At 50.0% G+C, this 71,653-nt stretch overlaps 1 protein-coding gene across 1 annotated transcript; it reads right to left on the reverse strand.

The window, feature by feature from the left end:
* Nucleotides 1-3,745: 3,745 nt before the first annotated feature.
* LOC147091320 (haptoglobin-like) lies at nucleotides 3,746-38,938 on the reverse strand. Its single transcript, XM_085976739.1, has 7 exons — nucleotides 38,714-38,938; nucleotides 28,117-28,205; nucleotides 26,716-26,850; nucleotides 24,752-24,826; nucleotides 7,189-7,323; nucleotides 5,436-5,510; nucleotides 3,746-4,544 (listed from the first exon to the last, which is right to left on the reverse strand). The coding sequence occupies exons 1-7, from the start codon at nucleotides 38,716-38,718 to the stop codon at nucleotides 3,769-3,771; spliced, it is 1,290 nt and encodes a 429-aa protein (XP_085832865.1). The 5' UTR covers nucleotides 38,719-38,938; the 3' UTR covers nucleotides 3,746-3,768.
* Between the last annotated feature and the right edge of the window lie 32,715 nt (nucleotides 38,939-71,653).

Genomic DNA, 71,653 nt, shown 5'->3' on the forward strand with positions numbered 1-71,653 from the left:
GAAGGATTTAAAATCTACTCGGGTAGAAGGGACGCATAGGTATACCTCAGTGAAATTCTGGCGAGGGGGAGATAAATCGAAGGGCAGGGGCAAGACCCTCGGAGCTGGGAAGGGGTGGAGTCCTACTGGGACCAAGTGGAAAATAGGGAAGTTGAAGCGAATTTCCGGATGATCGGTGATGTGATTGGGCATTGGAGAGAGATTATAGAAGGCGTGATATGGTTGTGCAATGTGATCAATGGATTGTGGACACAGATAGATGGAGATATGATCAATGGATTGTGGACACAGATAGATGGAGATATGATCAATGGATTGTGGACACAGATAGATGGAGATATGATCAGTGGATTGTGGACACAGATAGAGGGTGATATGTTCAATGGATTGCGGACACAGATAGATGGAGATATGTTCAATGGATTGTGGACACAGAGAGATGGAGATATGACCAATGGATTGTGGACACAGATAGATGGAGATATGATCAGTGGATTGTGGACACAGATAGAGGGTGATATGTTCAATGGATTGTGGACACAGATAGATGGAGATATGTTCAGTGGATTGTGGACACAGATAGATGGAGATATGATCAATGGATTGTGGACACAGAGAGATGGAGATATGACCAATGGATTGTGGACACAGATAGACGGAGATATGATCAATGGATTGTGGACACAGATAGATGGAGATATGATCAGTGGATTGTGGACACAGGGAGATGGAGATATGTTCAATGGATTGTGGACACAGATAGATGGAGATATGTTCAATGGATTGTGGACACAGAGAGATGAAGATATGATCAATGGATTGTGGACACAGATAGATGGAGATATGTTCAGTGGATTGTGGACACAGATAGATGGAGATATGATCAATGGATTGTGAACACAGAGAGATGGAGATATGATCAATGGATTGTGGACAAAGATAGATGGAGATATGTTCAATGGATTGTGGACACAGATAGATGGAGATATGATCAGTGGATTGTGGACACAGAGAGATGGAGATATGATCAATGGATTGTGGACACAGATAGATGGAGATATGATCAATGGATTGTGGACACAGATAGATGGAAATATGATCAATGGATTGTGGAGACAGATAGATGGAGATATGATCAATGGATTGTGGACACAGATAGATGGAGATATGATCAATGGATTGTGGACACAGATAGATGGAAATATGATCAGTGGATTGTGGACACAGATAGATGGAGATATGATCAATGGATTGTGAACACAGATAGATGGAGATATGATCAATGGATTGTGGACACAGATAGATGGAGATATGATCAGTGGATTGTGGACACAGATAGTTGGAGATATGTTCAATGGATTGTGGACACAGATAGATGGAGATATGTTCAATGGATTGTGGACACAGATAGATGGAGATATGATCAATGGATTGTGGACACAGATAGATGGAGATATGATCAGTGGACTGTGGACACAGATAGATGGAGATATGATCAATGGATTGTGGACACAGATAGATGGAGATATGATCAATGGATTGTGGACACAGATAGATGGAGATATGATCAGTGGATTGTGGACACAGATCGTTGGAGATATGTTCAATGGATTGTGGACACAGATAGATGGAGATATGTTCAATGGATTGTGGACACAGATAGATGGAGATATGTTCAATGGATTGTGGACACAGATAGATGGAGATATGTTCAATGGATTGTGGACACAGATAGATGGAGATATGATCAATGGATTGTGGACACAGAGAGATGGAGATATGATCAATGGATTGTGGACAAAGATAGATGGAGATATGTTCAATGGATTGTGGACACAGATAGATGGAGATATGATCAGTGGATTGTGGACACAGAGAGATGGAGATATGATCAATGGATTGTGGACACAGATAGATGGAGATATGATCAGTGGATTGTGGACACAGATAGATGGAGATATGATCAATGGATTGTGGACGCAGATAGATGGAGATATGATCAATGGATTGTGGACACAGATAGATGGAGATATGATCAATGGATTGTGGACACAGATAGATGGAGATATGATCAGTGGATTGTGGACACAGATAGATGGAGATATGATCAATGGATTGTGGACACAGATAGATGGAGGTATGTTCAATGGATTGTGGACACAGAGAGATGGAGATATGATCAATGGCTTGTGGACACAGATATTTGGAGATATGATCAATGGATTGTGGACACAGATAGATGGAGATATGATCAATGGATTGTGGACACAGAGAGATGGAGATATGATCAATGGATTGTGGACACAGATAGATGGAGATATGATCAGTGGATTGTGGACACAGATAGATGGAGATATGATCAATGGATTGTGGACACAGATAGATGGAGATATGATCAATGGATTGTGGACACAGATAGATGAGATATGATCAGTGGATTGTTGACACAGATAGTTGGAGATATGTTCAATGGATTGTGGACACAGATAGATGGAGATATGTTCAATGGATTTTGGACACAGATAGATGGAGATATGATCAATGGATTGTGGACACAGATAGATGGAGATATGACCAGTGGATTGTGGACACAGATAGATGGAGATATGATCAATGGATTGTGGACACAGATAGATGGAGATATGACCAATGGATTGTGGACACAGATAGATGGAGATATGATCAGTGGATTGTGGACACAGCTAGTTGGAGATATGTTCAATGGATTGTGGACACAGATAGATGGAGATATGTTCAATGGATTGTGGACACAGATAGATGGAGATATGTTCAATGGATTGTGGACACAGATAGATGGAGATATGTTCAATGGATTGTGGACACAGAGAGATGGAGATATGATCAATGGATTGTGGACACAGATAGATGGAAATATGATCAATGGATTGTGGACACAGATAGATGGAGATATGATCAATGGATTGTGGACACAGATAGATGGAGATATGTTCAATGGATTGTGGACACAGATAGATGGAGATATGATCAATGGATTTTGGACACAGATTGATGGAGATATGTTGAATGGATTGTGGACACAGGTAGATGGAGATATGATCAATGGATTGTGGACACAGATAGATGGAGATATGATCAATGGATTGTGGACACAGATAGATGGAGATATGATCAATGGATTGTGGACACAGATAGATGGAGATATGATCAATGGATTGTGGACACAGATAGATGGAGATATGTTCAGTGGGTTGTGGACACAGATAGATGGAGATATGTTCAATGGATTGTGGACACAGATAGATGGAGATATTATCAGTGGATTGTGGACACAGATAGATGGAGATATGATCAGTGGATTGTGGACACAGATAGATGGAGATATGATCAGTGGATTTTGGACACAGATAGATGGAGATATGTTCAGTGAATTGTGGACACAGATAGATGGAGATATTATCAGTGGATTGTGGACACAGATAGATGGAGATATGATCAATGGATTGTGGACACAGAGAGATGGAGATATGATCAATGGATTGTGGACACAGATAGATGGAGATATGATCAATGGATTGTGGACACAGATAGATGGAGATATGATCAATGGATTGTGGACACAGATAGATGGAGATATGTTCAATGGATTGTGGACACAGATAGATGGAGATATGTTCAATGGATTGTGGACACAGATAATTGGAGATATGATCAATGGATTGTGGACACAGATAGATGGAGATATGATCAATGGATTGGGCGGACACAATTAGACGGAATGAGAGCTGCTCAATAATTAGTAATGACCGCGTTGATCCAGGTGAGGATCTTAAAGACATTGGTGTAAACGGCGTACGTTCCTACCCTGCAGGGCTTGTCGTAGGAGACGACCCCGGCCACGTAGAAGGTGCCGTTGTCATTGACCACGAAGGGTGCCCCGCAGTCTCTGTCGCAGAGGTTCTCCTCAAGCTGCGACGGCCCCGTGCAGAAGCTGTAGGTTTTGAAGTCATCGGGGAACAGGTGCGGGTGGTGCTCCTCGAAGTAGTGCTGGCACTCGGTGGTGTTGACCACGGGCAAAGCGACGTAGCGCAGGTGGGTGGGGGCCACATAGGTTACCCCCATCCCCCAGCCAGCCACGAAACCCAGCTTGCCCTCCTCAGCGTAGTTGTGCTCGGGCAGACAGACGGGCATGATGTGGTTGCCGAAGACTATCTCCTCCTTGAGCTTGATCAGGGCGATGTCGGCCCAATACTCAGGTGTGTTTACCTCCCTGGGTTGGTAGAAGATGCGCTCGCTGTGCACCTGGTGAGCGGCGTTGACCTCCCTCCGGTCCTCCACTCCCACGTACACCTTCAGCCCAGCCTCGATCTCCTCTGCGGTGTGGTTGCTATGCACGGCGTGGTAGCTGCTCAGCACCCAGCGGTGGTTGAGCAGGGCTCCGTTGCTCAGCTTCCCCTCCAGGTTCTCCAGCAGGACGCTCCAGGGAGAGGCCCCATGGAGCACGAATCTTCCGCCCACTATCCTCTGGATGACGTGCAGCTCCTCCAGCGGTTGGCCACACACCACTGAGAGAGGGGAGAGGGGGAGAGAGAGAGAGAGAGAGTGAGAAAGAATGCAGGGTGAGGAGGAGGAGGCAAAACGTGAAGGAGTTCGTCAACTCCAGACTCGTCACATGGGGAGGACTCCGATCGCAACACTCCCTCTTTAACAGGGTTCCCTGATGGAGAGACTCCCTCTTTAAAAGGGGTCCCTGATGGAGAGACTCCCTCTTTAAAAGGGGTCCCCGATGGACAGATTCCCTCTTTAACAGGGTTCCCTGATGGAGAGACTTCCTCTTTAAAAGGGGTCCCTGATGGAGAGACTCCCTCTTTAAAAGGGGTCCCCGATGGACAGATTCCCTCTTTAACAGGGTTCCCTGATGGAGAGACTTCCTCTTTAAAAGGGGTCCCTGATGGAGAGATTCCCTCTTTAACAGGGTTCCCTGATGGAGAGACTCCCTCTTTAAAAGGGGTCCCCGATGGAGAGACTCCCTCTTTAAAAGGGGTCCCTGATGGAGAGACTCCCTCTTTAAAAGGGGTCCCTGATGGAGAGACTCCCTCTTTAGAAGGGGTCCCTGATGGAGAGACTCCCTCTTTAAAAGGGGTCCCTGATGGAGAGACTCCCTCTTTAACAGGGTTCCCTGATGGAGAGACTCCCTCTTTAAAAGGGGTCCCTGATGGAGAGACTCCCTCTTTAAAAGGGGTCCCTGATGGAGAGACTCCCTCTTTAAAAGGGGTCCCTGATGGAGAGACTCCCTCTTTAAAAGGGGTCCCTGATGGAGAGACTCCCTCTTTAAAAGGGGTCCCTGATGGAGAGACTCCCTCTTTAAAAGGGGTCCCTGATGGAGAGACACCCTCTTTAAACGGGGTCCTAGACTGCCTCTGATCTGCACATGTTGGTGAAATGTGGAACATTACCTTTCTCACACCCTGGGAGTTCTTCCCCCATGTCCGTGTTCTTCCATTTGCCTTCGATTGTGCACACATACACTCCTGGGGAGGGAATAAGACTGAGCTCAGAACCCAGCTTAATTACAACACACCTTCATCCACTCTTCTCTCCTTCCCTCTCCCTCTCCCTCTTGCCCTCTCCCTCTCTCTGCTCCCCTCTCCTTTACCTCTTCTGCTCTACTCTTCTCCCTCTCTTTCTCTTCATCCCTCCCTCTCCCTCCCTCCCCTTGACTCCCAACCTCTCCATTTACACCTCCCTCCTTCTATCTCTCCTTCCATCTCACTCAGCCTTTCCCTCTCTCCCACTCCAGTTTCTTCTCTCCCACTCCCTCTTTCCTTCCCTCTCTCTCCTCTCTCCCTATCTTGTTCCCTCCCTTTCTCCTCCCTCTCTCCTACCTCCTTCTTCCATATCCCTTTGTCTCCCTCCATTCTTCCCAATCCCTCCCTCCCTCTCTCCCTCCCTCTCCCTCATACTCATTTCCTCTTCTCCTTCCCACTCCCTCTCTCCTTCGCTCCCTTCCCTCTCCCTCTCTCCTTCCCTCTCCTTCTCTCCTTACTACTCTCTATCCCTCCCTCTCTCTCCTGCTAACTCCCTTCCCACGTCCTCTCGCCTTCCCTCTCTCTATAACGCTCTCCCTCTCTCCTTCTCTCTCCCCTTTCCACTCCCCCTCCGAGAGTGCAGCGCACTCTCAGTACTGCCCCTCTGACAGTGCAGCGCTCCCTCAACACTGCCCCTCTGACAGCGCAGCACTCCCTCTGAACTGCACCTCCGACAGTGCAGCGCTCCCTCAGTACTGCCCCTCCAACAGTGTAGCGCTCCCTCAGTACTGCCCCTCCGACAGTGCAGCGCTCCCTCTGTACTGCCCCTCTGACAGTGCAGCACTCCCTCAGTACTGCCCCTCCGACAGTGCAGCGCTCCCTCTGTACTGCCCCTCTGACAGTGCAGCACTCCCTCAGTACTGCCCCTCCAACAGTGCAGTGCTCCCTCAGTACTGCCCCTCCGACAGCGCAGTGTTACCTCAGCAATACCCCATCCGACTGTGCAGCACTCCCTCAGTATTGCCCGTCCAACAGCGCAGCACTCCCTCAGTACTGCCCCTCCGACAGCGCAGCGCTCCCTCATTACTGCCCCTCCGACAGTGCAGTGCTCCCTCAGTACTGCCCCTCCGACAGTGCAGTGCTCCCTCAGTACTGCCCCTCCGACAGTGCAGCGCTCCCTCAGTACTGCCCCTCCGACAGTGCAGCGCTCCCTCAGTACTGCCCCTCTGACAGTGCAGCGCTCCCTCAGTACTGCCCCTCTGACTGCGCAGCACTCCCTCAGTACTGCCCCTCCGACAGCGCAGCGCTCCCTCATTACTGCCCCTCCGAGAGTGCAGCGCTTCCTCAGTACTGCCCCTCCGACAGTGCAGCGCTCCCTCAGTACTGCCCCTCCGACAGTGCAGCGCTCCCTCAGTACTGCCCCTCCGACAGTGCAGCGCTCCCTCAGTGCTGCCCCTCCAATGGTACAGTGCTCCCTCAGTACTGGGTACCGGGGAGTATCATGCCTGAGAGTTCGGGGCTCGAGTCTCTGGACCTTGGGCACTCGAACCCACGACCTTGTGAGTCAGAGGCGAGAGAGTGAGAGAGAGAGAGAGAGAGAGAGAGAGAGTGTTAGTGACTTCGAGGAGAATCTTTCAACGTGATGAGGCCCTGATCCTTTAATAACCAGTTCCAAACTCACCCTCGTCACTGAAATGCTTCTCATGGTAGTTTGGGTTGCAGACGTACTTGATCGCGGAGAGATATGTCCTCTGTCCGTGGGTCGTCACATAATCATAATGACCATGCTCGATGTCCCTGGGAAAGTCACACTTGGCTGAGAGAAAAGGTCAAATTCAGTAAGGACAAAATCCTCATCGGGAGCAGATCCCATACAGAGCATTACTGATCCAAACCGTCTTTGTCTAGAACTACGCCGAAACAGGCCAGTCGGCCCAACTGGACCATGCCGGTGTTAATGTTCCACGCAAGTCTCCTCCCACCCCTACTTCATCTCACCCTATCCTTCTAGTCCTTTCTCTCTCATGTGTTTATCTGGCTTCACCTTAAAGGCGATTCACCTCAACCTCTCCCTGTGGTAACGAGTTCCACATTCTCATTCCTCTCTGGGTAAAGAGGTCTCTCCTGAATTCCCAATTGGTTTTATTAGTGACTATCTTATATTGATGGTTCCTAGTTTTGGACTCCCTCACAAGTAGAAACATCTTCTCTACATCTATCATATTGAACGCCGTTCATCATTTTAAAGACCTCTATCAGGTCACCCCTGCGTCATGTCTTTTCTAGAGAAAAGAGCCCCAGCCTGTTCAGTCTTTCCTGATAGGCGTAACCTCTCAGTCTGTTATCAGACAAGTAAATCACTTTTGCAACTTTTCCAGTGCCTCTATGTAATATCCTTTTGGTAATATGAGACCAGAACAGTAGACAGGGCACCAAGTGTGGTCTACCCAAAGTATATGGAGACCTGAACTGCGCACAGTATGCCAAGTGTGGTCTATCCAAGGTATATGGAGCCCAGAACTGTGCACAGTGCTCCAAGTGTGGTCTTACCAAGGTAAATGGAGACCTGAACTGTGCACAGTATGCCAAGTGTTGTCTAACCAAGGTATATGGAGACCTGAACTGTGCACAGTGCTCCATGTGTGGTCTATCCAAGGTATATGGAGACTAGAACTGTGCACAGTGCTCCAAGTGTGTCATATCCAAGGTATATGGAGACCAGAACTGTGCACAGTGCTCCAAGTGTGGTCTTACCAAGGTATATGGAGACTAGAACTGTGCACAGTGCTCCAAGAGTGTTCCAACCAAGGTATATGGAGAACAAAACTGTGCACAGTGCTCCAAGTGTGATCTAACCAAGGTATACAGAACACCAGAACTGTGCACAGTGCTCCAAGTGTGATCTAACCAAGGCATACAGAGACCAGAACTGTGCACAGTGCTCCAAGTGTGGTCTAACCAAGGCATACAGAGACCAGAACTGTGCACAGTGCTCCAAGTGTGGTCTAACCAAGGTATACAGAGACCAGAACAGTGCACAGTGCTCCAAGTGTGGTCTAACCAAGGCATACAGAGACCAGAACCATGCACAGTGCTCCAAGTGTGATCTAACCAATGCATACAGAGACCAGAACTGTGCACAGTGCTCCAAGTGTGATCTAACCAAGGTATACAGAGACCAGAACTGTGCACAGTGCTCCAAGTGTGGTCTAACCAAGGTATACAGAGACCAGAACTGTGCACAGTGCTCCGAGTGTGATCTAACGAAGGCATACAGATACCAGAACAGTGCACAGTGCTACAAGTGTGGTCTAACCAAGGCATACAGAGACCAGAACCGTGCACAGTGCTCCAAGTGTGATCTAACCAAGGCATACAGAGACCAGAACAGTGCACAGTGCTCCAAGTGTGATCTAACCAAGGTATACAGAGACCAGAACTGTGCACAGTGCTCCAAGTTTGATCTAACCAAGGCATACAGAGACCAGAACTGTGCACAGTGCTCCAAGTGTGGTCTAACCAAGGCATACAGAGACCAGAACTGTGCACAGTGCTCCAAGTGCGGTCTAACCAAGGGAAACAGAGACCAGAACTGTGCACAGTGCTCCAAGTCTGATCTAACCAAGGTATACAGAGACCAGAACTGTGCACAGTGCTCCAAGTGTGGTCTAACCAAGGTATACAGAGACCAGAACTGTGCACAGTGCTCCAAGTGTGGTCTAACCAAGGTATACAGAGACCAAAACTGTGCACAATGCTCCAAGTGTGGTCTGCCCAAGGTATACAGAGACCAGAACAGTGCACAGTGCTCCAAATGTGGTCTATCCAAGGTATACAGAGACCAGAACTGTGCACAGTTCTCCAAGTGTGGTCTAACCAAGGTATACAGAGACCAGAACTGTGCAAAATGCTCCAAGTGTGGTCTACCCAAGGTATACGGAGACCAGAACCATGCACAGTGCTCCAAGTGTGGTCTAACCAAGGTATACAGAGACCAGAACTGTGCACTGTGCTCCACGTGTGGTCTAACCAAGGTATACAGAGACCAGAATTGTGTACAGTGCGCCAAGTGTGGTCTAACCAAGGTATAAAGAGACCAGAACAGTGCACAGTGCTGCAAGTGTGTTCTAACCAAGGTATACAGAGACCAGAACGGTGCACAGTGCTCCAAGTGTGGTCTAACCAAGGCATAAAGAGACCAGAACCGTGCACATTGCTCCAAGTGTGGTCTAACCAAGGCATACAGAGACCAGAACTGTGCACAGTGCTCCAAGTGTGATCTAACCAAGGTATACAGAGACCAGAACTGTGCACAGTGCTCCTAGTGTGATCTAACCAAGGCATACAGAGACCAGAACTGTGCACAGTGCTCCAAGAGTGGTCTATCCGAGGTATATGGAGACCAGAACTGTGCACAGTGCTCCAAGTGTGGTCTAACCAAGGCATATGGAGACCAGAACTGTGCACAGTGCTCCAAGTGTGATCTAACCAAGGCATACAGAGACCAGAACTGTGCACAGTGCTCCAAGTGTGGTCTAACCAAGGCATATGGAGACCAGAACTGTGCACAGTGCTCCAAGTGTGATCTAACCAAGGTATACAGAGACCAGAACTGTGCACAGTGCGCCAAGTGTGATCTAACCAAGGCATACAGAGACCAGAACTGCGCACAGTGCTCCAAGTGTGGTCTAACCAAGGTATACAGAGACCAGAACTGTGCACAGTGCTCCAAGTGTGGTCTATCCAAGGCATACAGAGACCAGAACTGTGCACAGTGCTCCAAGTGTGGTCCAACCAAGGTATACAGAGACCAGAACTGTGCACAGTGCTCCAAATGTGGTCTAACCAAGGTATACAGAGACCAGAACTGTGCAAAGTGCTGCAAGTGTGGTCTACCCAAGGTATATGGAGACCTGAACTGTGCACAATGCTCCAAGTGTGGTCTAACCAAGGTATATGGAGACCAGAACTGTGCACAGTGCTCCAAGTGTGATCTCACCAAGGTATACAGAGACCAGAACTGTGCACAGTGCCCCAAGTGTGGTCTAACCAATGCATACAGAGACCAGAACTGTGCACAGTGCTCCAAGTTTGGTCTAACCAAGGCAGACAGAGACCAGAACTGTGCACAGTGCTCCAAGTGTGGTCTAACCAAGGTGTACAGAGACCAAAACTGTGCACAAAACTCCAAGTGTGCTCTGACCAAGGTATACAGAGACCAGAACAGTGCACAGTGCTCCAAGTGTGGTCTATCCAAGGTATACAGAGACCAGAACTGTGCACAGTTCTCCAAGTGTGGTCTAACCAAGGTATACAGAGACCAGAACTGTGCACAATGCTCCAAGTGTGGTTTAACCAAGGTATACGGAGACCAGAACCGTGCACAGTGCTCCAAGTGTGGTCTAACCAAGGCATAAAGAGACCAGAACCGTGCACATTGCTCCAAGTGTCGTCTAACCAAGGCATACAGAGACCAGAACTGTGCACAGTGCTCCAAGTTTGATCTAACCAAGGTATACAGAGACCAGAACTGTGCACAGTGCTCCTAGTGTGATCTAACCAAGGCATACAGAGACCAGAACTGTGCACAGTGCTCCAAGTGTGGTCTATCCGAGGTATATGGAGACCAGAACTGTGCACAGTGCTCCAAGTGTGGTCTAACCAAGGCATATGGAGACCAGAACTGTGCACAGTGCTCCAAGTGTGATCTAACCAAGGCATACAGAGACCAGAACTGTGCACAGTGCTCCAAGTGTGGTCTAACCAAGGTATACAGAGACCAGAACTGTGCACAGTGCTCCAAGTGTGGTCTAACCAAGGTATACAGAGACCAGAACTGTGCACCGTGCTCCTAGTGTGGTCTAACCAAGGTATACAGAGACCAGAACTGTGCACAGTGCTCCTTGTGTGGTCTAACCAAGGTATACAGAGACCAGAACTGTGCACAGTGCTCCAAGTGTGGTCTAACCAAGGTATACAGAGACCAAAACTGTGCACAATGCTCCAAGTGTGGTCTGACCAAGGTATACAGAGACCAGAACAGTGCACAGTGCTCCAAGTGTGGTCTATCCAAGGTATACAGAGACCAGAACTGTGCACAGTTCTCCAAGTGTGGTCTAACCAAGGTATACAGAGACCAGAACTGTGCACAATGCTCCAAGTGTGGTCTAACCAAGGTATACGGAGACCAGAACCGTGCACAGTGCTCCGAGTGTGGTCTAACCAAGGTATACAGAGACCAGAACTGTGCACTGTGCTCCACGTGTGGTCTAACCAAGGTATACAGAGACCAGAATTGTGTACAGTGCTCCAAGTGTGGTCTAACCAAGGTATAAAGAGACCAGAACAGTGCACAGTGCTGCAAGTGTGTTCTAACCAAGGTATACAGAGACCAGAACGGTGCACAGTGCTCCAAGTGTGGTCTAACCAAGGCATAAAGAGACCAGAACCGTGCACATTGCTCCAAGTGTGGTCTAACCAAGGCATACAGAGACCAGAACTGTGCACAGTGCTCCAAGTGTGATCTAACCAAGGTATACAGAGACCAGAACTGTGCACAGTGCTCCTAGTGTGATCTAACCAAGGCATACAGAGACCAGAACTGTGCACAGTGCTCCAAGAGTGGTCTATCCGAGGTATATGGAGACCAGAACTGTGCACAGTGCTCCAAGTGTGGTCTAACCAAGGCATATGGAGACCAGAACTGTGCACAGTGCTCCAAGTGTGATCTAACCAAGGCATACAGAGACCAGAACTGTGCACAGTGCTCCAAGTGTGGTCTAACCAAGGCATATGGAGACCAGAACTGTGCACAGTGCTCCAAGTGTGATCTAACCAAGGTATACAGAGACCAGAACTGTGCACAGTGCTCCAAGTGTGATCTAACCAAGGCATACAGAGACCAGAACTGTGCACAGTGCTCCAAGTGTGGTCTAACCAAGGTATACAGAGACCAGAACTGTGCAAAGTGCTGCAAGTGTGGTCGACCCAAGGTATATGGAGACCTGAACTGTGCACAATGCTCCAAGTGTGGTCTAACCAAGGTATATGGAGACCAGAACTGTGCACAGTGCTCCAAGTGTGATCTCACCAAGGTATACAGAGACCAGAACTGTGCACAGTGCCCCAAGTGTGGTCTAACCAATGCATACAGAGACCAGAACTGTGCACAGTGCTCCAAGTTTGGTCTAACCAAGGCATACAGAGACCAGAACTGTGCACAGTGCTCCAAGTGTGGTCTAACCAAGGTATACAGAGACCAAAACTGTGCACAATGCTCCAAGTGTGGTCTGACCAAGGTATACAGAGACCAGAACAGTGCACAGTGCTCCAAGTGTGGTCTATCCAAGGTATACAGAGACCAGAACTGTGCACAGTGCTCCAAGTGTGATCTAACCAAGGCATACAGAGACCAGAACTGTGCACAGTGCTCCAAGTGTGGTCTAACCAAGGTATACAGAGACCAGAACTGTGCACAGTGCTCCAAGTGTGGTCTATCCAAGGCATACAGAGACCAGAACTGTGCACAGTGCTCCAAGTGTGGTCCAACCAAGGTATACAGAGACCAGAACTGTGCACAATGCTCCAAGTGTGGTCTAACCAAGGTATATGGAGACCAGAACTGCGCACAGTGCTCCAAGTGTGATCTCACCAAGGTATACAGAGACCAGAACTGTGCACAGTGCCCCAAGTGTGGTCTAACCAATGCATACAGAGACCAGAACTGTGCACAGTGCTCCAAGTTTGGTCTAACCAAGGCAGACAGAGACCAGAACTGTGCACAGTGCTCCAAGTGTGGTCTAACCAAGGTGTACAGAGACCAAAACTGTGCACAATGCTCCAAGTGTGCTCTGACCAAGGTATACAGAGACCAGAACAGTGCACAGTGCTCCAAGTGTGGTCTGTCCAAGGTATACAGAGACCAGAACTGTGCACAGTTCTCCAAGTGTGGTCTAACCAAGGTATACAGAGACCAGAACTGTGCACAATGCTCCAAGTGTGGTCTAACCAAGGTATACGGAGACCAGAACCGTGCACAGTGCTCCAAGTGTGGTCTAACCAAGGCATAAAGAGACCAGAACCGTGCACATTGCTCCAAGTGTCGTCTAACCAAGGCATACAGAGACCAGAACTGTGCACAGTGCTCCAAGTGTGATCTAACCAAGGTATACAGAGACCAGAACTGTGCACAGTGCTCCTCGTGTGATCTAACCAAGGCATACAGAGACCAGAACTGTGCACAGTGCTCCAAGTGTGTTCTATCCGAGGTATATGGAGACCAGAACTGTGCAAATTGCTCCAAGTGTGGTCTAACCAAGGCATATGGAGACCAGAACTGTGCACAGTGCTCCAAGTGTGATCTAACCAAGGCATACAGAGACCAGAACTGTGCACAGTGCTCCAAGTGTGGTCTAACCAAGGTATACAGAGACCAGAACTGTGCACAGTGCTCCAAGTGTGGTCTAACCAAGGTATACAGAGACCAGAACTGTGCACCGTGCTCCTAGTGTGGTCTAACCAAGGTATACAGAGACCAGAACTGTGCACAGTGCTCCTTGTGTGGTCTAACCAAGGTATACAGAGACCAGAACTGTGCACAGTGCTCCAAGTGTGGTCTAACCAAGGTATACAGAGACCAAAACTGTGCACAATGCTCCAAGTGTGGTCTGACCAAGGTATACAGAGACCAGAACAGTGCACAGTGCTCCAAGTGTGGTCTATCCAAGGTATACAGAGACCAGAACTGTGCACAGTTCTCCAAGTGTGGTCTAACCAAGGTATACGGAGACCAGAACCGTGCACAGTGCTCCGAGTGTGGTCTAACCAAGGTATACAGAGACCAGAACTGTGCACTGTGCTCCACGTGTGGTCTAACCAAGGTATACAGAGACCAGAATTGTGTACAGTGCTCCAAGTGTGGTCTAACCAAGGTATAAAGAGACCAGAACAGTGCACAGTGCTGCAAGTGTGTTCTAACCAAGGTATACAGAGACCAGAACGGTGCACAGTGCTCCAAGTGTGGTCTAACCAAGGCATAAAGAGACCAGAACCGTGCACATTGCTCCAAGTGTGGTCTAACCAAGGCATACAGAGACCAGAACTGTGCACAGTGCTCCAAGTGTGATCTAACCAAGGTATACAGAGACCAGAACTGTGCACAGTGCTCCTAGTGTGATCTAACCAAGGCATACAGAGACCAGAACTGTGCACAGTGCTCCAAGAGTGGTCTATCCGAGGTATATGGAGACCAGAACTGTGCACAGTGCTCCAAGTGTGGTCTAACCAAGGCATATGGAGACCAGAACTGTGCACAGTGCTCCAAGTGTGATCTAACCAAGGCATACAGAGACCAGAACTGTGCACAGTGCTCCAAGTGTGGTCTAACCAAGGCATATGGAGACCAGAACTGTGCACAGTGCTCCAAGTGTGATCTAACCAAGGTATACAGAGACCAGAACTGTGCACAGTGCTCCAAGTGTGATCTAACCAAGGCATACAGAGACCAGAACTGTGCACAGTGCTCCAAGTGTGGTCTAACCAAGGTATACAGAGACCAGAACTGTGCAAAGTGCTGCAAGTGTGGTCTACCCAAGGTATATGGAGACCTGAACTGTGCACAATGCTCCAAGTGCGGTCTAACCAAGGTATATGGAGACCAGAACTGTGCACAGTGCTCCAAGTGTGATCTCACCAAGGTATACAGAGACCAGAACTGTGCACAGTGCCCCAAGTGTGGTCTAACCAATGCATAAAGAGACCAGAACTGTGCACAGTGCTCCAAGTTTGGTCTAACCAAGGCATACAGAGACCAGAACTGTGCACAGTGCTCCAAGTGTGGTCTAACCAAGGTATACAGAGACCAAAACTGTGCACAATGCTCCAAGTGTGGTCTGACCAAGGTATACAGAGACCAGAACAGTGCACAGTGCTCCAAGTGTGGTCTATCCAAGGTATACAGAGACCAGAACTGTGCACAGTTCTCCAAGTGTGGTCTAACCAAGGTATACAGAGACCAGAACTGTGCACAATGCTCCAAGTGTGGTCTAACCAAGGTATACAGAGACCAGAACTGTGCACTGTGCTCCATGTGTGGTCTAACCAAGGTATACAGAGACCAGAATTGTGTACAGTGCTCCAAGTGTGGTCTAACCAATGTATACAGAGACCAGAACAGTGCACAGTGCTCCAAGTGTGTTCTAACCAAGGCATAAAGAGACCAGAACCGTGCACATTGCTCCAAGTGTAGTCAAACCAAGGCATACAGAGACCAGAACTGTGCACAGTGCTCCAAGTGTGATCTAACCAAGGTATACAGAGACCAGAACTGTGCACAGTGCTCCTAGTGTGATCTAACCAAAGCATACAGAGACCAGAACTGTGCACAGTGCTCCAAGTGTGGTCTATCCGAGGTATATGGAGACCAGAACTGTGCACAGTGCTCCAAGTGTGGTCTAACCAAGGCATATGGAGACCAGAACTGTGCACAGTGCTCCAAGTGTGATCTAACCAAGGCATACAGAGACCAGAACTGTGCACAGTGCTCCAAGTGTGGTCTAACCAAGGTATACAGAGACCAGAACTGTGCACAGTGCTCCAAGTGTGGTCTAACCAAGGTATACAGAGACCAGAACTGTGCACCGTGCTCCTAGTGTGGTCTAACCAAGGTATGCAGAGACCAGAACTGTGCACAGTGCTCCTTGTGTGGTCTAACCAAGGTATACAGAGACCAGAACTGTGCACAGTGCTCCAAGTGTGATCTAACCAAGGTATACAGAGACCAGAACTGTGCACAATGCTCCAAGTGTGGTCTAACCAAGGTATACAGAGACCAGAACTGTGCACAGTGCTCCAAGTGTGGTCTAACCAAGTTATACAGAGACCAGAACTGTGCACAGTGCTCCAAGTGTGGTCTAACCAAGGTATACAGAGACCAGAACTGTGCACAGTGCTCCAAGTGTGATCTAACCAAGGTATACAGAGACCAGAACTGTGCACAATGCTCCAAGTGTGGTCTAACCAAGGTATACAGAGACCAGAACTGTGCACAGTGCTCCTCGTGTGGTTTAACCAAGGTATACAGAGACCAGATCTGTGCACAGTGCTCCAAGTGTGATCTAACCAAGGTATACAGAGACCAGAACTGTGCACAGTGCTCCAAGTGTGGTCTAACCAAGGTATACAGAGACCAGATCTGTGCACAGTGCTCCAAGTGTGATCTAACCAAGGTATACAGAGACCAGAACTGTGCACAGTGCTCCAAGTGTGGTCTAACCAAGGTATACAGAGACCAGATCTGTGCACAGTGCTCCAAGTGTGATCTAACCAAGGTATACAGAGACCAGAACTGTGCACAGTGCTCCAAGTGTGGTCTAACCAAGGTATACAGAGACCAGAACTGTGCACAGTGCTCCAAGTGTGGTCTAACCAAGGCATATGGAGACCAGAACTGAGCACAGTGCTCCAAGTGTGATCTAACCAAGGTATACAGAGACCAGAACTGTGCACAGTGCTCCAAGTGTGGTCTAACCAAGGTATACAGAGACCAGAACTGTGCACAGTGCTCCAAGTGTGGTCTAACCAAGGTATACAGAGACCAGAACTGTGCACAGTGCTCCATGTGTGAACTAACCAAGGTATACAGAGACCAGAACTGTGCACAGTGCTCCAAGTGTGGTCTAACCAAGGTATACAGAGACCAGAACTGTGCACAGTGCTCCAAGTGTGATCTAACCAAGGTATACAGAGACCAGAACTGTGCACAGTGCTCCAAGTGTGGTCTAACCAAGGTAAACAGAGACCAGAACTGTGCACAGTGCTCCAAGTGTGATCTAAGCAAGGTATACAGAGACCAGAACAGTGCACAGTGCTCCAAGTGTGGTCTAGCCAAGGTATACAGAGACCAGAACTGTGCACAGTGCTCCAAGTGTGGTCTAACCAAGTTATACAGAGACCAGAACTGTGCACAGTGCTCCAAGTGTGATCTAACCAAGGTATACAGAGACAAGAACTGTGCACAATGCTCCAAGTGTGGTCTAACCAAGGTATACAGAGACCAGAACTGTGCACAGTGCTCCAAGTGTGGTCTAACCAAGGTATACAGAGACCAGAACTGAGCACAGTGCTCCAAGTGTGATCTAACCAAGGTATACAGAGACCAGAACTGTGCACAGTGCTCCAAGTGTGGTCTAACCAAGGTATACAGAGACCAGAACTGTGCACAGTGCTCCAAGTGTGATCTAACCAAGGTATACAGAGACCAGAACTGTGCACAGTGCTCCAAGTGTGGTCTAACCAAGGTATACAGAGACCAGAACTGTGCACAGTGCTCCAAGTGTGATCTAACCAAGGTATACAGAGACCAGAACAGTGCACAGTGCTCCAAGTGTGGTCTAACCAAGGTATACAGAGACCAGAACTGTGCACAGTGCTCCAAGTGTGGTCTAACCAAGTTATACAGAGACCAGAACTGTGCACAGTGCTCCAAGTGTGATCTAACCAAGGTATACAGAGACAAGAACTGTGCACAGTGCTCCAAGTGTGGTCTAACCAAGGTATACAGAGACCAGAACTGTGCACAGTGCTCCAAGTGTGGTCTAACCAAGGTATACAGAGACCAGAACTGAGCACAATGCTCCAAGTGTGGTCTAACCAAAGCATACAGAGACCAGAACTGTGCACAGTGCTCCAAGTGTGATCTAACCAAAGCATACAGAGACCAGAACTGTGCACAGTGCTCCAAGTGTGATCTAACCAAGGTATACAGAGACCAGAACTGTGCACAGTGCTCCAAGTGTGATCTAACCAAGGTATACAGAGACCAGAACTGAGCACAATGCTCCAAGTGTGGTCTAACCAAAGCATACAGAGACCAGAACTGTGCACAGTGCTCCAAGTGTGGTCTAACCAAGGTATACAGAGACCAGAACTGAGCACAATGCTCCAAGTGTGGTCTAACCAAAGCATACAGAGACCAGAACTGTGCACAGTGCTCCAAGTGTGATCTAACCAAGGCATACAGAGACCAGAACTGTGCACAGTGCTCCAAGTGTGGTCTAACTAAGTTATACAGAGACCAGAACTGTGCACAGTGCTCCAAGTGTGATCTAACCAAGGTATACAGAGACCAGAACTGTGCACAGTGCTCCTAGTGTGATCTAACCAAGGCATACAGAGACCAGAACTGTGCACAGTGCTCCAAGTGTGGTCTATCCGAGGTATATGGAGACCAGAACTGTGCACAGTGCTCCAAGTGTGGTCTAACCAAGGCATATGGAGACCAGAACTGTGCACAGTGCTCCAAGTGTGATCTAACCAAGGCATACAGAGACCAGAACTGTGCACATTGCTCCAAGTGTGGTCTAACCAAGGTATACAGAGACCAGAACTGTGCACAGTGCTCCAAGTGTGGTCTAACCAAGGTATACAGAGACCACAACTGTGCACCGTGCTCCTAGTGTGGTCTAACCAAGGTATACAGAGACCAGAACTGTGCACAGTGCTCCTTGTGTGGTCTAACCAAGGTATACAGAGACCAGAACTGTGCACAGTGCTCCAAGTGTGATCTAACCAAGGTATACAGAGACCAGAACTGTGCACAATGCTCCAAGTGTGGTCTAACCAAGGTATACAGAGACCAGAACTGTGCACAGTGCTCCAAGTGTGGTCTAACCAAGTTCTACAGAGACCAGAACTGTGCACAGTGCTCCAAGTGTGGTCTAACCAAGGTATACAGAGACCAGAACTGTGCACAGTGCTCCAAGTGTGATCTAACCAAGGTATACAGAGACCAGAACTGTGCACAATGCTCCAAGTGTGGTCTAACCAAGGTATACAGAGACCAGAACTGTGCACAGTGCTCCTCGTGTGGTTTAACCAAGGTATACAGAGACCAGATCTGTGCACAGTGCTCCAAGTGTGATCTAACCAAGGTATACAGAGACCAGAACTGTGCACAGTGCTCCAAGTGTGGTCTAACCAAGGTATACAGAGACCAGATCTGTGCACAGTGCTCCAAGTGTGATCTAACCAAGGTATACAGAGACCAGAACTGTGCACAGTGCTCCAAGTGTGGTCTAACCAAGGTATACAGAGACCAGATCTGTGCACAGTGCTCCAAGTGTGATCTAACCAAGGTATACAGAGACCAGAACTGTGCACAGTGCTCCTAGTGTGGTCTAACCAAGGTATACAGAGACCAGAACTGTGCACAGTGCTCCAAGTGTGGTCTAACCAAGGTATACAGAGACCAGAACTGTGCACAGTGCTCCAAGTGTGGTCTAACCAAGGCATATGGAGACCAGAACTGAGCACAGTGCTCCAAGTGTGATCTAACCAAGGTATACAGAGACCAGAACTGTGCACAGTGCTCCAAGTGTGGTCTAACCAAGGTATACAGAGACCAGAACTGTGCACAGTGCTCCAAGTGTGGTCTAACCAAGGTATACAGAGACCAGAACTGTGCACAGTGCTCCATGTGTGATCTAACCAAGGTATACAGAGACCAGAACTGTGCACAGTGCTCCAAGTGTGGTCTAACCAAGTTATACAGAGACCAGAACTGTGCACAGTGCTCCAAGTGTGATCTAACCAAGGTATACAGAGACCAGAACTGTGCACAGTGCTCCAAGTGTGGTCTAACCAAGGTATACAGAGACCAGAACTGTGCACAGTGCTCCAAGTGTGATCTAACCAAGGTATACAGAGACCAGAACTGTGCACAGTGCTCCAAGTGTGGTCTAACCAAGGTAAACAGAGACCAGAACTGTGCACAGTGCTCCAAGTGTGATCTAACCAAGGTATACAGAGACCAGAACAGTGCACAGTGCTCCAAGTGTGGTCTAACCAAGGTATACAGAGACCAGAACTGTGCACAGTGCTCCAAGTGTGATCTAACCAAGGCATACAGAGACCAGAACTGTGCACAGTGCTCCAAGTGTGGTCTAACCAAGGTATACAGAGACCAGAACTGTGCACAGTGCTCCAAGTGTGATCTAACCAAGGTATACAGAGACAAGAACTGTGCACAATGCTCCAAGTGTGGTCTAACCAAGGTATACAGAGACCAGAACTGTTCACAGTGCTCCAAGTGTGGTCTAACCAAGGTATACAGAGACCAGAACTGAGCACAGTGCTCCAAGTGTGATCTAACCAAGGTATACAGAGACCAGAACTGTGCACAGTGCTCCAAGTGTGGTCTAACCAAGGTATACAGAGACCAGAACTGTGCACAGTGCTCCAAGTGTGGTCTAACCAAGGTATACAGAGACCAGAACTGTACACAGTGCTCCAAGTGTGGTCTAACGAAGTTATACAGAGACCAGAACTGTGCACAGTGCTCCAAGTGTGATCTAACCAAGGTATACAGAGACAAGAACTGTGCACAATGCTCCAAGTGTGGTCTAACCAAGGTATACAGAGACCAGAACTGTGCACAGTGCTCCAAGTGTGGTCTAACCAAGGTATACAGAGACCAGAACTGAGCACAGTGCTCCAAGTGTGATCTAACCAAGGTATACAGAGACCAGAACTGTGCACAGTGCTCCAAGTGTGGTCTAACCAAGGTATACAGAGACCAGAACTGTGCACAGTGCTCCAAGTGTGATCTAACCAAGGTATACAGAGACCAGAACTGTGCACAGTGCTCCAAGTGTGGTCTAACCAAGGTATACAGAGACCAGAACTGTGCACAGTGCTCCAAGTGTGATCTAACCAAGGTATACAGAGACCAGAACAGTGCACAGTGCTCCAAGTGTGGTCTAACCAAGGTATACAGAGACCAGAACTGTGCACAGTGCTCCAAGTGTGGTCTAACCAAGTTATACAGAGACCAGAACTGTGCACAGTGCTCCAAGTGTGATCTAACCAAGGTATACAGAGACAAGAACTGTGCACAGTGCTCCAAGTGTGGTCTAACCAAGGTATACAGAGACCAGAACTGTGCACAGTGCTCCAAGTGTGGTCTAACCAAGGTATACAGAGACCAGAACTGAGCACAATGCTCCAAGTGTGGTCTAACCAAAGCATACAGAGACCAGAACTGTGCACAGTGCTCCAAGTGTGATCTAACCAAAGCATACAGAGACCAGAACTGTGCACAGTGCTCCAAGTGTGATCTAACCAAGGTATACAGAGACCAGAACTGAGCACAATGCTCCAAGTGTGGTCTAACCAAAGCATACAGAGACCAGAACTGTGCACAGTGCTCCAAGTGTGATCTAACCAAAGCATACAGAGACCAGAACTGTGCACAGTGCTCCAAGTGTGATCTAACCAAAGCATACAGAGACCAGAACTGTGCACAGTGCTCCAAGTGTGATCTAACCAAGTTATACAGAGACCAGAACTGTGCACAGTGCTCCAAGTGTGGTCTAACCAAGGTATACAGAGACCAGAACTGATCACAATGCTCCAAGTGTGGTCTAACCAAAGCATACAGAGACCAGAACTGTGCACAGTGCTCCAAGTGTGGTCTAACCAAGGTATACAGAGACCAGAACAGTGCACAGTGCTCCAAGTGTGGTCTAACCAAGGTATACAGAGACCAGAACTGTGCACAATGCTCCAAGTTTGGTCTAACCAAGGTATACAGAGACCAGAACTGTGCACAGCGCTCCAAGTGTGGTCTAACCAAGTTATACAGAGACCAGAACTGTGCACAGTGCTCCAAGTGTGGTCTAACCAAGGTAGACAGAGACCAGAACTGTGCACAGTGCTCCAAGTGTGGTCTAACCAAGGTATACAGAGACCAGAACTGTGCACAGTGCTCCAAGTGTGGTCTAACCAAGGCATACAGAGACCAGAACTGTGCACAGTGCTCCAAGTGTGGTCTAACCAAGGTATACAGAGACCAGAACTGTGCACAGTGATCCAAGTGTGGTCTAACCAAGTTATACAGAGACCAGAACTGTGCACAGTGCTCCAAGTGTGGTCTAACCAAGGTATACAGAGACCAGATCTGTGCACAGTGCTCCAAGTGTGATCTAACCAAGGTATACAGAGACCAGAACAGTGCACAGTGCTCCAAGTGTGGTCTAACCAAGGTATACAGAGACCAGAACTGTGCACAATGCTCCAAGTGTGGTCTAACCAAGGTATACAGAGACCAGAACTGTGCACAGTGCTCCAAGTGTGATCTAACCAAGTTATACAGAGACCAGAACTGTGCACAGTGCTCCAAGTGTGGTCTAACCAAGGTATACAGAGACCAGAACTGTGCACAGTGCTCCAAGTGTGGTCTAACCAAGGTATACAGAGACCAGATCTGTGCACAGTGCTCCAAGTGTGATCTAACCAAGCTTGTATATAAGTTTAACATAAGTTATCTCCTTTTCAATTTAATCGCTCTAGAAATGAACCCCAGTGCTTGGTTTGCTTTCTGTGCTCCTATTAACCTGCGTCACTACTTTTGGTGATCTGTAACCCTAGTTTCTCCTGAATTCCTTCTTGGATTTATTAGTGGCTGTTATAATTGTGCTTAAAAGATGAAATGCGCTGTCCAACATTCCCTCTATAAACTCTCTCGATGGCAAGACTCTCTCTGGGATAAGCAAATGGTGTGATACTGCAGAGTAAGAGGCCATTCGGCCCGTCGTGCCTGTGCCTGCTCTTTGCTGGAGCTATTCAATTAGTCCCACTCCCCTGCTCTGTCCCCACTTCAAGTATTCATCCAATTTCCCTTTTGAAACTTACTATTGAATCTGCTTCCAGCGTCCTTTCAGGCAATGCATTCCAGACCGTAACAACTCGCTGCGTAAAAATATTTCTCCTCATCTTCTCCATCTGGCTCTTTTGCCAATGAACTTCAATCTGTGTCCTCTGGTTACCAATTCTACTGCCACTGGAAACAGTTTCTCCTTATTTACTCTATCAAAGCCCTTCATGATTTTGAACACATCTATCAAATATCCTCTTAACCGTCTCTGCTCCAAGGAGAACAATCCCACCTTCTCCAGTCTCTCCACGTAACTCAAGCCCCTCATCCCCTGGTATCATTCTGGTCAATCTCCCCTTAACCGTCTCTGCTCCAAGGAGAACAACCCCAGCTTCTCCAGTCTCTCCACGTAACTCAAGCCCCTCATCCCCTGGTACCATTCTGGTCAATCTCCCCTTAACCTTCTCTGCTCTAAGGAGAACAACCCCAGCTCCTCCAGTCTCTCACGTAACTCGAGCCCCTCATTCCCTGGTACCATTCTGGTCAATCTCCCCTTCACCTTCTCTGCTCCAAGGAGAACAATTCCAGCTTCTCCAGTCTCTCCACGTAACTCAAGCCCCTCATCCCCTGGTACCATTCTGGTAAATCTCCCCTTAACCTTCTCTGCTCCAAGGAGAACAATCCCAGCTTCTCCAGACTCTCCACGTAACTCAAGCCCCTCATCCCCTGGTACCATTCTGGTCAATCTCCCGTTAACCTTCTCTGCTTCAAGGAGAACAATCCCAGCTTCTCCAGACTCTCCACGTAACTCAAGTCCCTCATCCCCTGGTACCATTCTGGTAAATCTCCCCTTAACCTTCTCTGCTCCAAGGAGAACAATCCCAGCTTCTCCAGTCTATCCACATAACTCAAGCCCCTCATCCCCTGGTACCAGCCTGGTAAATTTCCCCTGAACCTTCTCTGCTCCAAGGAGAACAATCCCAACTTCTCCAGACTCTCCACGTTACCCAAGCCCCTCATCCCCTGGTACCAGTCTGGTAAATTTCCCCTGAACCTTCTCTGCTCCAAGGAGAACAATCCCAGCTTCTCCAGTCTATCCACATAACTCAAGCCCCTCATCCCCTGGTACCAGCCTGGTAAATTTCCCCTGAACCTTCTCTGCTCCAAGGAGAACAATCCCAACTTCTCCAGACTCTCCACGTTACCCAAGCCCCTCATCCCCTGGTACCAGTCTGGTAAATTTCCCCTGAACCTTCTCTGCTCCAAGGAGAACAATCCCAGCTTCTCCAGACTCTCCACGTAACTCAAGCCCCTCATCCCCTGGTACCATTCTGGTAAATCTCCCCTTAACCTTCTCTGCTCTAAGGAGAACAACCCAAGCTTCTCCAGTCTCTCCACGTAACTCAAGCCCCTCATCCCCTGGTACCATTCTGGTAAATCTCCTCCACACCCTCTCCGAGGGCTGGACATCCTTCCTAATGTGCGGTGCTCCTGAATTGGACACAGTATTCCAGCTGGGGCCAGTGCTGGTGAGACTTCCGGAGCAAGGCGGTAGGGCTCACTGGCCATGTGTTGAGTGCGGTCTCTTGCTTACCCTTGTGGCACTCCGGGGGCCTGTCTCCCAACACTGCGTTTTTCCACCTGTTCTGCTCTGTGCAGACGTAGACAGCTGCAGGAGGGGAAGAGACCAGAGTTTAGAGAAACGTTCACTCATCAGACCCCCACCGCATCTCACGCACAAATCTCTTTCATCCCCCTCAACCCTCGCCCCTCGCCCCCTCCAATCTCATGAATTTGACATGGTCGTTTGACCATGGGAGGCGTCACAGATGCTTTCCTCCCCTCATGGCCACACCCCACGACTGCATAATTCTAACACATTCTGTGCCACAAACTCAATAACTTTAGTATTCCTTCTCCCCCCACCACCCCCACCCACCCTCCCCCACCACCCACCTCTCTCTAACTCTTTCCTGGTATCTTCCTCAAGATGGAATGTCACCCAAAGTGTCACTGATTGTTTCAGTGAGTTAACAGGGAAGGATACTGAGGCATTAAAGTGTAATGGGGTTTAAGAACCAATTAGATCTATTTGTGGAGAGAGACTGAATTCAAGGATAGGGAGAGAAGGTGGGATTGAGGGATTTGGGGAGAAGGTAGGGAGGTGGGAGATAAGTATATGGGGAGAAGGTGGGGAGATGGGAGTGAGGGATTTGGGTAGAAGGTGGGGAGGTGGGATTGAGAGATATGGGGAGAAGGTGGGGAGGTGGGAGTGAGGGATATGGGGAGAAGGTGGGGAGGTGTGAGTGAGGGATATGGGAGAAGGTGAGGAGGTGGGAGTGAGGGATATGTGGAGAAGGTGGGGAGGTGGGAGTGAGGGATATGGGAGAAGGTGAGGAGGTGGGAGTGAGGGATATGGGGAGAAGGTGGGGAGGTGGGAGTGAGGGATATGGGGAGAAGGTGGGGAGGTAGGAGTGAGGGATATGTGGAGAAGGTGGGGAGGTGGGAGTGAGGGATATGGGGAGAAGGTGGGGAGGTGGGAGTGAGGGATATGGGGAGAAGGTGGGGAGGTGGGAGTGAGGGATATGGGGAGGAGGTGAAGAGGGGAGAGTGAGGGATATGGGGAGAAGGTGGGGAGGTGGGAGTGAGGGATTTGGGGAGAAGGTGGGGAGGTGGGAGTGAGGGATATGGGGAGAAGGTGGGGAGGTGGGAGTGAGGGATATGGGAGAAGGTGGGGAGGTAGGAGTGAGGGATATGTGGAGAAGGAGGGGAGGTGGGAGTGAGGGATATGGGGAGAAGGTGGGGAGGTGGGAGTGAGGGATATGGGGAGAAGGTGGGGAGGTGGGAGTGAGGGATATGGGAGATGGTGGGGAGGTAGGAGTGAGGGATATGGGGAGAAGGTGGGGAGGTGGGAGTGTGGGATATGGGGAGAAGGTGGGGAGGTGGGAGTGAGTATATGGGGAGAAGGTGGGGAGGTGGGAGTGAGGGATATGGGGAGAAGGTGGGGAGGTGGGAGTGAGGGATATGGGGAGAAGGTGGGGAGGTGGGAGTGAGGGATATGGAGAGAAGGTGAAGAGGTGGGAGTGAAGGTTATGGGGAGAAGGTGGGGAGGTGGGAGCGAGGGATATGGGGAGAACGTGAGGAGGGGGTAGTGAGGGATATGGGAGAAGGTGGGGAGGTGGGAGTGAGGGGGAGGGTGGGGAGTGATAGAGGTGGAATGGAGAGAGAGGGTGAGAAGGTGAGACAGAGAGTGTGACAGCAGGGACTACACCAGCTAGCATTTCCCTGAAGAATCACATTCCCAACCTGTACCACGAGAGCCCAGGACTTGAGATTGAGGAGGGAGGGGGAAGGGAGTGGAGAGATGGAAGGAGGTGTGGGGGGAGTGGGGGAGGTCCAACGGAGGGGAGGGCGTGAGTTCCTGATGAAGGTGGCCCACCCAACGTCTCATCATTCAGCTGAAGACTAACACACCCCACTCATACCCTCCCCTCCACCCAGGACAAGGAAAGACCCTCCCCTCAACCCAACCCTCACAGAGAGAAACGCAGAACTCACCTTCATTACTGTTTGCGAGGGAATAGATGGGGTGGTCACAGTCGTACTTGATGACTGCCAAGTAAGAGTTTTCGTCAAGGGCGGTCAGGTAGTCGAAGTGACCGTGTGCGATCTTTTCTGGGACACCGCAGTGAACTGGAGGAGGGCAAGTGTTGAGATAGATTTAGTACAGCAGTCACACGAATTTCGTATCCCCCCCCTTCGCCTGCCCCTCCCTCAGTACCGTCCCTCTGACAGTGCAGCACTCCTCCAGTACTGCCCCTCCGACAGTGCAGCGCTCCCTCAGGACTGCCCCTCCGACAGTGCAACGCTCCCTCAGTACTGCCCCTCCGACAGTGCAGCAGTCCCTCAGTACTGCCCCTCTGACAGTGCAGTGACTCTCAGTACTGCCCCTCCGACAGTGCAGCACTCCCTCAGTATTGCCCCCTGACAGTGCAGCGCTCCCTCAGTACTGCGCCTCTGACAGTGCAGCCCTCTCTCAGCACTGCCCCTCCGACAGTGCAGTGCTCCCTCAGTACTGCCCCTCTGACAGTGCAGTGACTCTCAGTACTGCCCCTCCGACAGTGCAGCACTCCCTCAGTATTGCCCCCTGACAGTGCAGCGCTCCCTCAGTACTGCGCCTCTGACAGTGCAGCCCTCTCTCAGCACTGTCCCTCCGACAGTGCAGTGCTCCCTCAGTACTGACCCTGCAGCAGTGCAGCCCTCCCTCAGTACTGCCTCTCCGACAGTGCAGCGCTCTCTCAGTACTGCCCCTCCGACAATGCAGGGCTCCCTCAGTACTGCCCCTCCGACAGTGCAGTGCTCCCTCACCTCTCACCCTCTGACAATGCAGCGCTCCCTCAGTACTGCCCCTCTGGCAGTGAGGCACTCCCTCAGCACTGACACTCTGACGGTGAGGCTCTCCCTCAGTACTGCCCCTCTGACAGTGAGGCGCTCCCTCAGTACTGCCGCTCTGACAGTGAGGCACTCCCTCAGTACTGCCCCTCCAACAGTGCAGCGCTCCCTCAGTACTGCCCCTCTGACAGTGCAGCGCTCCCTCAGTATTGCCCCTCTGACAGGGCAGCGCTCCCTCAGTACTGCCCCTCCGACAGTGAGGCACTCCCTCCGCACTGACCCTCCGACAGTGAGGCACTCCCTCAGTACTGACCGTCTGACAGTGCCGCGCTCCCTCGGTACAGCCCCTCTGAGAGTGCAGTGCTCCCTCACCTCTCACCCTCTGACAGTGCAGCGCTCCCTCAACACTGCCCCTCCCACAGTAAGGCGCTCCCTCAGCACTGACCCTCTGACAGTGAGGCGCTCCCTCAGCAATGACCCTCTGACCCGTGACCTTTCTGACTCGAAGGCTAGAGACAGGGAGCGACCAACTAAGCCACAGCTGTCCTGCATGTTAAACTGACTGACCGTCTGCCTGGAGTTGGTCATCGGGTTTGTGATGTTGCTCCGAAAGGGTCACCAGTGTACAGAGAAGGATCGACTGGAGCAGAACAACCCTGGAAGTGAACGGAAAAGAAGAGACATCACTGGCACACCCAGAATCGCTTGGTTTTCCATATCTACGTTTGTCACATGATGCTGCTTGCTCTTCTTCCATCCAGCGCCCTCCCCGACCATCCCCCGCAAAAGGCCCTCAGGCCGAGGGTCAACATGGTTAGAAAAAAACCTCGGGAATTTGAAAGGGGCAGTACTGACGGAGCGTTGCACTGTGGGAGGGGCAGTACTGAGGGAGCGCTGCACTGTCGGAGGGGCAGTACCGACGGAGCGTTGCACTGTCGGAGGGGCAGTACTGATGGAGCGCTGCACTGTCGGAGGGGCAGTACTGAGGGAGCGCTGCACTGTCGGAGGGGCAGTACTGAGAGACAACTGCACTGTCGGAGGGGCGGTACTGAGGGAGAACTGCACTGTCAGAGGGGCAGTACTGACGGAGCGTTGCACTGTCGGAGGGGCAGTACTGAGGGAGCGCTGCACTGTCGGAGGGGCAGTACTGAGGGAGCGCTGCACTGTCGGAGGGGCAGTACTGAGGGAGCGCCGCACTGTCGGAGGGGCAGTACTGATGGAGCGCTGCACTGTCAGAGGGACAGTCCTGAGGGAGCGCTGCACTGTCGGAGGGGCAGTACTGAGGGAGCGCTGCACTGTCAGAGGGGCAGTACTGAGGGAGCATTGCACTGTCGGAGGGGCAGTACTGTGGGAGCGCTGCACTGTCGGAGGGGCAGTACTGAGGGAGCGCTGCAGTGTCGGAGGGGCAGTACTGAGGGAGCGCTGCACTGTCAGAGGGGCAGCACTGAGGGAGCGCCGCACTGTCGGAGGGGCAGTACTGATGGAGCGCTGCACTGTCGGAGGGGCAGTACTGAGAGAGAACTGCGCTGTCGGAGGGGCAGTACTGAGGGAGCGCTGCACTGTCGGAGGGGCAGTACTGAGGGAGCGCTGCACTGTTGGAGGGGCAGTACTGAGGGAGCGCTGCACTGTCGGAGGGGCAGTACTGAGGGAGTGCCGCACTGTCGGAGGGGCAGTACTGATGGAGCGCTGCACTGTCAGAGGGACAGTACTGAGGGAGCGCTGCACTGTCGGAGGGGCAGTACTGAGGGAGCGCTGCACTGTCGGAGGGGCAGTACTGAGGGAGCGCCGCACTGTCGGAGGGGCAGTACTGATGGAGCGCTGCACTGTCAGAGGGGCAGTACTGAGAGAGAACTGCACTGTCGGAGGGGCAGTACTGAGGGAGCGCTGCACTGTCGGAGGGGCAGTACTGAGGGAGCGCTGCACTGTCGGAGGGGCAGTACTGAGGGAGCGCCGCACTGTCGGAGGGGCAGTACTGATGGAGCGCTGCACTGTCAGAGGGGCAGTACTGAGAGAGAACTGCACTGTCGGAGGGGCAGTACTGAGGGAGCGCTGCACTGTCGGAGGGGCAGTACTGAGGGAGCGCTGCACTGTCAGAGGGGCTGTACTGATGGAGCGTTGCACTGTCGGAGAGGCAGTATTGGGAGAGCGCTGCACTGCCGGAGGGGCAGTACTGAGGGAGTGCTGCACTGTCGGAGGGGCAGTTCTGAGGGAGCGCTGCACTGTCGGAGGGGCAGTACTGAGGGAGCGCTGCACTGTCGGAGGGGCAGTACTGAGGGAGCGCCGCACTGTCGGAGGGGCAGTACTGATGGAGTGCTGCACTTTCGGAGGGGCAGTACTGAGGGAATGCTGCAATGTCGGAGGGGCTGTACTGAGGGAGCGCTGCACTGTTGGAAGGGCAGTACTGAGGGAGCGCTGCACTGTTGGAGGGGCAGTACTGAGGGAGCACTGCACTGTCGGAGGGGCAGTTCTATGGGAACACTGTACTGTCGGAGGGACTGTACTGAGGGAGCGCTGCACTGTGAGAGGTGCAGTACTGAGGCAGTGCTGCACTGTCGGAGGGGCAGTACTGAAGGATGCCGCACTGTCAGAGGTGCCTTAATGAGGGAGTGCTGCACTGTGAGAGGGGCAGTCCTGAGGGAGCGCTGGAATGTCAGAGGGGCAGTACTGAGGGAGCACTGCATCTTACAGGGGCAGTACTAAGGGAGTGCTGCACTGTTGGAGGGGCAGTACTGAGGGAGTGCTGCACTGTCAGAGGGGTGGTACTGATGGGACACTGCTCCGTCAGAGGGGCAGTACTGAGGGAGCGCTGCACTGTCAAAGGGGCAGTACTGAGGTGGTTCTGTATTGTTGGAGGGGCAGTACTGAGGGAGCGCTGCAATGCCGAAGGGGCGGTAGTAAGGGAGTGCGGCACTGTCGGAGTGGCCGTAGTGAGGGAACACTGCACTGTCGGAGGGCCTGTACTGAGAAAACGCTTCACTGTCAGAGGAGCAGTACTATGGGAACATTGTACTGTCGGTGGGGCAGTACTGAGGGAGCACTGCACTGTCGGAGGTGCTGTACTGAGGGGGCGCTGCATTATGGGAGGGGCAGTACTGAGGGAGCGCTGCACTGTCAGAGGGGCAGTACTGAGGGAGGGCTGCACTTTTAGAGGGGCATTGCTGAGGAAGCGCTGCACTGTAGGAGGAGCAGTACTGAGGGATCATTGTACTGTCGGAGGGGCTCTACTGAGGGAGCGCTGTATTGTTGGAGCGGCAGTACTGAGGGAGCGCGGCACTGTCAGAGGGGCAGTACTGAGGGAGCGCTGCACTGTCGGAGGGGCAGTACTGAGGGGGCGCTCTACTATCAGAGGGGCAGTCCTGAGGGAGCGCTGCACTGTCAGAGGGGCAGTACTGAGAGAGCGCGGCACTGCCGGAGGGGCGGTACTGAGGGGACACTGCTCCATCAGAGGGGCAGTACTGCGGGAGCGCTGCACTGTCGGAGGGGCAGTACTGAGGGTGCACTGCAGTGTCGGAGGGGTTGTACTGAGGGGGCGCTGCATTATTGGAGGGGCAGTACTGAAGGTGCTCTGCTCTGTCAGAGGGGCAGTACTGAGGGAGCGCTGCACTGTCGGAGGGGCAGCACTGAGGGGGCGCTCTACTGTCAGAGGGGCAGTACTGAGGGAGCGCTGCACTGTCAGAGGGGCAGTACTGAAGGAGCCCTGCATTATTGGAGGGGCAGTACTGAGGGAGAGCTGCACTGTCAGAAGGGCAGTACTGAGGGAGCGCTGCACTGTTTGAGGGGCAGCACTGAGGGAGCGCTGCACTGTCGGAGGGGCAGTACTGAGGGAGTGCCGCCCTGTCAGAGGGGCAGTACTGATGGAGCGTTGCACTGTCGGAGGGGCAGTACTGGGGGAGTGCTGCACTGTCGTAGGGGCAGTTCTGAGGGAGCGCTGCACGGTCGGAGGGGCAGTACTGAGGGAGCGTTGCGCTGTGAGAGGGGCAGTACTGAGGGAGGGCTGCACATTCGGAGGGGCATTGTTGAGGGAGCGCTGCACTGTAGGAGGAGCAGTACTGAGGGAGAGCTGCACTGTCGGAGGGGCAGGACTGAGGGGGCGCTCTACTGTCAGAGGGGCAGTACTGAGGGAGCGCGGCACAGTCAGAGGGGCAGTACTGAGGGAGTGCTGCACTGTCGGAGTGGCAGTACTGAGGGAGCGCTGCACTGTCAGACGTGCCTTAAAGAAGGAGTGCTGCACTGTCAGAGGGGCAGTACTGAGGGACCACTGCCCTGTCGGAGGGGCAGTACTGAGGGAGCACTGCACTGTCGTAGGGTCAGTACTGAGTGAGTGCTGCACTGTTGGAAGGGCAGTACTGAGGGAGCGCTGCACTGTTGGAGGGGCATTAGTGAGGGAGTGCTTCACTGTCGGAGGGGCAGTACTGGGGCTCGCTGCACTGTCGGAGGGGCAGTACTGAGGGAACATTTTACTGCCAGAAGTCCTGTACTGAGGGAGTGCTTCACTGTCAGAGGAGCAGTAATATGGGAACACTGTACTGTCGGAGGGACTGTACAGAGGGAGCGCTGCACTTTGAGAGGTGCAGTACTGAGGCAGTGCTGCACTTTCGGAAGCGAAGTACTGAAGGACGCCGCGCTGTCAGGGGTGCCTTAATGAGGGAGTGCAGCACTGTCAGAGAGGCAGTACTGAGGGAGCGCTGCACTGTCGGAGGGGCAGTACTGAGGGAGCCCTGGAATGTCAGAGCGGCAGTACTGAGGGAGCATTGCATCTCAGAGGGGCAGTACTGAGGGTGTGCTGCACTGTCAGAGGGGCAGTACTGACGGAGCGCTGCACTTTCGGAGGGGCAGTACTGAGGGAGCGCTGCACTGTCGGAGGGGCTGTACTGAGGGAGCACTGCACTGTCAGAGGGGCGATACTGAGGGGACACTGCTCCGCCAGAGGGGCAGTACTGAGGGAGCGCTGCACTCTCAAAGGGGCAGTACTGAAGTGGTTCTGTACTGTTGGAGGGGCAGTACTGAGGGAGCGCTGCAGTGCTGGAGGGGCAGTACTGAGAAAACGCCTCACTGTCAGAGGAGCAGTACTATGGGAACATTGTACTGTCAGAGGGGCTGTACTGAGGGAGTGCTGCACTGTCGGAGGGGCAGTACTGAGAGAGGGCTGCACATTCGGAGGGGCATTGCTGAGGGAGCGCTGCACTGTAGGAGGAGCAGTACTGAGGGATCATTGTACTGTCGGAGGGGCTGCACTGACGGGGGCTACACTGTCAGAGGCGCAGTACTGAGGGAGCGCTGCACTGTCGGAGCAGCAGTCCTGAGGGAGCGCTGCACTGTCGGAGCGGCAGTACTGAGGGAGCGCTGCACTGTCGGAGCAGGCAGTACTGAGGGGGCGCTCTACTGTCAGAGGGGCAGTCCTGAGGGAGCGCTCTACTGTTAGAGGGGCAGTACTGAGGGGGCGCTCTACTGTCAGAGGGGCAGTCCTGAGGGAGCGCTCTACTGTCAGAGGGGCAGTACTGATGGAGCGCGGCACTGTCGGAGGGGCAGTACTGAGGGAGCGCTGCACTGTTGGAGGGGCAGTACAGCGGGAGCGCTGCACTGTCGGAGGGGCAGTACTGAGGGAGCGCTGCACTGTCGGAGCAGGCAGTACTGAGGGAGCGCTGCACTGTCGGAGCAGGCAGTACTGAGGGAGCGCTGCACTGTCAGAGGGGCAGTACTGAGGGGGCGCGCTACTGTCAGAGGGGCAGTACTGAGGGAGCGCTGCACTGTCAGAGGGGCAGTACTGAGGGAGCGCGGCACTGTCAGAGGGGCAGTACTGAGGGAGTGCGCTACTATTAGAGGGGCAGTACTGGCCCAGGCAGTAGTCCCTACATGCTTCAAGACCACCACCATCATTCCTGTGCCTAAACAAGCGGCTGTGACGTGTCTGAATGACTATCGACCTGTCGCACTCACACCCATCATAATGAAGTGTTTCGAGAGACTGGTCTTAGCCCACATCAAAGCCACTGTTCCTGCCTCCCTTGACCAACACCAGTTTGCCTATCGTGCAAACAGATCAACGGAGGATGCAATCACAACTGCTCTACACTCGGCACTGAATCACCTAGATGGTAAGGAGACCTACATCAGAATGTTGTTTATAGGCTACAGCTCAGCATTCAACACTGTCGTCCCCAACAAGCTGGCCACCAAACTCCAAACTCTTGGCCTGAACACTTCCCTCTGCAACTGGACCCTGGACTTCCTAACAAACAGACCCCAGTCTGTCAAATTAGGTAACCACACCTCCCCCCGCCGACCCTGAACACGGGGGCCCCACAAGGATGTGTGCTGAGCCCCCTCCTCTACTCCCTCTTCACCCACGACTGTGTGGCTGTTAATGGTTCCAACACCATCATCAAGTTTGCAGATGACACCACGGTAGTAGGCCAGATCACCAACAACGATGAGTCAGCCTACAGGGAGGAGGTCCAGCATCTCGTGAAGTGGTGCGCCGACAACAACCTGGCCCTTAACACCAAGAAAACAAAGGAAATAATCGTGGACTTCAGGAAGTCCAAAGGCGGAAGTCACACCCCCATCCACATCAATGGGGCTGTGGTGGAAAGGGTGGACAGCTTTAAGTTCCTCGGAGCCCATATCACGGAAGACCTCTCCTGGTCCCTCAATACCTCCTCTCTGGTGAAGAAGGCCCAGCAGCGCCTATATTTCTTGAGGAGGCTGAAGGGATGTAATCTGTCACCCCTGATCCTCTCTAACTTCTACCGCTGCACTATAGAGAGCATCCTGACAAACTGTATCACGGTATGGTATGGCAGCTGTAGCTCCCATGACCGGAAAGCCCTGCAGCGGGTAGTCAAAGCTGCCCAACGCATTACCGGCACCCGGCTACCGACCATAGAGCATATATATCAGAAACGCTGCCTACGGAGGGCACGGTCCATCATCAAAGACCCTACCCACCCCAGCCACAGTCTGTTCGCCCTCCTACCATCTGGAAGATGCTACAGATGCATTCGCACCCGTACGACCAGATTTAGGAACAGCTTCTTTCCCAGGGCTGTCATCCTACTGAACTCCACAAATAAACACTAAAGCCTGCACATCTGCCAATGCACTTTATTATGGTCATATTTATGCTAATATACTGCAAGCCAAATGTATAAATGTATGTTGAATGTTTAAGTGTCCTAATCCAAATTGTACACTCTCGGGAGCCGCAAGCCTACATTTCGTTGTACTGCACTTGTGCACTAACAATGACAATAAAAGTTGATTTGATTTGATTTGATTTGATTTGATTTGATTTGATTTGACTGAGGGAGCGCTGCACTGTCAGAGGGGCAGTACTGAGGGAGCGCGGCACTGTCAGAGGGGCAGAACTGCGGGAGCGCTGCACTGTCGGAGGGGCAGTACTCAGGGAGCGCTGCACTGTTGGAGCGGCAGTACTGAGGGAGCGCTGCACTGTGGGGGGGCAGTACTGAGGGAGTGCTGCACTGTCGAAGGGGCAGTACTGAGGGAGCACTGCATTGTCAGATGGGCAGATTTGAGGGAACACTGTGCTGCCAGAGGGCCTGTTCTGAGGGAGCGCTTCAATGTCAGAGGACCAGTACTATGGGAACACTGTACTGTCGGAGGGACTGTACTGAGGGAGCGCTGCACTGTCGGAGGGGCAGTACTGAGGGAGCGCTGCACCTTTGGAGGGGCAGTACTGAGGGAGCACTGCACTGTCGGAGGGGCAGTACTGAGGGAGCACTGCACTGTGGGGGGGCAGTACTGAGGGAGTGCTGCACTGTCGAAGGGGCAGTACTGAGGGAGCGCTGCATTGTCAGATGGGCAGATTTGAGGGAACACTGTGCTGCCAGAGGGCCTGTTTTGAGTGAGCGCTTCACTGTCGGAGGGGCAGTACTGAGGGAGTGCTGCACTGTTGGAAGGGTAGTACTGAGGGAGCACTGCACTGTCGGAGGGGCAGGACTCAGGGAGCACTGCACTGTCGGAGGGGCAGTACTAAGGGAGCGCTGCATTGTCAGATGGGCAGTACTATGGGAACACTGTACTGCCAGAGGGCCTGTTCCGAGGGAGCGCTTCAATGTCAGAGGAGCAGTACTATGGGAACACTGTACTGTTGGAGGGACTGTACTGAGGGAGCACTGCACTTTTGGAGGGGCAGTACTGAGGGAGCGCTGCACTTTTGGAGGGGCAGTACTGAGGGAGCACTGCATCACAGAGGGGCAGTACTGAGGGAATGCTGCACTGTTGGAAGGGCAGTACTGAGGGAGCGCAGCACTGTCGGAGGGGCAGTACTGAGGGAGCGCAGCACTGTCGGAGGGGCAGTACTGAGGAAGCGCTGCACTGTCGGAGGGGCAGTACTGAGGGTGCTCTGCACTGGCGAAGAGGCAGTACTGAGGGATTACATCACAGTTGGAGGGGCAGTACTGAAGGAGCGCGGCACTGTCGGAGGGGCGTTACTGAGGGGACGCTGCTCCGTCAGAGGGGCAGTACTGAGGGAGCGCTGCACTGTCAAAGGGGTATCACAGAATCACAGAAATCCCACAGTGCAGATAGAGGCCATTTCAGCCCATCGAGCCTGCACCGACACATATCCCACCCAATCCCCGTAACCCCTACACCTAACACATATCCCCATTTAATCCCCCTAACACTAAGGGTCAATTTATCATAGCCAATCAACCTAACCCGCACATCTTTGGACTGTGGGAGGAAACCGGAGCACCCGGAGGAAACCCACGCAAACACGGGGAGAATGTGCAAACTCCACACAGACACAGACAGTCGCCCGAGGCCGGATTCGAACCCGGGTCCCTGGCGCTGTGAGGCAACAGTGCTAACCACTATGCCACCGTGCTGCCCTGTCAGAGGGGCAGTACTGAGGGAGCGTTGCACTGTCAGAGGGGAAGGACCGAGGGAGCGCTGCACTGTCGGAGGGGCAGTACTGAGGGAGCACTGCACTGTCAGAGGGGCCGTACTGAGGGAGCTCTGCACTGTCAGAGGGGCCGTACTGAGGGAGTGCTGCACTGTCGGAGGGACAGTACTGAGGGAGTGCTGCACTGTCAGAGGGGCAGTGCTGAGGGAGCGCTGCACTGTCAGAAGGGCAGTACTGAGGGAGTGCTGCACTGTCGGAGGGACAGTACTGAGGGAGTGCTGCACTGTCGGAGGGACAGTACTGAGGGAGTGCTGCACTGTCAGAGGGGCAGTACTGAGGGAGCGCTGCACTGTCGGAGGGGCAGTACTGAGGGAGTGCTGCACTGTCGGAGGGACAGTACTGAGGGAGTGCTGCACTCTCGGATTTGCCGTCTTTTGCGATGCGATGTTGACCCGAATCCCAATCTGTCCTCTGAGGCAGACGTAAAAGTTCCCTCGACCACAATTGGAGGAGGAGCACGGAAGTTCTCCATGTCCGGCGGCCACTATTTCTCTCTGAACCAATAATGAGATGAACTGGTCATTATCCCATTGCGGTTCGTGGGATCTCACTGTGCCCAAATTGTCTGCTGCCTCTCCTACATCACAGCAGTGATTACACTTCTAAGGTATTTCATTGGTTGTGAAGTGCTTTGGAACGCCCTGTGGTTCTGAAAGGCACTGTAGCAATGCAATTTCGTTCTTTCTATTTCTCATGTCCCGCTGAAGGGGGCCAGCGATGTACTTGGACAAAAGTCAACAGGAAGTGTTAAACTTTGACCTTTCAGCTCGGGGCACTGTTTCAAATCGAACCCAGACGGATGTCAACGACCTCATGCTGTCTGATGTCAACATAGATCGTAAGGGAATGAACTTCAGACTGTTCCACCTTGGAAATTGCCCCAGAGACCGCTTAGGTAACAACTTGCTGATCGGTGCAGACGGAGCATTCGTACTACACTGTCCCATCAAACACGTCCAGGGCAGGTACAGCACGGGTTAGATACAGAGTAAAGCTCCCTCTACACTGCCCCATCAACCACTCCCAGGGCAGGTACAGCACGGGTTAGATACAGAGTAAATCTCCCTCTACACTGTCCCATCAAACACTCCCAGGGCAGGTACAGCACGGGTTAGATACAGAGTAAAGCTCCCTCTACACTGTCCCGTCAAACACGCCCAGGGCAGGTACAGCACGGGTTAGATACAGAGTAAAGCTCCCTCTACACTGTCCCATCAAACACTCCCAGGGCAGGTACAGCACAGGTTAGATACAGAGTAAAGCTCCCTCTACACTGTCCCGTCAAACACGCCCAGGGCAGGTACAGCACGGGTTAGATACAGAGTAAAGCTCCCTCTACACTGCCCCATCAACCACTCCCATGGCAGTACAGCATGGGTTAGATACAGAGTAAAGCTCCCTCTACACTGTCCCATCAAACACTCCCAGGGCAGGTACAGCATGGGTGAGATACAGAGTAAAGCTTCCTCTACACTGTCCCGTCAAACACTCCCAGGGCAGGTACAGCACGGGTTAGATACAGAGTAAAGCTCCCTCTACACTGTCCCATCAAACACTCCCAGGGCAGGTACAGCACCGGTTAGATACAGAGTAAATCTCCCTCTACACTGTCCCATCAAACGCTCCCAGGACAGGTACAGCACGGGGTTAGATGCAGAGTAAAACTCCCTCTACACTGTCCCATCAAACACTCCCAGGATAGGTACAGCACGGGGTTAGATACAGTACAGAGTAAAGCTCCCTCTACACTGTCCCATCATACACTCCCAGGGCAGGTACAGCACGGGTTAGATACAGAGTAAAGCTCTCTCTACACTGTCCCATCATACACTCCCAGGGCAGGTACAGCACGGGTTAGATACAGAGTAAAGCTCCCTCTACACTGCACCATCAAACACTCCCAGGGCAGGTACAGCACGGGTTAGATACAGAGTAAAGCTCCCTCTACACTGTCCCATCATACACTCCCAGGGCAGGTACAGCACGGGTTAGATACAGAGTAAAACTCCCTCTACACTGTCCCATCAAACACTCCCAGGGCAGGTACAGCACGGGTTAGATACAGAGTAAAGCTCTCTCTACACTGTCCCGTCAAACACTCCCAGGACAGGTACAGCACCGGTTAGATACAGAGTAAAGCTCCCTCTACACTGTCCCGTCAAACACTCCCAGGAGAGGTACAGCACCGGTTAGATACAGAGTAAAGCTCCCTCTAAACACGAAAGATCTGCTTACCACATGATGGCAGCTGAATCCCGCGTTGTCACTCAAAGACCTTCCGTCTGTCCGATGAGGGGCCGGGACTGCTTCAGAGCGTGAAGAGCTTGAGTGTCCGGCTGGCGTCTCTGCTGGCTGAAGGAACGTTCTTATAGAGGTCCCTGTCCCGCCTTGGAAAACCCTGGTAACTTTCCACCCGGCTGTTCTCTGGAGCAGTGATCCCAATTGCTCCGCCCTCCACTCCGGCCTTCCCTCCGCCTCCACTGACTCGAAAAGCAAATGCGTCCTATCTCCAAACACCATGAACTTTGTGTGACGACAGAGGTCACCATCGGAACACACACCAGCGGAGCTAACGGTGTGTGGGGGCGGACAGCCAAGTTTAAGGTAAAATCTGTGAGGCTATGCAAACCGAACCTTGGCCAGCTGTGGAGAGTATTCCATCACACTCCTTACTTGTGCCTTGTAGATGGTGGAAAGTCTAAGGATAAGGGATAAGCCATTTAGGACTGAGATGAGGAGGAATTTCTTCACCCAGAGAGTGGTGAACCTGTGGAATTCTCTACCACACAAGGCAGCTGAGGCTAATTCATTAAATATATTCAAAAAGGAGTTGGATATATTTCTTAAGGCTAAAGGGATCAAGGGGTATGGGGAGAAGGCAGGGACAGGGTACTGAATTTGGATGATCAGCCATGATCGCATTGAATGGCGGAGCAGGCTCGAGGGGCCGAATGGCCTACTCCTGCTCCTATCTTCTATGTTTCTATAAATTCAAGTTGAAACTCAAAAGGTTAGTATGCAAGTGCAGCAAGTGATTAAGAAGGCCAATGGAATGTTGGCTTTCATTGCTAGGGGGATAGAATATAAAAATAGGGAGGTATTGCTTCAGTTGTACAAGGTATTGGTGAGACCGCACCTGGAATACTGCGTACAGTTTTGGTGTCCATACTTAAGAAAGGACATACTTGCTCTCGAGTCAGTACAAAGAAGGTTCACTCGGTTAATCCCGGGGATGAGGGGATGGACATATGAGGAGAGGTTTGTGGTGTATGTAACCTGTTCCACCTTAAGAGAACTACCTTAAGAGATGTACTACTTTCTCTTGGCTGCTGTATACTGTAATACCGGTGGTGACCACACCGGTATATAAGTGTTGTGTAGGGATTAGCTGGGCAGTTCAGCCCTGACCCCCGAATAGTAAAGACCTGTTAAAAGTTATTCTTGTTGTCTGTGTCCAGTGATTGATCCTAAGCATAACTGAGACACACAGACTCAACAGTGGTGACGAGTCCGATCTTACCCTGCGGCAGTTTTACATCCAAGGCAGCTTCGTCCTCAGAACGGGCGTCGAGAAGAGGCATCTGCCCTCATCATCCTGCTGAGCACCATCGCACGGGAGGCATCGAGAACCCGGGTTAAAAAGAAAAATTCTGACCACGAAGCCCTCCATCAGCGACAGGCAGTGATCATCCCTTCTGCCACGGTGGTGGGTAAGCCGATCAGCGGACACGAGCAGAAAGTCGGCCCCGCGTTGGCTGTGGAGCAGGGGAGGGAAAACGGAGGAATAAGGGCGGAGAACTCGACCACGTGCCGGTAAAAAGGGCTGGGCTGCAATCGAGGCCGAGAGGCGCAGCGACTGGGGCAGCTTAAGGCTCGAGAGCTGCGGAGAACTCAAACGCAGCCGGTGTAAAGGACCGGGCTGCAAGCGGGGGCTGCGAGGCAAAGCAGCATGGGGGAGTGAGAACCGCTGGGGAGGCGAGAACGGCAGCAGCAAGGCAATCGCCATTGCAGCCAGCGGGGGAAGAAGGCAAATGCGGGAATCCACCATTGCAGTCGGCGGGGGAAGAATATGAGCGCGGGAAAGACCGCCAAGGCGCGGGAAGCCGCCATTTTAGTAGACGGGGGAAGAAGACAAGCGTGGGAAGCCGCCATTTTGAGAAAAAGAAAAATTTAAAAGCTTGCAAGGATGCCTAAACATGGGAACATTAATACCTTTGATAGCGATAATCGAAGATTGGACCATGTATGTAGAACGCATGGAAGTTTATTGTAAAGCAAATAAGGTACCAGATGATGAGAAAGCACTAACCTTATTAAGCTCAATGGGGTGCGAAGACATACGGGCTATTGAAGCACCTTCTATCACCAAATAAACCGGCGGATCAGACTTTCACGAATATTGTTACTGTCCTGAAAAATCATTTAAACCCCACGCCGCTGATGATAGCGGAGCGATTTAAATTTTACAGAAGAATGCAGCTGAAAGACGAAAGCAACGCTGAATTTTTAATTGAACTGCGTAAGCTATCGAAGTACTGTCAGTTTGGAACAGGACTAGAAGATGCGCTGAGAGATAAATTTGTGTGTGGATTGTTAAAAGAAGGAACACAAAAGCGACTGCTTGAGGAGAATGATCTTACGCTTGATAAAGCTATCACTATTGCAGCATCGCAAGAAGCCGCAGTGAGAGGCACAGCGGAAATGCAGCTACGGTCACCGGAACTCAGCACCAATCAAGATGGTCTTGGGTACAGTAAAATGTTATCGTTGTGGAAAGACAACGCACGATCAGAACGAGTGCCTGGTTCAAAAATCAGGAATGCAGAAAATGTGGCAGGCTTGGTCACATAGCTAAAGTATGCCAGTCAGGAAAGAAGACCAGCAACAAAAAGTCACCGCAGGAAAAGTACAGAAAGGTACACAAGGTGACAGAGAACAGTTCGAACGAACAGAAGTCAGATTCAGACTCCAGCAGTAATGAACTGGGTAGTCTAAGAGTACACAATGTTGGTAAGGAAGCAGACCTCCAAACAATTTGGGTCACACTTCAGATAGCAGGAGTCCAAGTGAAGATGGAATTGGACACTGGATCGGCATTTACAGTCATGAATAAGCAAGATAACAAAAGGTTATTCCCACATATTCCCCTACAGGATACGGAGATTGTATTGAAAACATACACGGGGAAAAGAGTATACCCCATCGGGAAGATAGAGGTAAAGGTGGTCCACAAGGGCAAAGAAAGCCGAGGAATGGACCTATATGTGCTACCTGAGGGAGATCCACCACTACTGGGACGGGAGTGGATTAGGAAAATAAATATGGACTGGCATTCCTTAAAAGCACTAACGGTAGATTCCGGTAAAAAAGATGTCAAACCTAAACGATTGTCCAGAATATTGGACGATGCTAAAGAGGTGTTCCAACAGGGACTGGGAACACTGAGAGGAATTACGGCAAACATCAAGGTTGAAGAACATGCAAACCCGAAATTTTTCAAAGCCAGACCGGTACCTTATGCGATACGACCTGCTGTGGAAGCTGAGCTGGAAGGGCTAGAACGTTCAGGAGTACTGTCTAAGGTAGACTGGAGTGAGTGGGCTACGCCCATTGTTCCCGTCATGAAGCGTTCATCGAGCAACAAGCTGGGGGAACCGGGGAAGGTTCGCATCTGTGGAGATTTCAAGATCACTGTTAATCCGGTGCTTCACACGGTGCAGTATCCGCTTCCGTGGATTGAGGATATCTTCGCTTCGTTGTCTGGCGGGAAACACTTCACCAAGATAGACCTGGCGCAGGCGTACTTACAGATGGAAGTTGAGGAAGAGTCACGCCAGTATCTCACGATCAACACGCATAGAGGCTTGTACCGGTATAATAGACTGGTTTTTGGAGTGGCATCGGCGCCAGCAATTTGGCAGAGGGCCATGGAGCAGGTATTACAGGGAATTCCAAGCACACAATGTTACCTGGACGATATTCTGATTACAGGAGATGATGACGAGGAACACCTTGCAAATTTGGAACTGGTGCTCACCAGATTGAAAGAATATGGACTTCGAGTTAATCGCCAGAAATGTGAGTTCTTTCAGAAGCGGATCTCGTACTGTGGTCATGTCATTGACCAGGAGGGGCTTCATAAGTCTCCTGACAAGATCGAAGCTGTTGTGAAGGCGCCCGCTCCGGATAATGTATCCCAGTTGAGGTCGCTCCTAGGGTTGATTAACTATTACCATAAGTTTCTGCCAAATTTATCCATGGTGCTGCACCTGCTGAACGCTCTTTTGCAGAAGGGAGTACCATGGAAGTGGAGCGAGGACTGTAAGAGGGCCTTTCGCAAAAGCAAGGCATTGATCACCTCAGAGGAAGTGTTGGCTCACTTCAACCCAACGCTGCCTATTCGTTTGGCTTGTGATGCTTCTCCATATGGTATTGGGGCAGTACTCTCACACAAGTTGCCAAATGGCCTGGAGAGGCCAGTCGCATTCGCATCCAGATCATTGACCTCCGCGGAGCGCAACTATGCTCAGATAGATAGGGAGGCTCTCAGCCTTGTGTGGGGAGTAAAGAAGTTTAATCATTACCTGCAGGGCCAAAAGTTTACGCTTCTGACAGACCACCAGCCGTTGGTATCCATTTTTAACCCTAAGAAGGGTGTTTCGGTGATGACAGCACAGAGACTCCAGAGATGGTCCCTTTTCCTAGGGGCACATCAATATCAGATTGAATTCAAAGGTACAAAGCAGCATGGTAATGCTGATGGGCTGTTGCGCCTGCCACTACCTACAGAGGAGGAGGCACCGACGGTTGACCCTTTTGAGTTATTTCACTCGAACATCATCGAATGTTTACCAGTCACCAATGCAAGTATTGAAAGAGAAACCAGGAACGACCCGACACTGTCCCGGGTCTACGAAGTGACAGTGAAGGGATGGCCAGCACATGGTGATCCACTGTTACCGGCATTCTCAGCAAGACGAGAACAGCTGTCCGTCTGTCAAGGAACATTGATGTATGGAACAAGGGTGATTATTCCTCCTAAGTTAAGAGAGAGAGTTCTAAAGGAACTGCATGAAGGTCATCTGGGGGGAGTCAAGATGAAAAGCCTTGCTAGGGCTTATGTGTGGTGGCCGGGTATCGACCAACAGATAGAGGATCTGACGAAAAGCTGCTCAGGGTGCCAAAAAGTGCAAAATGCACCTCCGACTGCACCGCTGCATCCATGGGAATGGCCTTCAACCCCATGGCAATGTGTACATATTGACTTTGCAGGTCCATTCATGGACTCCATGTTTTTAATTGCGGTTGACGCACATTCTAAATGGCCAGAAGTGATTAAGATGACTACCACTACCTCAGAAAAGACGATCGCGGTGCTAAGAACGATATTTGCAAGAAATGGATTGCCAGAACAAATATGTTCAGACAACGGACCGCAGTTCGTGTCAGAAGAATTCCAGAAATTCATGAAGAAGAATGGGGTGAAACATTATACCTCTGCCCCATATCATCCGGCTACAAACTGGTTGGCCGAGAGATTTGTACAAACGTTCAAAAAAGCAATAAAGGCCATGAGCGAAGATCAGATTCCACTACAACACAAGGTGGACAAATTCCTACTGGCATATCGAAACGCCACTCATGCAGTGACAAACCAAAGTCCTGCCATGATGTTCTATAACAGGATGTTGCGGTCCAGGTTGGACTTGTTAAAACCAAATGTGCGGAGGGAAGTTGAAAATAAACAGTTCCAGCATATAAATAACAAGACCACTCGGAGTTTCGAAATAGGACAACCAGTGTTAGCCCGGGACTATAAAAACGAGAAATGGCAATCTGGAACAATTCGGGCCAGACAAGGACCCCTGATGTACACGGTAGATATTGGTGAAAATGTAATACGGCGTCATGCTGACCAACTGGTAGAATCGAGAACAAGGGTCGAACCCATGGTTACGGCAGAGACAACCGTGGAAGAAGTTAGTGAACCTGAAGCATCTACCTCAGAAGTGAATGTACCTGATGGTGATGTCCAATCCATAAGAGACCAACTAGATGAGTCACCCCAGCAACGAGAATCAGAGACCCCTGAAAGGCGTTATCCAACTCGAATCAGGAGGCCTCCTCAGAGACTGAATCTTTGAACTGTTTTGCATGAAGTTGTATATATATATATGTTATTATGTTATGTTAAATGGGGATATAACTGTTAAGCTAAAAAGGGAGGATTGTGGTGTATGTAACCTGTTCCACCTTAAGAGAACTACCTTAAGAGATGTACTTTCTCTTGGCTGCTGTATACAGTAATACCGGTGGTGACCACACCGGTATATAAGTGTTGTGTAGGGATTTGCTGGGCAGTTCAGCCCTGACCTCCGAATAGTAAAGACCTGTTAAAAGTTATTCTTGTTGTCTGTGTCCAGTGATTGATCCTAAGCATAACTGAGACACACAGACTCAACAAGGTTGAGTAGATTGGGACTCTACTCATTGGAGTTCAGAAGAATGAGAGGCGATCTTATTGAAACATATAAGATTGTGAAGGGGTTGGATCGGGTGGATGCGGGGAAGATGTTCCCGATGATGGGTGAAACTAGAACTAGGGGGCATAGTCTTAGAATAAGGGGCTGCTCTTTCAAAACTGAGATGAGGAGGAACTACTTCACTCAGAGGGTGGTAGGTCCATGGAATATGCTGCCCCAAAAAGCTGTAGAAGCTACATCATTACATAAATTTAAAACAGAAATAGACAGTTTCCCAGAAGTAAAGGGAATTAAGGGTTACGGGGAGCAGGCAGGAATTTGGACATGAGTCTAGGTTCGGATCGGTCATGGCCCTGTGGGTAGCGGAGCGGGCCCAGGGGCCGTGTAGCCTGATCCTGCTCCTATTTCATGTGTCTAATTCTGTTAGATTCAGGAGATGGTTCTGTGATAGTGGATTGGCAGTTAGGATCAGATCAGCCATGATCTTATTGAATGGCGGAGCAGGCTCGAGGGGCCGATTGGCCTACTCCTGCTCCTATTTCTTATGTTCTTATGTTTTTGATGTTGTTAGTGCAGGAGACAATGCTGAAAGAAGGTGACTGGTGCCCCTCTTGATCGGAGGACTGAATAGTCTGGTGTATGCAACTGGTATCATGCGATTGAGTGTCACGCAGGAACATTAGGCGTAGGAGGAGGCCATTCAGCCCCTCGAGCCTGTTACCATAGGAACAGGGGTAGGCCATTCAGCCCCCTCGAGCCTGTTACACAGGAACAGGCAGAGGCCATTCAGCCCCTCGAGCCTGTTACACAGGAACAGGAAGAGGCCATTCAGCCCCTCGAGCCTGTTACACAGGAACAGGGGTAGGCCATTCAGCCCCTCGAGCCTGTTACACAGGAACTGGAGGAGGCCATTCAGCCCCTCGAGCCTGTTACACAGGAACAGGCGGAGGCCATTCAGCCCTTCAAATCTGTTACATAGGAACAGGAGGAGGCCATTCAGCCCCTCAAGCCTGTTACACAGGAATAGGAGGAGGCCATGCAGCCCCTTGAACCTGTTACACAGGAACAGCAGTAGACCCATTCAGCCCCTCGAATCTGTTACACAACAGGAGAAAGTCATTCTGACCCTCGAGCCTTTTACATAGGTACAGGAGGAGGCCATTCAGGCCCTTGAACCTGTCACACAGGAACAGCAGTAGACCCATTCAGCCCCTCGAATCTGTTACACAACACGAGAAAGTCATTCAGACCCTCGAGCCTTTTACATAGGTACAGGAGGAGGCCATTCAGTCCCCCTCATGCCTGTTACATAGGAACAGGAAGAGACCATTCAACCCCTTGAGCTTTTTACCTTTGAACAGGATGGGGCCATTTAGCCCCCCTTGAGCCTGTTACATGGGAACAGGAGGAGGCCATTCAGCCACTTTGACTGTTACACAGGTATAGGAGAAGGCCATTCAGCCCTCCTGGAGCCTGCTACACTGGAAAAGGAAGAGGCCATTCAGCCCCTCAAGCCCGATATATAGCAACAGGAGTTTGCGCACTCACTCCTCAAGTCTGTTACACAGAAACAGGAGGAGGTCATTCAGCCTCCCTGATGCCTGTTACACAGGAACAGGAAGAGGCCATTCAGCCCCTTGAGCCTGTTACATTAGAACAGGTGTAGGCCCATTCAACCACTCGAATCTGTTACACAGGAACAGGAGAAGGTCATTCAGACCCTTGAGCCTTTTACATAGGAACAGGAGGAGGCCCATTCAGCCCCTCGAGCCTGTTACATAGGAACAGGTGGAGGCCATTCACCCCTCTAGCCTGTTACATAGGAACAGGAGGAGGCCCATTCAACTGCTCAAGCCTGTTACATTGGAACAGGAGGAGGCCCATTCAGCCCCTCGAGCCTGTTACATAGGAAAAGGTGGAGGCCATTCAGCTCCTCGAGCCTGTTACATAGGAACAGGAGGAGGCCCATTCAGCCCCTCGATTCTATTACATTGGAACAGGAGGAGGCCGTTCACCCCTCGAACCTGTTACATAGGAACAGGTGGAGGCCATTCAGCTCCTCGAGCCTGTTACATAGGAAAAGGAGGAGGCCATTTAGTCCCCTCAAGCCAATTATATAGGAACAGGAAGAGGCCATTCAGCCCCCTCAAACCTGTTACTCAGGAACAGAAAGATGCCATTCAGCCCCCTTGAACCTGTTAAACAGGAACAGGAGGATGGCGTTCACCACCTTGAACCCATTACACAGGACCAGGAGGCTATTCAGCCCCTTAATCCTGTTACACAAGAACAGGAGTAGGCCTAGTCAGGCCCTCAAGCCTGCTTCGCCATTCAGTCGATCATGGCTGATCTGTATCCTAACTCCATTTACTTACCTTTGCTCCATATCCCTTGATACCCTTACACAATAAAAAAATATCGATTGCAGTTTTGAAAGTGCCAATTGACCCCCAGCAGCCACAGTTTTTTGAGGGCGAGAGTTCCAGATTTCCACTAGCCTTAGTGTGAAGAAGTGCTTCCTGACATCACCCCAGAATGGCCATGTTCTGGGTTCCCCCACCAGAGGAAATAGTTTCTCGCTGTCTAACCGATTAACATAGAAACATAGAAGATAGGAGCAGGAGTAGGCCATTCGGCCCCTCGAGCCTGCTCCGCCATTCAATGCGATCATGGCTGATCATCCAAATTCAGTACCTGGTCCCTGCCTTCTCCCCATACCCCTTGATCCCTTTAGCCTTAAGAAATATATCCAACTCCTTCTTGAATATATTTAATGAATTGGCCTCTACTGCCTTCTGTGATAGAGAATTCCACAGGTTCACCACTCTCTGGGTGAAGAAATTCCTCCTCATTTCTGTCCTAAATGGCTTACCCCTTATCCTTAGACTGTGACCCCTGGTTCTGGACTCCCCGACCATCGGGAACATCCTTCCAGCATCTAGTCTGTCCAGTCCTGTTAGAAGTTTATAAGTTTCGATGAGATTCCCCTCTCATTCTTCTAAACTCCAGCGAGTATAAGCCCAATCGACCCAATCTCTCCTCATACGTCATTCCTGCCATCCCAGGTATCAGCCTGGTGAATTTTCGCTGCACTCCTTCCATGGCAAGAACATCCTTCCTCAGATAAGGCGACCAAAACTGCACACAATACTCAAGGTGTGGTCTCACCAAGGCCCTGTGCAACTGCAGCAAGACATCCTTGTTCCTGTACTCAAATCCTCTCGCTATGAAGGCCAACATACCATTTGCCTTCTTAACCGCCTGCTGCACCTGCATGCTTACCTTCAGCGACTGGTGCACAAGGACGCCCAGGTCTCGTTGCACTTCTCCTTCTCCCAATCTATTGCCATTCAGATAATAATCTGCCTTCCTGTTTTTGACACCAAAGTAGATAACCTCGCATTTATCCACGTTATATTGCATCTGCCATGCATCTGCCCTATCGCCCAACCTGTCCAAATCATCCTGGAGTTTCTCGGCATCCTCCTCCCAGCACACACGCCCACCTAGCTTTGTGTTGTCTGCAAACTTGGAGATATCAACACCTTTAATCATCTTAAACACGTCAATTAGATCACCCCTTAAGCAGTCGTGCTTAAGATCAAATAAGCGGTGAGGGTTTCAGATTAAGGTTAGGGTCATAAGGTTAGGGTTCGTGTCAGTGGAGGTTAGGTTTTGGGGTAGGGGTTAGGGTTGGGTTAAGGTCAGGGGTTAGGGTTAGGGTCAGGGGTTAAGGTTAGGTTCAGGGGTTAGGGTTGGGTTAGTGGAGGGTTTTTAGGGTTAGAGTTAGGGTCAGGTGTTAGGGTTCGGGTCAGGGGTTAGTGGAGGGTTTTTATTGTTCGGGTTAGGGGTTCAGGTTAGGGTCAGGGGTTAGGGTTAGTAGAGGGTTTTTTAGGGTTAGGGTTAGTTCTTTCAAGTGTCTAAAATCTACCTTGAGCCCCAACTATAACCTCAGCTGAAGGTAAATGATGGCAAGTAAAACTGGACAAAAAGTCATGGAAAGCGTGAGCCAAACAAAAGTGGCAGGTAGAGTGAAACAAAATAAACTCAAGAACTGAGAATACAAACACAAGAGGGGACATTTCCCCACTGCGCGCATACCCTACCCTAACCTTAGAATGCATAAGCTTGGCTTCCATTCCCTTGAGTATAGGAGATTAAGGAGTGATCTAAGTGAGGTGTTTAAGATGATTAATGGAATTGTTCAGGAAGCTAGGGTTAGGGTTAGGATTAAGTTTAGAACTTGGAGGTGGTGGTGTTCCCATGCGCCTGCTGCCCTTGTCCTTCTAGGTGGAAGAGGTGGCGGGTTTCGGAGGTGCTGCCGAAGAAGCCTTGGCGGGTTGCTGCAGTGCATCTTGTAGATGGTACACACTGCAGCCACGGTGCGCCGGTGGTGGAGGGAGTGAATGTTTAAGGCGGTGGATGGGGTGCCAGTCATGCGGGCTGCTTTGTCCTGTGTGTGTGTGGGGTTCCGTCCCACACTGGGTGAGGATCAGGCTAACGGAGCACAGGCCGGGGACGGAGCCTGGGCCTTTCCTGCTCTGTGTGTGTGTGGGGGGCTCAGTGCCCACACCCGGTGTGAGATCAGGCTAACGGAGCACAGGCCGGGGACGGAGCCTGGGCCTTTCCTGCTCTGTGTGTGTGTGTGTGGGGTTCCGTCCCACACTGGGTGAGGATCAGGCTAACGGAGCACAGGCCGGGGACGGAGCCTGGGCCTTTCCTGCTCTGTGTGTGTGTGGGGGGCACAGTGCCCACACTGGGTGAGGATCAGGCTAATGGGGCACAGGCCGGGGACGGAGCCTGGGCCTTTCCTGCTCTGTGTGTGTGTGGGGGCTCAGTGACCACACTGGGTGTGAGATCAGGCTAACGGAGCACAGGCCGAGGATGGAGCCTGGGCCTTTCCTGCTTTGTGTGTGTGTGGGGTGTGATGAAATATGCCATTCATCACTCATCTGTATTCTCTGTGTGATTGTGCCTGTGACTATGGTTTAGTTTCAGTTTCATTTCCCTTACCTCAGTTCCGTTTCCTCACCTTGTATTGTATTGTGTGTAGGGCTCCGCCCATACCTGGCCCCGATGTAAGCAGGCTCAGCGTGCCTCACATCCAGTACTGCAGACCTCTGGATGGAAGACACCTCTCCACTGTGTGTTACCTTCTAAGTTAATAAAAGCCTTGTTTTGTTCCGCTAACATTGAGTCTCGGATTTATTGAGGCACATCAATTTTATTAACTTACTTTTCAACACAATGGATCAACTCTTGAAACCCGAACGTTTGGATTTGGACCAGCATGCTTCGGACGCATCGGCACGCTTCGGACACTGGTTTATGTGTATGGAATTCTTCCTGGACAATTCCGCAGCCGTCACAGGTGCTACGGACGCTGCGAGTATGAAACTCGGAATCCTGCGGAATTGGGTAAGCCACAGGGTTTACTCCCTCATCCAAGACGCCGACACGTACCCGGCCGCCTGCAACATCTTAAAGGCGCATTACCAGCAGCCTACGAATGAGGTGTATGCTAGGCATCTGCTCGCTACTCGCGCACAGCGACCTGGGGAATCGCTGGATGAGTTCCTAGTCACCCTGAAAACGCTTGGCAAAGACTGCAAGTGCCAAGATGTAAAAGCCGCAGTGTACACTGACGAGCTTGTTCGCGATGCCTTCATCACAGGCCTCAGCTCCACTTACATCCGGCAGAGACTGCTGGAAAAAAACGGGATTGGACCTGAAACAGGCTGTGGACACATCGCGATCCCTGGATGTGGCCCAGAGAAACTCGGACGCCTACTCTTCAGCCCGCGCCGCCCACGCCGCCACATGTGCACCAAGGGCGCCGCCATCTTGGAAGGCATCTTCCCCGCCCGGCAGCCCGACACCGTCGGGGCCCCGCTCTCCCCCCAGAAGCCCTACGACAGCCGCGACGCGTCAGGGCCCCAACTGCTACTTCTGCGGGCAGTCGAAGCACACCAGAAACCTGTGCCCGGCGAAAGGCACCACCTGCTTTAAGTGCGGTAAGAAGGGGCACTTCGGGAAGGTGTGCAGAGGGGACCCCGCTGGAAAACCCGCCACCGCCGCGTGTGCGCCGTGGGAGCGGCCATCTTGGACGCTATCTTGCCCGACCTCGTGGGGTCCACCATCTTGTGAGCAGACAGCGTGGACGCCATCTTGTCTCGATCAGGGCCCTACAGTGGCATCGGTCACAGTGGACCAGACCAGGCCGCACCCGCTATCCAAATCAATGGTGGACATCGAGGTAAACGGGTGCGGGGTTAAATGTTTAATTGACAGTGGAAGCACGGAGAGTTTTATCCACCCTGAACTAGCACAACAACTCTCCCTAAAGGTGGTCCCTACTCGGGGTACCATCTCTATGGCTGATAAAACGCAGACATCGACCATTATGGGTTACTGCACGGTACAATTGTCCATTAACGGAACTGTTTACGATAATTTTAAAGTACTAATCATGAAGAATCTATGTGCGAGCGTGATCTTGGGCCTGGATTTCCAGTGCCACCACCAAAGCATCACGCTCAATTACGGTGGGTTCCAGCCGCCCCTCACAGTGTGCGGTCTGGCTACCCTGAAGGTAAAGCCGCCTTCGCTATTCGCGAACCTTGCCCCTAACTGCCGGCCAATAGCGACCAAAAGCAGGAGGTACAGCTGGGAGGACAGGCGGTTTATCACGGCCGAGGTGGACAGGCTCCTGAAGGAGCGCATTATTGAACGCAGCAACAGCCCGTGGCGCGCCCAAGTGGTGGTGGTAAGGGGTAGCGAGAAGAAACGGATGGTGATCGACTATAGCCAAACGATCAACAGGTACACCCAACTAGACGCCTACCCGCTGCCCCGCATATCAGAAATGGTGAACCAAATCGCCCAATACCGGGTGTTCTCCACCATACCTCAAGTCAGCGTACCACCAGCTTCCTATCAGACCAGAGGACCGCCCATACACCGCCTTCGAGGCGAACGGACGCCTCTACCAATTCCTCAGAGTCCCCTTTGGGGTGACGAATGGGGTCTCGGTCTTCCAGATCGAGATGGACCGCATGGTCGATGACCACCACTTGCAGGCAACCTTCCCCTACCTCGACAATGTCACCATCTGCGGTCACAACCAGCAGGATCACGACTCGAACCTCGAGAGGTTCCTGAAAACAGCACAAAAACTCAACCTCACTTACAACAAGGACAAGTGCGTTTACAACACCACGCGCCTCTGCATACTAGGCAGCGTGGTGGAGAATGGGGAAATCGGACCAGACCCCGACCGATTGAGCCCCCTACGGGAGCTGCCCCTGCCCAACACTCCCAAAGCCCTGAAAAGGTGCCTGGGGTTATTTTCTTATTATTCCCAATGGGTCCCCAACTACTCCGACAAAGCCCGCCCCCTCTTGAAAGCATCCTCTTTTCCGCTCTCTGCTGAGGCCCACGCCGCCTTCAAAAGCATTAAGCGGGATATTGAGCGGGCCACGCTACAGGCAGTGGACGAGAACACTCCCTTTCAAGTGGAAAGTGATGCGTCTGACTTTACCTTGGCGGCCACCCTCAACCAGGCGGGGCGGCCCGTAGCTTTCTTCTCGAGGACCCTCCAAGGGCCCGAGATCAGACACTCCTCCGTGGAAAAGGAGGCCCAAGCCATCGTGGAGGCAGTGCGCCACTGGCGCCACTACCTAGCCGGCAAACGCTTCACCCTACTTACCGACCAGCGGTCGGTAGTGTTTATGTTCAATAATAAACAGAGGGGGAAGATTAAAAATGATAAGATTCTTAGGTGGCGGATCGAGCTCTCCACCTTCGAGTATGACATCATTTACCGGCCAGGGGCCCTTAACGAATCCCCTGACGCCCTCTCACGAGGGATGTGTGCCAGCGCCACCGGGGATCGGCTACAGACCCTCCACAACGACCTCTGCCACCCAGGGGTCACGCGGCTGTTCCACTTCATAAAGTCCCGTAACTTACCCTACTCGATTGAGGAAGTGCGGTCTCTGACCAGGAACTGCCGCACTTGCGCTGAGTGCAAGCCTCGGTTCTACCGCCCAGATAGAGCCCACTTAATCAAAGCTACACGGCCCTTTGAGCGGCTCAGCTTGGACTTCAAGGGCCCCCTCCCGTCCGTCGACCGCAATGTTTACTTCCTGAACATTGTGGACGAATACTCCCGTTTCCAATTCGCCTTCCCCTGCCCAGACATGACCAGCGCCACGGTCATTAAATGCCTCAACAGCCTGTTCTGCCTGTTCGGTATGCCGAGCTACATCCATACGGATAAGGGGGCGTCCTTCATGAGTGAAGAGCTACACCAGTACATGCTGTCCAGGGGGATCGCCACGAGCCGTACCACCAGCTACAACCCCCGGGGTAACGGCCAAGTGGAGCGAGAGAACGGGACAGTATGGAAAGCAGTCACTCTAGCTCTAAGGACCAAGGGCCTCCCTATCTCCCGCTGGCAGGAAGTCCTCCCAGATGTGCTCCATTCGATACGGTCGCTATTGTGTACTGCCACTAATGCCACGCCTCATGAACGAATATTTGTCTTTCCCCGGAAATCCACCTCAGGCGTATCCATGCCGTCATGGCTCTCCACCCCAGGTCCGGTATTCGTGCGAAGGCATGTGAGGGGCCACAAGACGGACCCTCTCGTGGAGTCAGTGCACCTACTCCACGCCAACCCCCAATACGCGTATGTCCGGCACGCCGACGGAAGGGAGGACACCGTGTCCGTAAAAGACGTCGCCCCAGCCGGTAACGACAACAACCACGACAACAGCAGCAACAACGATCACAGCAACTCTTACCCACCCACTACTCTTTCATCACCCCTGGAAGAACAACCCTGGTGGCGCCCCCGGCAGAGACCCAGGAGGCCACCGGGGACACCCAGCCGTCACCCGCGGCACCACAACAGCCACGTCGGTCACAGAGGACGATCAAACCCCCGAACAGACTAAATCTATAGAAGGGGTGAATGTGATGAAATATGCCATTCATCACTCATCTGTATTCTCTGTGTGATTGTGCCTGTGACTGTGGTTTAGTTTCAGTTTCATTTCCCTTACATCAGTTCTGTTTCCTCACCTTGTATTGTATTGTGTGTAGGGCTCCGCCCATACCTGGCCCCTATGTAAGCAGGCTCAGCGTGCCTCACATCCAGTACTGCAGACCTCTGGATGGAAGACACCTCTCCACTGTGTGTTACCTTCTAAGTTAATAAAAGCCTTGTTTTGTTCCGCTAACATTGAGTCTCGGATTTATTGAGGCAAATCATGGGGGGCTCAGTTCCACACTGGGTGTGAGATCAGGCTAACGGAGCACAGGCCGGGGACGGAGCCTGGGCCTTTCCTGCTCTGTGTGTGTGTGGGGGGCTCAGTGCCCACACCCGGTGTGAGATCAGGCTAACTCAGCACAGGCCGGGGATGGAGCCTGGGCCTTTCTTGCTCTGTGTGTGTGTGTGGGGGGGCTCAGTCCCCACACCGGGTGTGAGATCAGGCTAACTCAGCACAGGCCCGGGATGGAGCCTGGGCCTTTCCTGCTCTGTGTGTGTGTGGGGTTCCGTCCCACACTGGGTGAGGATCAGGCTAACGGAGCACAGGCCGGGGACGGAGCCTGGGCCTTTCCTGCTCTGTTTGTGTCTGGGGCTCAGTACCCACACCGGGTGTGAGATCAGGCTAACGGAGCACAGGCCGGGGACGGAGCCTGGGCCTTTCCTGCTCTGTTTGTGTCTGGGGCTCTGTACACACACCGGGTGTGAGATCAGGCTAACGGAGCACAGGCCGGGGATGGAGCCTGAGCCTTTCCTGCTCTGTGTGTGTGCGGGGGGCTCAGTGCCCACACTGGGTGAGGATCAGGCTAACGTAGCACAGGCCGGGGACTGAGCCTGGGCCTTTCCTGCTCTGTTTGTGTCTGGGGCTCTGTACCCACACCGGGTGTGAGATCAGGCTAACGGAGCACAGGCCGGGGATGGAGCCTGAGCCTTTCCTGCTCTGTGTGTGTGGGGGGGGCTCAGTGCCCACACTGGGTGAGGATCAGGCTAACGTAGCACAGGCCGGGGACGGAGCCTGGGCGTTTCCTGCTCTGTGTGTGGAGCTCAGAAGCGGTGATGTTACGCAGGCAGAAGTAGGCGGTTTCGGGGATGGAGATCACACTGGGTCACAAGCTGGGTTTGCAAAATGTTTTGCTGATTCCTATTTTTCTATCTTATCTCTTCTTGATGTTCTGCCAAAGCAAAGAACTGCCTGTAATGATATCACTGCCCCTGGAGAAGGGCATTTTATTTCATAATGATTGACCATCAGAAAGTACAAACACTCACCTCAGCTCACCTCCCACACAACCAAACTCCCTGACCCGTGCTCTCCCTCCACCCTCACTGTCCCTGTTCTAATCCTTCCATCGGCTAGCATGTTTCCTCAGCCCGTCTCGCTCTCTGTCTACCTCTATCTGTCTCTCTCTTTGTCTCTTCCCCTTTCTCTGTCTCTCTCTTTCCCTCTCTCTGCCTGTTACTCTCTCTGTATCACTCTCTCTCTGTGTCTCTGCCTCTTTGTCTATTATTCTCTTGGTCTCTCTCTCTGTGCTTCTCTCTCTCTGTCTCTTTCCATCTCTCTGTCTCTCTCTCTGTCTCTTTCCATCTCTCTGTCTCTCTCTCTGTCTCCCACTCTTTCCCTCTCTCTCGCTCAATCTGCTTATCTCTCTGTTCTGTCTTCTTCTGCTTTTTTCTTCCCCTTTGTGCCTTCATCGGCCTCTCCCTCTTTCTTTGTCTTCTTCGATCTCACTCTTCCTACCTCAATCTTTTATCTTTCACTCCAATATCAGTCTCTCTTCCTCTCTCACTCTGCCTGTGTGTGTGTCTCTCTCTCTCTCCCTATCTCTCCCTCACTGTCTCTCTCACTTTCTCTATCTGTCTTTCTCCGTCTCTGCGTCTTTCTCTCACTGTCGCCAACTCCCTCTATCTCTTCTTCACTGTCTGTCTCTTTGTTTCTGTGTCTCTCCCTGTCTGTCTGTTTTTCTCCCTGTCTCTTTGTCTGTCTGTCTGCTTTTCTCCCTGTCTCCCTCTCTCTATCTGTCTGTCTCTCTCTCTATCTCTCTCTCTCTTTTTCTCCCTCTCTCTTTGTCTGTCTGTCTGTTTTTCTCCCTGTCTCTCTCTCTCTATCTGTCTGTCTCTCTGTCTCCTTATCTGTCTCTCTCTATCTGTCTGTCTCTCTCTCTATCTGTCTCTCTGTTTTTCTCCCTGTCTCCCTCTCTCTATCTGTCTGTCTCTCTCTCTATCTGTCTGTCTCTCTCTCTATCTGTCTGTCTCTCTGTTTTTCTCCCTCTCTCTTTGTCTGTCTGTCTCTCTCTCTGTCTGTCTCTCTCTCTATCTGTCTCTCTGTTTTTCTCCCTCTCTCTTTGTCTGTCTGTCTGTTTTTCTCCCTGTCTCCCTCTCTCTCTCTGTCTGTCTGTCTCTCTCTCTGTCCAATTCCAATTCCAATTCAAATGCTTTATTGGCATGAAAGTTTACAGAGAACCATATTGCCAAAGCTTACATAGCAAAAAGGTACAGTTTTCCAACATTCTGTAGGTGTCAATCGATTTGACATTTGTTGGGTACATACAATATTACTTTTAAACAATATTAGTTTTAAACAGTCTTTGTACTTCATTTGGTACGTTCAATATTAATTTTAAACAGTCTTAATTTTAAACAGTCTTAATTTTAAACAGTCCTCAGGTTGTGACATGTTGTTACATATTTGGCCCCAAGGTATGGTCTGTCTCCTTCTCCTAGGACTAATCTCAATTTTGACAGGTCATCCAATTCCTTGAAATCTGGGGTTGTTTGGCTTAGCTTGTTGAATAATATGTTTCTTGATGTGTTGAATTTTTCACATTTTAGGAGGAAATGCATTTCTGTTTCAACCTCGCCGGCCAGACATTGATCGCATATTCTATTCTCTCTAGGCTGCCAGGATTTCTTGTATCTGCCTTTTTCAATTTCCAGTTGGTGGTCGCTTAGTCTGTACCTGGTGAGGGTCTGTCTCTGTTTTGTGTCTCTGATGGTCGTGAGGTAGTCTGCCAGTTTATATTCTCTTTTTAGGGCCCGGTAACATTCTAATCTGCTTTGGCTTTCGGTTATTTTGTTCCAATGTTCCAGGTAGGTTTCTTTGCATTGTTTAATGATTTGGTTCACTCGGATTGGTGTTTGGACGGCTGTGTTGGTCTGGGGCTGGTCAGGGTCCGGCTGAGTACTTAGTTTCAGTAGCAGCTGACTCAGGGGACTCTTTTCTGGGTTTAGCTCTTGGGTCTGAAAGGCTTTGAAATGAAGGGTGTCTGGGGAGCTAGATTTGAGGTGATTTAGGAAGTTTAGTGCTCGTTTTTGGATGTTTATTATCAGTGGGTATCTGCCTAGTTCGGCTCTGCATGCATTTGTTGGCATTTTTCTTTGGGTGCGAAGGATGCTTCGGCAGAATTCTGCATGTAGGGCTTCTATTGTGTGTTTTTCCCATTTAGTGTAGCTTTGGTGATTTAGCGGGCCCCATACTTCACTACCGTACAGTGCAATGGGCAGGATTATGCTGTCAAATATTTTCAGCCAGATTTTGATTGGGATTTGGATGTTGTAGAATTTTCTTTTTATTGCATATAGGGCTCTTCGGGCTTTTTCTTTTAGTGCATTCACTGCTATGCTGAAGCTCCCTGATGCTGTAATAGTTAGACCAAGGTAGGTGTAGCTCATAGTGTGTCCTATAGTGGTATCACTGAGGGTAAACTGGTATTTGTTTTCCTGACATCTGGGCCTTTTTTGAAAAATCATGATGTTGGTTTTCTTTAGATTTACTGTTAGAGCCCAATTTTGGCAGTATTTGTCGAGTAGGTCTAGTTGTTGCTGTAATCCCTGTTCTGTGGGAGACAGCAGAACCAGGTCGTCCGCATAGAACAGGGATTTCACCTCTCCATCCAGGAGACGGAGACCTGGTGACTCGCTTTGCTCCAGCATGTCTGCTAATTCATTTATGTATATGTTGAACAGGGTCGGGCTCAAATTGCAGCCCTGCCGGACGCCTCTTCTCTGGGTGAAGAAATCAGTGCGTTTGTCTCCAATTTTGACCCCGCATTTGTTTTTCAGATACATTGATTTAATAAGGTCATAGACTTTGCCCCCTATTCCACACTGAAGAAGTTTATAATAGAGCCCTTCGTGCCATATAGAGTCAAAGGCTTTCTTGAAGTCGATGAAACAGGCGAATATTTTCCCATTTTTTGTTTGGTGTATATGTTTTTCAATGAGGGTGTGAAGGGTATAGATATGGTCGGCGGTGCGGTGTTTTGGAAGAAAGCCTATTTGGTTTTTTCTGAGGATATTATGTTTGTTAAGAAAATCAAGTAATCTACTATTTAGAATACTGCAGAATAACTTCCCTAGACAACTGTTGACACAGATGCCACGGTAGTTATTTGGGTCTGATTTGTTTCCACTTTTATATATGGGGGAGATTAGTCCTTGGCACCAGATATCGGGAAAACAGCCTGAACGTAATATGATGTTGAATAATTTGAGTACCGCACCCTGCATCTCCATATTGCTGAACTTGAGCATTTCATTTTTGATGTTGTCTGGGCCACAGGCTTTCTTTAGGTGGAGAGATTTTGTTTTTGTGGCCAGTTCTTTCCATGTGATTGGGGAGTCTAGAGGGTTTTGGTTGTCTTTAATTGTTGCTTCTAATGTGTGGAGTTTTTCTGTGACCTGATGTTGACTTGGGTTTGTTTCGTTTATTGGGATGTCTTTGTAGAGGTTTTCAAAATGTGTTCTCCAGATGTCGCCATCTTGGATTGGTAATGCTTGCAATTGTGTTGTACTCAGGTTATTCCACATTTCCCAGAATTGTTTTGGATTGGTGGAGTTTTCAATTTCTTCGAGTATTTTGTGGGTATAGTTTTGTGTTTTGTTCCTAATGGTGTGTTTATATCTTTTGAGGGTTTCATTGTATCTAGTACGTAGGTCCGGATTGTTTGGTTGGCGATGCTTTTGGTTTGATATTTTTCTCAGGTCTTTTCTGGCATTTTTGCATTCGTGGTCAAACCATTTCTTATTTTTATTTTGTCTTTTGTGACGCTTCCTCTTCTGTTTCACAAGGTCGGCTTTTACAGCTGCCTCATGGAAGATCATATTTATATCCTCTATGGCCATGTTTACACCATCTCTGGTGATCTCGTATGGGTTTTCTTTAAATTTTGATATTTTACTTGTGAGATCAGGTGACTTTAGTGCTGTGATGAATTTTTCTCCACTGTCTGGGGCCCATCTGTATGTCTGGTTTATTTTATGGAGCTTACTGGGTTCTTTTTTTGTGTCTGTAGTTTGGGCAGAAAGTTTAAGGTACATATTTATTTGGTTATGGTCTGAGAGGGGGGATTGCTGCCTGACAGTGAATGAGTTGATATCGCAGGGGTCCAGGTCAGTGATTGTATAGTCCACCACACTAGACCCAAGAGTTGAGGAGTATGTGAGTCTCCCTAGGGAGTCCCCTCTGAACCTACCGTTAACTATGTACAGGCCTAAGGCTCGGCAGAGTTGCACTACCTCCCTACCGCTCTTATTTATTTCACGATCAAGGTTGTTCCGATTTGCGATGGCTGGTGTGACATCTAAAGGGGTCTGGCCAAACACATGGTTGTTTCCCTGTGGGTCTATGAAGTCAGGTTCACAACCGGTCCTTGCATTTAGGTCCCCACATATTATCACCTTTCCTTGGGCCTGGAAATGGCTGATTTCCATGTGGAGAGTATCAAATAACTCCTCTTCGAAATAAGGCGATTCTATTGGAGGTATGTAGATCGCACATAAGTAAACATCTTTTTTTGCTATTCCTATATTTTTATCTCGTTTTAGCCATACGTGTGATTTTCCCTGTTTTACCGGTGAGATGTGTTTGTCCAGTTCTCCCTTATACCACACCAATATTCCCCCGGAGGTTCTGCCCTTGCGTGTTTTAGTGTTCTTTACTGAGGGCACAATGATTTCATGGTACATTGGAGGACAGTGGGTCGGCACGTCCTTTTGGCACCATGTTTCTGTTAACACAATTATATCAATGTCTTTTATAGCTTTTAGGAATTCAGGGTCTGTACTCTTCATCCCAAAAGTTGAGGAGCGGAGGCCCTGGATATTCCAGCCGCTTATGTGGAAAGAACGCATTTATATAGTTCAATAAAACGAAATAAAATGGACCTATTTTGTGGGATGAGTGTGGAAACACTATTTTCTATAATGCTAAATGATGATTTAGTATAAATTTCATGAGGCATGCACATATATCTATCTAATAATAGTAATAATACTGATAAGATAACAATAATGATAATGATAAATAACAATATTAATAATTTCTCCGGCTTTCTATCAGGCTGTTCAGCATCGTCATGATCTTTCTCAGTTCTTGGTCTACAGTCTGTGGTCTAGAGGGGGGTCTTGGGTCAGGTATAAAAGCACGGTTCTGTTGTTGGTTTTGTAATGGGGGGTGGGGGACATTGGTGGTCCTGTTTGGGCTCCCAATGGTAGAGGGGGTGGGAGGGCTGCGTCTTTTGGCAGTGTTTATGAGGTTTCTTGCGAAGACCCACATCCGCTGTTTGAGTAGATGTATTTCGTCATAGAGGTCCCTTGTGTTGTTGTTTGGATGATGGGCCAGGGAGACGTTGGGGAGGACAGAACATCTCGTGTCGATCTCCCTGTTGGTGTTGTGGATTATATAGGCTGGGGTGTCCTTTCTGGGCAGTAGTGTGGAGATCACGATCCGCGCCTCGGGGAATTCCCTGCTGGCCTTTTCCGCCATCCTGCTCACCGCCCTAGCAGTGCCTTCCTGTAGGGTGCGTAGGTTGTTCGTGCCTGTGTGGATCACAATCCATTTGGGGCTTCCAAGGGATTCTTTGTTCAGGATTTTCATTGCTTGGTCTGTGTTGCTGCACCATTTTTTCAGGACTTGATGGTCTGGGAACAGCCTCTGGGGGTCCAGAAACTTTCCGTTGGAGTCGGTCAGCAGGACCGCCTGAGGGGCTGGATTTTCAGACTGGTTGGCAGGAGCGGGGTTTGGGGCTTTCAGTGTGTCCTCGTTTGGGGGGGTATCTGTCGGTTTTTGTGTTCCTGTGTGTGAGGACTGGGTAGCAGTAGTCTGGGCATGATTCGACTGAGGGCTGGTTGGAGCGGGGTTTGTGGCTTTCGGTGTGTCGTCGTGTGGGTTGGCATCCGGCGGGTTCTGTGTCCTTGTGTGTGTTGTTTTTGTGTCCTCAGGTTTTTGGACCTTAAGAGGTTTGTGTTGCCTGCTGAGCCTTTCTACGGTCTCCTTCGTTTTGTTTAGTTGAGTACGGAGTTCTTTGATCTCATTTCTTTGCTCCTCTATGGTCTTTCTCAGCTTGTGGATGGTGGACTCGTGTTCTGTTTTTAGCTGTTTGAATTCCTCCTTCAGATTCTTGGCCAGTGTTTCTCTGTATTCGTTGAAATCAAGTTCTAGTTTGGCCAGATTCTCTTTCATCATTTTGTTTTCGTTGAGAGGTGTGGGGGGGGTGGAGATGGAAGGGAGGTGTTTTCCTCTGCTGGTCTCTCTTCTTCTTCCTCCACTTGGTTCTCATCATCCTCTGTTCGACTCTCTTTTGCTTCCTGTCCATTGGTCCTCTTTGTGTCTGCCTTAGTTTTCAACTGGGGGAATTCCTTTTCGAAGGAGTCCAGATTTTCCACATTCCCCTGTATCATGATCTTTCTATTTTTGTTGTAGTAGCTTATGGTTAGCAGGGGGTCATCTTTATCTAGGTTTCCATCTTTACATATTTTCAGTCTGCCTCCACTGCCAATACCTTCACTGGAGACGTATGCGTAGTGTTTTTGTAAAGTCTCCTTCCAGGAGGTGACGTATTCGGTGTAGAATATGAGGTTGTTCTTCAGCTTAGTCCCTTTGTGTGTGGTATAGTCAACGTAGAGGATCTCTGGGTTATTTTTTAGTGTTGTGTACTTGTATTTTTCTTTTGCTTTATTTTTTGTGCATTGCTCAGGATATATCATTTCCCTGCTCATTGTAGTCGTTTGTTTTTTGCCTCAGATAGATATCTTTTTTTTCCCTCTTTTTTGTGTCGTGTTCCACCTTAGCCCACTTTTAGGTCCAAAATTGGGAGTTTTTCAGGGGTTCATCTTTGATATAGCTGTTCTTAAAGGTTTATCTTTCTCTTTCTCTCACAGGATCTTGGTTCGGGTAGTTTATCGTTTCTCTCGGGTTTCTATTCCTTTTCCTCGCGGGTTTGTTGTTCTTTTTTCAGGTATTTAAATAAAATTAAACTTTTTCCGAACTAACTTTAACTAAAATGAAACTTAGGTAGAATTAGGTAAAACTTATTTCTCCGTTTTTTTTTTTTTTCTCTTCCAACTCTCTCACTCGCTCTCCGGGCCTCGGACTCGCTCTCTCTCTCCGTGTTCCAAACTCGTCCACTCTCCGTGCCCCGGACTCATTCGCTTTCCGCGCTCTGGGCGGATCTCCTCGTGTCGTCGTGTCGGTCTCAGGCCCCCGGGTTTTTTGACTGACCAGGCTGTTTTCTGCCCTGGTCTCCCGGTCTCCGTTCCCGCGGTCTCTGGGCCTCGCGGTCTCGGGTTCACCCTCCCCAGGCCTCTTACTCGTTTTCCCGGTTCGGGCCGCTCCTCCCGTTCTCCGACCTCGCGGTCTCGGGTTCGCCCTCCCCAGGCCTCTTACTTGTTTTCCCGCTTCGGGCCGCTCCTCCCGTTCTCCGACCTCGCGGTCTCGGGTTCGCCCTTCCCAGGCCTCTTACTTGTTTTCCCGGTTCGGGCCGCTCCTCCCGGTCTCCGATCCCGCGGTCTCTGGGCCTCGCGTTCTCGGGTTCACCCTCCCCAGGCCTCTTATTTATTGTCCTGGTTCGGGCTGCTCCTCCCGGTCTCCGGTCTCGCGGTTCAGGCCTCTGTTTCTCTCTCTCTCCAGCTTTTTCTCTCCAGCTGGTGTTTCCTCTCCTCTCTCTCTCTCACGCTCTCTCGCTCCCTCCCGCTCCGGTGTCCTCTCTCTCTGTTGCCGGGATCTCTCTCTCTGTTCCCGGGTTCTCTCTCTCTCTGTTCCCGCGACCTCGCTCTCTCTCTCTCTCTGTCCCCGTGCCTTAATGTGTCTCTGGGCCGGTCTCTCGGTCTCGGTGAGCCGGGCTGTGTCCCGGGTGTCTCTCTCTCTCTCTCTCTCTCTCTCTCTCTCTCTCTATCTGTCTGTCTCTCTCTCTATCTGTCTGTCTCTCTCTCAATCTGTCGCTCTCTCTATCTGTCTCTCTCTCTCTCTCTCTGTCTCACTCGCTCTGTCTCTCTCTCTCTATCTGTCTCTCTCTATCTGTCTCTCTCTCTCTCTATCTGTCTCTCTCTCTCTCTCTATCTGTCTCTCTCTCTATCTGTCGCTCTCTCTATCTGTCTCTCTCTCTCTATCTGTCTGTCTCTCTATCTGTCTCTTTCTCTATCTGTCTGTCTCTCTCTCTATCTCTCTCTCTCTCTATCTGTCTGTCTCTCTCTCTATCTGTCTCTCTCTCTATCTGTCTCTCTCTCTCTCTATCTGTCTCTCTATCTGTCTGTCTCTCTCTCTCTCTATCTGTCTCTCTCTCTCTCTATCTGTCTCTCTCTCTCTATCTGTCTCTCTCTCTCTCTATCTGTCTCTCTCTCTATCTGTCTGTCTCTCTCTCTATCTGTCTGTCCCTCTCTCTATCTGTCTCTCTCTCTCTATCTGTCTCTCTCTCTATCTGTCTGTCTCTCTATCTGTCTCTCTCTCTCTGTCTGTCTCTCTCTCTCTATCTGTCAATTCAATTCAATTCAATTCAATTCAATTAAAAAAAATTTCAATTCAAATGCTTTATTGGCATGAAAGTTTACAGAGAACCATATTGCCAAAGCTTACATAGCAAAAAGGTACAGTTTTCCAACATTCTGTAGGTGTCAATCGATTTGACATTTGTTGGGTACATACAATATTACTTTTAAACAATATTAATTTTAAACAGTCTTTGTACTTCATTTGGTACGTTCAATATTAATTTTAAACAGTCTTAATTTTAAACAGTCCTCAGGTTGTGACATGTTGTTACATATTTGGCCCCAAGGTATGGTCTGTCTCCTTCTCCTAGGACTAATCTCAATTTTGACAGGTCATCCAATTCCTTGAAATCTGGGGTTGTTTGGCTTAGCTTGTTGAATAATATGTTTCTTGATGTGTTGAATTTTTCGCATTTTAGGAGGAAATGCATCTCTGTTTCAACCTCGCCGGCCAGACATTGATCGCATATTCTATTCTCTCTAGGCTGCCAGGATTTCTTGTATCTGCCTTTTTCAATTTCCAGTTGGTGGTCGCTTAGTCTGTACCTGGTGAGGGTCTGTCTCTGTTTTGTGTCTCTGATGGTCGTGAGGTAGTCTGCCAGTTTATATTCTCTTTTTAGGGCCCGGTAACATTCTAATCTGCTTTGGCTTTCGGTTATTTTGTTCCAATGTTCCAGGTAGGTTTCTTTGCATTGTTTAATGATTTGGTTCACTCGGATTGGTGTTTGGACGGCTGTGTTGGTCTGGGGCTGGTCAGGGTCCGGCTGAGTACTTAGTTTCAGTAGCAGCTGACTCAGGGGACTCTTTTCTGGGTTTAGCTCTTGGGTCTGAAAGGCTTTGAAATGAAGGGTGTCTGGGGAGCTAGATTTGAGGTGATTTAGGAAGTTTAGTGCTCGTTTTTGGATGTTTATTATCAGTGGGTATCTGCCTAGTTCGGCTCTGCATGCATTTGTTGGCGTTTTTCTTTGGGTGCGAAGGATGCTTCAGCAGAATTCTGCATGTAGGGCTTCTATTGTGTGTTTTTCCCATTTAGTGTAGCTTTGGTGATTTAGCGGGCCCCATACTTCACTACCGTACAGTGCAATGGGCAGGATTATGCTGTCAAATATTTTGAGCCAGATTTTGATTGGGATTTGGATGTTGTAGAATTTTCTTTTTATTGCATATAGGGCTCTTCGGGCTTTTTCTTTTAGTGCATTCACTGCTATGCTGAAGCTCCCTGATGCTGTAATAGTTAGACCAAGGTAGGTGTAGCTCATAGTGTGTCCTATAGTGGTATCACTGAGGGTAAACTGGTATTTGTTTTCCTGACATCTGGGCCTTTTTTGAAAAATCATGATGTTGGTTTTCTTTAGATTTACTGTTAGAGCCCAATTTTGGCAGTATTTGTCGAGTAGGTCTAGTTGTTGCTGTAATCCCTGTTCTGTGGGAGACAGCAGAACCAGGTCATCCGCATAGAACAGGGATTTCACTTCTCCATCCAGGAGACGGAGACCTGGTGACTCGCTTTGCTCCAGCATGTCTGCTAATTCAATTATGTATATGTTGAACAGGGTCGGGCTCAAATTGCAGCCCTGCCGGACGCCTCTTCTCTGGGTGAAGAAATCGGTGCGTTTGTCTCCAATTTTGACCCCGCATTTGTTTTTCAGATACATTGATTTAATAAGGTCATAGACTTTGCCCCCTATTCCACACTGAAGAAGTTTATAATAGAGCCCTTCGTGCCATATAGAGTCAAAGGCTTTCTTGAAGTCGATGAAACAGGCGAATATTTTCCCATTTTTTGTTTGGTGTATATGTTTTTCAATGAGGGTGTGAAGGGTATAGATATGGTCGGCGGTGCGGTGTTTTGGAAGAAAGCCTATTTGGCTTTTTCTGAGGATATTATGTTTGTTAAGAAAATCAAGTAATCTACTATTTAGAATACTGCAGAATAACTTCCCTAGACAACTGTTGACACAGATGCCGCGGTAGTTATTTGGGTCTGATTTGTTTCCACTTTTATATATGGGGGAGATTAGTCCTTGGCACCAGATATCGGGAAAACAGCCTGAACGTAATATGATGTTGAATAATTTGAGTACCGCACCCTGCATCTCCATATTGCTGAACTTGAGCATTTCATTTTTGATGTTGTCTGGGCCACAGGCTTTCTTTAGGTGGAGAGATTTTGTTTTTGTGGCCAGTTCTTTCCATGTGATTGGGGAGTCTAGAGGGTTTTGGTTGTCTTTAATTGTTGCTTCTAATGTGTGGAGTTTTTCTGTGACCTGATGTTGACTTGGGTTTGTTTTGTTTATTGGGATGTCTTTGTAGAGGTTTTCAAAATGTGTTCTCCAGATGTCGCCATCTTGGATTGGTAATGCTTGCAATTGTGTTGTACTCAGGTTATTCCACATTTCCCAGAATTGTTTTGGATTGGTGGAGTTTTCAATTTCTTCGAGTATTTTGTGGGTATAGTTTTGTGTTTTGTTCCTAATGGTGTGTTTATATCTTTTGAGGGTTTCATTGTATCTACTACGTAGGTCCGGATTGTTTGGTTGCCGATGCTTTTGGTTTGATATTTTTCTCAGGTCTTTTCTGGCATTTTTGCATTCGTGGTCAAACCATTTCTTATTTTTATTTTGTCTTTTGTGACGCTTCCTCTTCTGTTTCACGAGGTCGGCTTTTACAGCTGCCTCATGGAAGATCATATTTATATCCTCTATGGCCATGTTTACACCATCTCTGGTGATCTCATATAGATTTTCTTTAAATTTTGATATTTTACTTGTGAGATCAGGTGAATTTAGTGCTGTGATGAATTTATCTCCACTGTCTGGGGCCCATCTGTATGTCTGGTTTATTTTATGTAGCTTACTGGGTTCCTTTTTTGTGTCTGTAGTTTGGGCAGAAAGTTTAAGGTACACATTTATTTGTCTGTCTGTCTATCTGTCTATCTGTCTCTCTCTCTCTATCTGTCTCTCTCTCTATCTGTCTCTCTCGCTATCTGTCTGTCTCTCTCTCTATCTGTCTCTCTCTCTATCTGTCGCTCTCTCTATCTGTCTGTCTCTCTCTCTATCTGTCTCTCTCTCTATCTGTCTCTCTCTCTCTATCTGTCTGTCTCTCTCTCTATCTGTCTCTCTCTCTCTATCTGTCTGTCTCTCTCTATCTGTCTCTCTCTCTACCTGTCTGTCTCTCTCTCTATCTGTCTCTCTCTCTATCTGTCTCTCTCTCTCTATCCGTCTCTCTCTCTATCTGTCTCTCTCTCTATCTGTCTGTCTCTCTCTCTATCTGTCTCTCTCTCTCTATCTGTCTCTCTCTCTATCTGTCTGTCTCTCTCTCTATCTGTCTCTCTCTCTTTCTGTCTCTCTCTCTATCTGTCTCTCTCTCTATCTGTCTCCCTCTCTATCTGTCTGTCTCTCTCTATCTGTCTCTCTCTCTATCTGTCTCTCTCTATCTGTCTGTCTCTCTCTCTATCTGTCTCTCTCTCTATCTGTCTCTCTCTCTATCTCTCTCTCTATCTGTCTGTCTCTCTCTATCTGTCTCTCTCTCTATCTGTCTGTCTCTCTCTCTATCTGTCTCTCTCTCTCTATCTGTCTCTCTCTCTCTATCTGTCTGTCTCTCTCTCTATCTGTCTCTCTCTCTATCTGTCTCTCTCTCTATCTGTCTCTCTCTCTATCTGTCTGTCTCTCTATCTGTCTGTCTCTCTATCTGTCTGTCTCTCTCTCTATATGTCTCTCTCTCTATCTGTCTCTCTCTCTATTTGTCTCTCTCTCTATCTGTCTCTCTCTCTCTCTATCTGTCTCTCTCTCTATCTGTCTCTCTCTCTATTTGTCTCTCTATCTGTCTCTCTCTCTCTCTATCTGTCTCTCTCTCTATCTGTCTCTCTCTCTATCTGTCTCTCTCTCTATCTGTCTCTCTCTCTCTCTATCTGTCTCTCTCTCTATCTGTCTCTCTCTCTATCTGTCTCTCTCTCTATCTGTCTCTCTCTCTATCTGTCTCTCTCTCTCTCTATCTGTCTCTCTCTCTATCTGTCTCTCTCTCTATCCGTCTCTCTGTCTCTCTCTCTGTCTCTCTTGCTGTTTCTCTCTGCCTATTTCTCTATCTGTCTCTCTCTCTCTATCTGTCTCTCTCTCTATCTGTCTCTCTCTCTATCTGTCTCTCTCTCTATCCGTCTCTCTGTCTCTCTCTCTGTCTCTCTTGCTGTTTTTCTCTGCCTATTTCTCTATCTGTCTCTCTCTCTGTCTCTCTCTCTCTATCTGTCTCTCTCTCTCTATTTGTCTCTCTCTCTATCTGTCTCTCTCTCTCTCTATCTGTCTCTCTCTCTATCTGTCTCTCTCTCTCTATTTGTCTGTCTCTCTATCTGTCTCTCTCTCTATCTGTCTCTCTCTCTCTATCCGTCTCTCTGTCTCTCTCTCTATCTGTCTCTCTCTCTATCTGTCTCTCTCTCTATCTGTCTCTCTCTCTCTCTATCTGTCTCTCTCTCTATCTGTCTCTCTCTCTATCTGTCTCTCTCTCTATCTGTCTCCCTCTCTATCTGTCTCTCTCCCTATCTGTCTCTCTCTCTCTATCTGTCTCTCTCTCTATCTGTCTCTCTCTCTATCTGTCTCTCTCTCTATCTGTCTCTCTCTCTCTCTATCTGTCTCTCTCTCTATCTGTCTCTCTCTCTCTCTATCTGTCTCTCTCTCTATCTGTCTCTCTCTCTATCTGTCTCTCTCTCTATCTGTCTCTCTCTCTATCTGTCTCTCTCTCTCTCTATCTGTCTCTCTCTCTATCTGTCTCTCTATCTGTCTCTCTCTCTAATCCAATTCCAATTCCAATTCCAATTAAAATGCTTTATTGGCATGAAAGTTTACAGAGAACCATATTGCCAAAGCTTACATAGCAAAAAGGTACAGTTTTCCAACATTCTGTAGGTGTCAATCGATTTGACATTTGTTGGGTACATACAATATTACTTTTAAACAATATTAATTTTAAACAGTCTTTGTACTTCATTTGGTACGTTCAATATTAATTTTAAACAGTCCTCAGGTTGTGACATGTTGTTACATATTTGGCCCCAAGGTATGGTCTGTCTCCTTCTCCTAGGACTAATCTCAATTTTGACAGATCATCCAATTCCTTGAAATCTGGGGTTGTTTGGCTTAGCTTGTTGAATAATATGTTTCTTGATGTGTTGAATTTTTCGCATTTTAGGAGGAAATGCATTTCTGTTTCAACCTCGCCAGCCAGACATTGATCGCATATTCTATTCTCTCTAGGCTGCCAGGATTTCTTGTATCTGCCTTTTTCAATTTCCAGTTGGTGGTCGCTTAGTCTGTACCTGGTGAGGGTCTGTCTCTGTTTTGTGTCTCTGATGGTCGTGAGGTAGTCTGCCAGTTTATATTCTCTTTTTAGGGCCCGGTAACATTCTAATCTGCTTTGGCTTTCGGTTATTTTGTTCCAATGTTCCAGGTAGGTTTCTTTGCATTTTTTAATGATTTGGTTCACTCGGATTGGTGTTTGGGCGGCTGTGTTGGTCTGGGGCTGGTCAGGGTCCGGCTGAGTACTTAGTTTCCGTAGCAGCTGACTCAGGGGACTCTTTTCTGGGTTTAGCTCTTGGGTCTGAAAGGCTTTGAAATGAAGGGTGTCTGGGGAGCTAGATTTGAGGTGATTTAGGAAGTTTAGTGCTCGTTTTTGGATGTTTATTATCAGTGGGTATCTGCCTAGTTCGGCTCTGCATGCATTTGTTGGCGTTTTCCTTTGGGTGCGAAGGATGCTTCGGCAGAATTCTGCATGTAGGGCTTCTATTGTATGTTTTTCCCATTTAGTGTAGCTTTGGTGATTTAGCGGGCCCCATACTTCACTACCGTACAGTGCAATGGGCAGGATTATGCTGTCAAATATTTTGAGCCAGATTTTGATTGGGATTTGGATGTTGTAGAATTTTCTTTTTATTGCATATAGGGCTCTTCGGGCTTTTTCTTTTAGTGCATTCACTGCTATGCTGAAGCTCCCTGATGCTGTAATAGTTAGACCAAGGTAGGTGTAGCTCATAGTGTGTCCTATAGTGATATCACTGAGGGTAAACTGGTATTTGTTTTCCTGACATCTGGGCCTTTTTTGAAAAATCATGATGTTGGTTTTCTTTAGATTTACTGTTAGAGCCCAATTTTGGCAGTATTTGTCGAGTAGGTCTAGTTGTTGCTGTAATCCCTGTTCTGTGGGAGACAGCAGAACCAGGTCGTCCGCATAGAACAGGGATTTCACTTCTCCATCTAGGAGACGGAGACCTGGTGACTCGCTTTGCTCCAGCATGTCTGCTAATTCATTTATGTATATGTTGAACAGGGTCGGGCTCAAATTGCAGCCCTGCCGGACGCCTCTTCTCTGGGTGAAGAAATCGGTGCGTTTGTCTCCAATTTTGACCCCGCATTTGTTTTTCAGATACATTGATTTAATAAGGTCATAGACTTTATCTGTCTCTCTCTCTATCTGTCTCTCTCTCTATCTGTCTCTCTCTCTCTATCTGTCTCTCTCTCTATCTGTCTCTCTCTCTCTCTCTATCTGTCTCTCTCTCTATCTGTCTCTCTCTCTCTCTATCTGTCTCTCTCTCTATCTGTCTCTCTCTCTATCTGTCTCTCTCTCTCTCTATCTGTCTCTCTCTCTATCTGTCTCTCTCTCTATCTGTCTCTCTGTCTCTCTCTCTGCCTATTTCTCTGTCTGCCTCTCTTTCTGATTCTCTCTGTCTTTTTTCTGGGTTTCTCTATTTTCTCTTTTCCTTTCTGTCTCGGTCTCTTTCTTTCCCACAGCCGGTCTCCATCTCTTTCTCTCTACCTGTCTCCTTTTTCCTCTTCCTTTCATGCTCTCTCCTTCCCTCACTCTTTTTTCACTCCAACTGTCTTTTTTTCTCTTCCTCTTTCGCTCGGTCTCTACCTCCATTTCTCTATCTTAATCTTTCTCCCTCTCACTGACTGTCTGTTTTTTCTTTCCTCTCTTTTCTCCGTCTCTCACCATTTTTCTCTTGCTCTCTCGCTCTTATGTCTCTCCCTCTTTCTTTCTCACTATCTCTTTCTCAGTTTCTCTGCCTGTCTCTCGCTACCCTTCTCTCTCTCACTGTCTCTCTCTCGCTCTCCCTTGCTCTGTTTTTCTTTTCTTTCACTCAGTTTCGACTTTCTATTTGATTTCTCTCTCTTTGTTTCTCTCGGTCTCCCTCGCTCTGTCTCTCCCTTGCTCTGTCTCTCCCTCGCTCTGTCTCTCCCTCGCTCTCTCTCTCCCTCGCTCTCTCTCTCCCTCGCTCTGTCTCTCCCTCGCTCTCTCTCTCCCTCACTCTGTCTCTCCCTCGCTCTGTCTCTCCCTCACTCTCTCTCCCTCGCTCTGTCTCTCCCTCGCTCGGTCTCTCCCTCGCTCTGTCGCTCCCTCGCTCTGTCGCTCCCTCGCTCTGTCTCTCTCTCGCTCTGTCTCTCCCTCGCTCTCTCTCCCTCGCTGTCTCTCCCTCGCTCTGTCTCTCCCTCGCTCTGTCTCTCCCTCGCTCTGTCTCTCCCTCGCTCTCTCTCCCTCGCTCTGTCTCTCCCTCGCTCTGTCTCTCCCTCGCTCTGTCTCTCTGTTTCTCACTCCAACTGTCTCTTTTCTCTTCATCTCTCCCTTTCTGCTTCTGTCTTTACCTCTATGTTCGAGTGTAAGTACAAGGATGTCTTGCTGCAGTTGTACAGGGCCTTGGTGAGACCGCACCTTGAGTATTATGTGCAGTTCTGGTCGCCTTATCTGAGGAAGGATGTTCTTGCCATGGAGGGAGTGCAGCGAAGATTCACCAGGCTGATACCTGGGATGGCAGGAATGATGTATGAGGAGAGATTGGGTCGATTGGGCTTGTATTCGCTGGAGTTTAGAAGAATGAGAGGGGATCTCATTGAAACT

Source organism: Somniosus microcephalus, unplaced genomic scaffold (genome assembly GCF_052327205.1).
Source record: "Somniosus microcephalus isolate GS21.2 unplaced genomic scaffold, FLI_Smic_1.0 unresolved_chr3, whole genome shotgun sequence".
NCBI lineage: Eukaryota > Metazoa > Chordata > Chondrichthyes > Squaliformes > Somniosidae > Somniosus > Somniosus microcephalus.

Coding starts and splice junctions, on each gene's coding strand:
- LOC147091320 (XM_085976739.1), bottom strand. Junction 5,511..7,188: donor GAAGCATTTCAGTGACGAGG/GTGAGTTTGGAA, acceptor TTCCCTCCCCAG/GAGTGTATGTGTGCACAATC. Junction 4,545..5,435: donor ACTCCCAGGGTGTGAGAAAG/GTAATGTTCCAC, acceptor CCCCTCTCTCAG/TGGTGTGTGGCCAACCGCTG.